Source organism: Sceloporus undulatus, chromosome 2 (genome assembly GCF_019175285.1).
Source record: "Sceloporus undulatus isolate JIND9_A2432 ecotype Alabama chromosome 2, SceUnd_v1.1, whole genome shotgun sequence".
Lineage (NCBI taxonomy): Eukaryota > Metazoa > Chordata > Lepidosauria > Squamata > Phrynosomatidae > Sceloporus > Sceloporus undulatus.
This window is the reverse complement of record NC_056523.1, coordinates 146934925-147007013: the sequence shown is the minus strand read 5'-3', so window position 1 is coordinate 147007013 and position 72089 is coordinate 146934925. Positions and strand designations below refer to the sequence as shown.

Here is a 72089-nt window from a genome sequence, read left to right as displayed (position 1 = left end):
AGACCCCGACAAACTCTCCAAGCCTTCTCACTCTTGCCTCCACAGAAGTCTTCACCCTTCTTCCCCAGGGTCCTGCTGGTTCTTGTAGCTTTACCCAAGACACCAGACAACTCAGTAGTCTTATATAAAAGATCTACTTTATTCTACTATATACACAGCTCCAAACAATACTCAACTCCTCACTCTCCAATCCAACTACTCACAACTACAACCCACACAACAATCCACTACTACCCACAAAATACATTGGGATCTATAGTCATTCTTATAGCCAAAGCATGGTACCACCTACTGTTTTCTGTTTCCACCCAGTAGGCGTGTACAACATTCCCATTGGTTCTCCTTGTTCATCCCACAATTAATGATTTCATCATCTCAGCCTTGACCACTTAACAATTGTCAGGTGTGTCCAATTATTCACTTTGCAATTCTTGTCCTTGGCACTCAGTACTTGTTAATTGTATTACCATTCACACCTGTGTGGTTCTCCATTTGGCTTCTGCTGAGTCACTCTGACTCTCACATACATCTTTTATTTCACTTACTGTATAACCCATGTGGCTTTTTCCTTAACAACATGAACCCCTTTACTATTAAAGACCAAGACTGATGCCCCTGACTGTCTCTGAAACACAATTTATAAAGAATAAAAATCTTAATTCAAGCCCAGGAAGAGGTGGATTTTCCTAGGGGAGCAATCAAAGTGGATTGTTTTATATTGTGTACATCTTATTTTCCCTTTTAAATTCAGTGTGTTTTAACTGATGTGTTTTTAACTCATGTTATGTATTTGTTAATTGTTGTTATAAACAACAACAACAACAATTTAGTTGCACTTTAGGTCCCAGATTCAGTTGTTGGTAGTTTTGGCTAAAAACACCAGGAAGCAGTCTGGAGATCACTGATTGAGAGAACCCTGAAAGATTTCATCTGTAACGGTGCTAACTTGAAAAGACTCATATTCCCGTATGGTAATGACATGAGAAGGCTCAACTGCAGCATGGATGAGTGAAAACTAGCAATACTAAACCTAAGAGCATATTTCATGCTGCGATGTTCCATCATATTTAGCAGTCCTTGTGCAAGACTCATGTTGCTGTCCCAGTGGATACATCCCTTTCATTTGGCAGGCATGACTCTATATTATTTTGATTTATGAATAGCCCAGGAAACAAGGAAGCATGGAAGCAAGTAGCTAGTTAGGAATATTGTTCATTCGGGTGCCCTGGTAGTTTTAGAACATTTTTAACTCAAAGATATTGAAAATCCTATCTTTGGCACAACAGGAAATTGGATTGGTCTTTCAGTACCAATAGGAGCAGACATGCAATACTTGGTCAGGGTAAAGAGGTTTGAGGGCATTGTTATGTTTTCATAAGAGTGCATAATGAAAAAGTACCCAACTTTAACCTCTCTAGATGCTCCCACTTGTCCTTAACTATTTTCTATCACTTATCAAAAACTAACATGTTCCATCTCCATTGCCAAGGAAACTAGAGATTAGTTGAACAATAGAAATACAAGTCCATTGACTCTGAAGTGTCAACTGTGTTAAGATTTTTGAAAAGAACTCTGGAAATGAAAGTGCTTTGGCTTTTTTTCATTTGTCTGGTGCATCACTACTGAACACCAAGGAAACTGGTCTGATATCACAAAGCCTGGTTTGTGAACAAAACCTGCAAGTAGAACACAGAAGTGCACCAAAGAAGGCAGAGGATGATAAATAGGATGGGGTGATGGTGGTCTTCTTTTTATCTACTTGGTATAGATAACCAATCACATAGAGCAATGGAAATCAGACTTAAAAATAAAGATTGTAAGTTCATTTTCCTTTTATGCTTCTGATTTAAACTAATAATAGTCATATAATGACAAAACCTGATGTCAGCAAATATCTATGATGTCTAACCTTCTTTCTCCTCACCTTCCCACTCGTGCCCTCCTTTATAGTAGTCAAGATCTGCTGTCTCAGCCTAGGATTTCCACCGCCCCTTCCCAGATTCGTCCCTTTTCACTTGCTGCCCCTCACTCCTGGAACTTCCTTCCCCCACGAACGTGGCTCATTACTTCTTTGACCAGTTTCAAAACTGTGTTGAAGACCATCCTGTTCAGAGAAGTGTTCCCAGGCATTGTGTAACTATTATTTATTATTTGTCGTTTTTAATTTGTTGCCTGCTTTACTTTATTATACCTTTTCCTGTATTGTTATGTATTATTTATATGTATTATGCTATTATTTCTTAGATTGTATGCCATGGCCAGGTTTACGTTATCTATTTTATTGTTTGTATGTACAGCACTGTGTAAGTCTACAGCGCTATATAAATAAAGCATAGTAATAATAATAATAATATTTAAAAATAAATTAAAATACATTTGAAGATATGGGGTGAATATTTCTATTTTCTTGTCACACTTTGTGTTAATTTCTCTGTCCTTTAAAAAAAAAGTTTTATACAATTACCAAAAAGAAAAGAAAAAACACAAGATGTACACAATCAACATAGCAAGAAACACATGAAGCACAACATCCGCCAAAGGTTCTTTTTCCCCCTCCTGTAAGGATATTTTATTTTCACTCAGATTTTCATACATTATATCATTTGATCTAATTAAATTAATCTCATCAACATCCTCCAAAGGTGCCCAAATTAGTTATAATACTTAGTAAGTAAATCTTTAACAGGTAGACAATACCAAACATTTTTATAGTAAGAATAATTAATAAATGGGGCCCATATTATACTGAATGAGTTATGTACTTGGTCTTTACTTTCTTCATGCATGCATGCACAAGGCCAGCTTTTCTATAGGGGCCAGTAGCCAGAGGCTCTTTTTCTAACTGTGAAGAGACACTTCAGTGGCATGCTATTTCTAATCTAGCCACCACCACCAATCATCTTCATCTTCATCATCATCATCATTATCAAAATTACCAACAACTGTTCTCCTTATCTGGTTCTTGCAGACATGCACAACAAATCTGATACTGTTTCAGACTTAGCAAGCCTAACTAATTAAGGGCTCAGCAGATGGGCAGGAAAAAGCGGCTTGATCCTGACTTTTCTGAAAGCAGTTGGAAACCTTGCTGTCCGCACAGCTGTTTCCAAGGTGGCCTGAAGACCCATGGGCAGTCCTAAGCCTGGCAGCCCTTCTGATGTTTGTGCTGGAATAACCATTAGCCTGTAGAGCTCGGTCCAGGTGCTTTAGTGCATCTTCCAAGAAGTGGTGTTTGCAGATGCGTTTTGCTCAGTCTACCAGTGTTTTGATTGTGCTTCTTTTTTGTCCTGGGTGATGGTTGTAGTTCTGTGCAGGTATCTGTCTGTATGTGTGGGTTTTCTGTATACTGTGTGAACCAAACGTTGGTTCGGTTTGCGGATGACTAGGACATCCAAGAATGGCAGTTTCTTTTATTTTTCCATAGTGAATTGGATGTTGGGGTGGATGTTGTTCAGATGGTTCAGGAACACAGCGAGATCTTCTTCTCCCTGCCTCCAAATGGTGAAAGTGTCATCCACGTATTGGAACCAAGTTGTGGGCTTTTTCGGTGCTGTTTCCAGGGCTTGCTTTTCAAAGTGTTCCATGTAAAAGTGTGCTATCACAGGGCTTAGAGGGCTTCCCATTGCTGCTCCATCTCTCTGTCCGTAGAATCCATTGTCCCACTGGAAATAGCTTGTGGTGAGGCAATGTTTGAACAGGGCTGTGATGTCTTCTTGAAAAATCTGTTGGATGAGTGTCATGGTGTCCATTATGGGGACTTTGGTGAACAGGGAGACCACATCAAAGCTGATTAATATGTCGGTTTTAGTCAAGGTATTGATTTTTCCTATGAAGTGAGCTGAGTCCTGATGTAGTGGGGGTGGGGGGGGTCGCCCTATATGGGTTTGTATTTGTGGCCAGAAACCTGGCCAAGTCATATTTGGGGGATCCAATAGCAACACTATAGGTCAGAGTGGAATGGATCCCAAGATCCACAAGGATTCCATAAAGGGCAGACCTCCCACTACACCAAGGACTCAGCTCATTTCTTAGGCACCGATTCTAGGGTTTGGAAGCACGCGGCATCCGCACACTCCCAAAAACTAGTTCACAGCGGTGGCACCATCATGGCGGCCTCCCGTCCATATGGGAGCTGCCAAGATGACACAAGCATGGCACAGCATCTGCATGTCATGGCACCGCACTTGCATCATCAACGTGCCAAGGTGCACTCATAGTGGTGGCCGTGTGCTGCAAAATGAAACCACTTTCAGTGGGTTCTTTTTGCTGTGGAGGGAAGCGGCGCAGTTTGGCTGCTGCGGCTTCCCTCAGGAGTAAAAACGGGTGGCTCCAGACCACCCTTTCAGGGCAGTCTGTCGAGCCCTATAGAATCCTAGAGTTGGAATAGACCCCAAAGGCCATCCAGTCCAACTCCCTGCCATGCAGGAACTCACAATCAAAGCACTCCTGACAGATGGCCATCCAGCCTCTGCTTAAACACCTCCAAAGAAGGAGATTCCACCACACTTCAAGGGAGTGTGTTCAACTCTTGAACAGCTCTCACTGTCAGGCGGTCCTGCTAATGTTGAGGTGGAATCTCTTTTCCTGTAGCTTGCATCTGTTGTTCCGGGTCCTATTCATTATGAATTTGCATGCTGTTTCATCATATATTTGCATCAGTTAAACACAAAGGTTACCCAAGTTACCCATGAAATTAGAAGCTGTCCTTTAGTCAAACAGACTCACTATTACATTCCAACATCTTAAAATGTTTGCGCAGTAAGAATACCTTTTAAATAACATACATTAAGAAAGAAAATAAAGAGACAGTTTCTAAACCAGTCCCACATTATTTGCAAAGCCAGAACCAAGGGTCGTTTTAAACTCTTTAGGCACAGACCCAAGGTTTCAGTGAAGGAACCTTTATATCCTAAAGACAGTAAGTAAAATATTTATTAAGAAGAATATCTATTTTTAACTAAGGATGATTTCAGTTCTATTATTTATGTGTCCACAGCACACAGGATTCAGCAGTTGGCCTCTTTGTAGAAAATGTGAATCAGAGCACTCTGGGGCAAGAAACAAGGCAAGATTTGGGAAGAGGAGGAGGAATTCACTGCATGGAAGACTTACCAGGGTGCCCTCAAGAAGAGCCAAATGACTGGCTTTCTTTCCCTTACAGGACCCAGTAGCATGCCTTCAGTGGCAAAAAAAGTGCCTACTGGCACAATCTATTATTTACCTGTAATATGTACATAAGTATGCACACATTAAACTGTCTGTGGCATTTGTATCAAAGGGAACAGCAACCCAGATAAGTCTGCTGGTCACTTAGTCAAAAGTGTAAAGTACTAACCCAGAGGAGTAAGCCCATTTGCAGCTTTACTAATAAGCATGTGGGTGGCAGAGACCATAAGAGGGGAAAAAAGAAGCAGTGGGCAAGAATATTTGGCACTGGCATTAGGTCTGGGCAAAAAAGGAGAATCTTGTATGTGTCTACACAGAATTTAAGTCCCATTGAGTTCAATGGGGCTTACTCCCAGGTAAGTTGCAACCTAATTTATGGAATTAATTTCCATACAGTGTAGAGATGCTTCTGACATTATTATTACATTATTATTATTATTATTATTATTATTATTATTATTATTATACAGGTATTTCAGTGTATATCATATCATCTGATTATCATTTGTTTGGGGCACACAAAGGGTGAGTTTTTGCTTTCAAAGTGTGTTTATAAGCTTCATAGAAACATGTGGTTAGAAGCAAAAACAATATTTCCATGAATCAGTGCAGGAGCAGGTGGGATAAGTGTTTCTTATTTTCTCATGATGGACATGAGCCCTCTGGAGCCAAGGGGAAATAATTCCACCAGAAACAGGAAGATTAGGACTGAAGCATTCACTCTTCTTATTTTTAAGAGCTTTGATAATTTTGTCTAATCTGATTTATTGATTAACCTGGCTTGACAACAGTACAAATGAAAGAGACCTAGCAGACCACAACTTGAACATGAGTCAGCTGTGTGATGCGGCAGCTAAAAAACAATACGATCTCAATCAAGGTAAGTAATTTTCTGCTTACTCCAGATAAGGTCTATTCTGAAAATAGACCTTACCTGGAATACTGTGTCCACTTCTGGATACCATAATTCAAGAGGGATATTGACAAGCTGAAGTGAGTCCAGAGGAGGGCAACCAAAAGAAAGTTCTGGAAATCACGCCCTATGAAGAGTGTTTTATAATGCTGGATATGTTTAGCCTGGGGAACAGAAGGTTACGATGTGACATGATAGCCATGTTTAGATATTTGAAAGGGTGTCTATTGAGAATGGAACAAGCTTGTTTTCTGCTGCTTCAGAGACTAGAGGACATCGAGCAATGGAGTCAAACTACAGAAAAAGATATTCTACCTAAACATTAGAAAGAATCACCTGCTGTTAACAGCAGCGCAATAGTAGAATAAGATGCCTCTAAGAGTGGTGAAGTCTCCTTCTTTTGAGGTTTTTAAACAGAGGCTGGATGGCTATCTGTTGAAAGTGCTTTGATGGTGTATTCCTGCATGGCAGGCGGTTAGACTGCATGGCCCTTGTGGTTTCATCCAACTCAGTGGCCATTATCAGATGAGTCTGGAACTGGGGCTCTTCTGCACTGGGCGGTTCGAATTCACATTATTTCGCACAATACCATCATACCAGCATTCGAATGGCCCAATCCGAACTCACGTGAATGCGCGAGCTGCCGAACTGAATGCGTACTGGCTCCTCTTTTTGGAGCGTGTTGGCCAGTGCGCTGATAAGGGGATTGGCAATATCCTGGATTGGGGCTCTGTTCGATCTCAGTGCGAATGGGTCTGGTGTGACTACCCAGTCCTGAATTCCATCGCAAGACCCCCAAATTCCAATTTTAACATCCGGTGGGTCTTTCCTCTTGCCGGTTCCAGGGAAGCAGGGGGGGGCCGGTTCCAGCGGCCTCCTCCTCCTCCTCCCGGCTTGGGAGCCAGCATAAGCTGCATCCCAGCAGGGAAGAGGCGCGGGGGCCGCTGGAATCGTGGTTCCAGCAGCCTCCTCCTCCTCCTCCTCCCGGCTTGGGAGCCAGCATAGGCTACCTCTCAAGCCGGGAGGAGGAGGAGGAGGCCGTTGGAACGGCGGCGATCGCCGCGATTCTAGCGGCCCCGCGCCTGTTCCCTGCTGGGATGCAGCCTATGCTGGCTCCCAAGCCGGGAGGAGGAGGAGGAAAAAAGCATCTCCATTTACTTAGATGGCCATCCAGCCTCTTTGACAGCCGCTGGAACTGCTCCTCCCCCCCCCCCAGAATACATATTCACACACTCACACACACACACGTAGAACCGGGCATTGCTAATTTGTTGCAAGGGAAGGTCATGGTTACGTTAAAACCAAGCAGGAATGTAGAGAGGAAACAGTAACGGGCACGTTGTATCGCGATTGTTAATGTGCATGAGCTGGCTCTCCAGCTGTTTACCGGGCTGTCATGACGTGACCTCCCCTTTCACCCCGGAAGCGTTTAAGGTCGCAACCCATGCAGGGCACCACTGAGCATGTGCGAGGCGGCCGATACGAATCGGCCAATCCTCATGTTGAGCACCGGTGTGGCTAAACATTCTGCACTGAATGCACTTCGCGCGAATGCGTATTGGCCAATTTGAATCCTGCCAATTCGGAGGGGCTCCCAGGTATGATGGTATTGTGCGAAATAACGTGAATTCGAACCGCCCAGTGCTGAAGACCCCCAGTTCCAGACTCATCTGATAAGGGCCAGTGATTCTTGATTCTACTCCTTGACATGAAGTACTGCAGTGGGGTAACCACCACTAGAGAGAATGAACAACTGTCCCAGTGGGTGTCATGAAATGGCAGCAAATTTCCTTCTTTTTAAAGGTTTATTATCATATTTCTTTACCATCTGAGATTAGAAGAGATCCTGGTGGGATGGTGATGATGTTGATGATGATGATGATGATGACGGTCCCACTTTTCCCCCCAAGTTTAGGACTCAAGGTGGCTTACATCAGTTAAAACAAACTGTTAAAAATTAACACCATACAAAAATAAAAAGCAATTTAATTACATTAAAAGCCAGTGAAAAAAACAAACCGTTAAAAGCAATAACAGCACATAAAACTCTAGAAAATTAATCTGGTCTGTTTCTCCTAAAAATTAATTCTCAAAGGCCTGCTACAATAAAAAGGTCTTCATTTGCCTGCAGAAAGATAGTAAAGAGGGTACCAATCTAACCTCTTTGGGAGTTTCAGAGCCTGGTTGCAGCCACAACAGATTACCTGTCTCAAATGCCAAAGTAACTTGATTGGTTTTAGGTGCTATGCACCTTCACATGGATTGGTAGAGGGAACCATGTACAGTTGTGCCTCAGGCAGCAAAATGTCTTGATCTTGATCTGCATTGCAGTGGTTGAGAAAATCATCAAACTTCCTTACTGAGTGTAGTATACAAAATGCTGGCACAGTAAGCTGGGTAGGGAGGTCACTGCAGTACTAGTAAGGCAAAGAAAGTAAGACTTGCCAGAATTCTCTTTAACTTCTGAACTCTGAAATGCAAATAAGCCTTCTCCTGATAGAAAGCTGGCATTAATAATGGTTTCTTCCAAAGGCAGACTAACATCCAGATTCCAGTACTCCCTTATGGGTTGCATTCCTCTCAGGCTCATTACTATTTTTCTTTATTCTTGCCTGCCCCTTTTGTCCTACATTACAGTATGCTAGATTACATTTTGTATAAGATATTGTGAAACCAAAGTCAGTTTATTGTATATGATCTCTGTGAATATTTGTGAGCAAATTTGCTACTGATAAAGGATGATTGCATTACAGTATTTGTTTATCAGATTCCAGCTAAAGACAGCTTTGTAAATGTAGTCTGATGTTCTATTTTCTCTGCATGAGATATCAGACAGAAAGGCAGGCATTCAAATTGCTATAAAACCAGTTAGTGTATTGTGTTTTACATGTATATGTCTCTCTCTAATTCACTTCTGTCATGAAAAACAGAAGTGATTCAAAGCTCCTGCTTATTTACTGGCAGTGTAAAAAGAATCATCTAATTTTCGGTTTGTCTGATATTATATCTCTCCTTGAAAGGAAAGCAGACCCATTTGGGATATTGGGGGATTTCAGGGTGTGCTTATTCAGACTGACATGATGTCATCTTGCAACCTGTTCATGTTTACATCTCATTGATATCAAGGGGATCTGAACAAGTACAGAGAATGTCAATTTACAGCAGTTCTGCATAAGTGAATTCCAAGGGTTAAATCCAGTTCTTAGGACTTTATCATATGAATCTATAAAAATGGAATTTGAACAGGATAATAATGTCTTTGGCCAGTAATTAGCACATGATGATGTCATGTCCATCCAGCTGCTGCCTTGCATTTCATTCATTACTGTAATGTAGGCTTGCAATTTCACTGCTATTCCATCACAGCCTTTGTGTGATAGGTCCTTTCTGCTACAGTTCTACTTCTTAGGCAGTCACATGGTATGAGTGGGCCTGATTCTACTCCTTAGCTCTCTCTTCTTCCTCCCCCCGGCCCTGCGATCATGGCTGCCAACATCTTTCCAAAGCCAGCTGCTGTGTGCATGCTTGCACAGCAGCCAGCTTCAAGAGGTGGTTGATGGCTGCTATTGCTTGTCCCTCCACTCTCAAAGTGTGAGACTGTTGTATGAATGTGCATACAGCAGCCCCAGACTTCAGAAGGGGAAGGATTGTGAAAGCCAACAGGATTTCAGGATTGTGAAAGCCAACATCTTCTCAAAGCCGGTTGTTGTGTGCACTACACAAAAACCAGCTTCAAGAGACAATTGCCAGCCACAATTGCTTGTCTCCCCATCTCTTGGACTGTGGAGCTGCTGTTCCTATGGAGGGAGAAAGAGTAGCAGTTGCAGCTGCCAACATCTTTCCAAAGCCAGCTGCTGTGTGCACATTAAGGCAGCAGCCAGCTTTGGGAGGCAGTTGGTGGCCCTAATTGCTTGTTCCCCCACTTCCTCCAGAAGTGTGGAGATGCTGTGTGAATGTGCACACAGCAGATCTACACTTTAGGAGGGGGAAGGAGCAGCAATTGCTAGTGCCAACACATTTCCAAAGCCAGCTGTTACATGCACATTCACACAGGTGGCTTTTGAAGGAGGCTGGCGGCCATGATTACTCATTCTCCACTTCCTCCTGGAAGGCAGCACTTGGCAGTGCAGAAACAGATTATTTGACCTTGGATTGTCAAAATGCTATCGTAAGGAAAAGTGTGATAAGAAATGATGCCAAACCAGTATGCTTCCATACTTAAACTAGCATTGTAGTGGGACAGCAGGCTGGTTTGATAAATCCTTTGTCTCAACTAGAGAAGATATATAGACTCAATTTGTTATACATAAGTGTTAACTAACAGGCGGAACAGATAGCCAAAGGGGCAGTGTTATGCCGTCCCTGAAAGAGCCAGGTGGGTGCTGTGGCAACTGCACGCTATGGCCCCACTCCAGTGTTTTGCCACCACAAAAAAGAAGCAGCAAATTGCTGCTCCTTTTTGCGGCAGCTTTTCCTGACCCGCAGGGGCGCTGTATCTAAATGTCGTGCCACCACAGCACGGTGAAGCTGGTGCAGTGCTCCTACAGAGTAGGAGCATGCACCATCTGAACACCATGACCCCACGCTGCCGTGAAGCTGCCATATTGTGCCACTCTTTACTGGCCTTAAATTCCAACTGATTTAATCTATCTACTGTAGGTGGGACTAGTGATTGGATTTAACCCCACTTTACCTACATGCTTCTCTTACTTTGTAAAGAGTTCAGGATGAAAGTATTGGCTGAAGGCATTAATGTCCTCCATTGCTCTGCTCAGGTCCTACAAACTCATGCCCATGACCTCTCTGATTGAGTCTATCCATCTAGTGTGCGGCCTTTCTCTCTTTCTATTGCCCTCTAATTTTCCTAGAATTATTGGCTTTTGTAGTGAGTCATGTTTTCTCATGTTGTGTTCAAAGTCTGATAGACTCAGTTTGGTCAACATGGCTTCCAAGGAGAACTCCGGTTTGATCTGTCCAAGGACCCATTTGTTTGTCTTTTTGGTTGTCCATAGTTTCCTAAGCACTCTTCTCCAGCCCCATATCTCAAATGCATTGATTTTCTTCCTGTCTGCTTTCTTCATTGTTCAGCTCTCACATCCACACACAGTGATGGGGAATACAACTTTTTGAATTATTCTAACTTTAGAACTTAATTGTATATCTTTAATTATTAGGATCTTTTTTAGTTCTTTCATAGTTGTCCTGCCCATGCCTAGGCTTCTTCTGGTTTCTTGGCTGCAGTCTCCATTCTTATCAATGTTTGATCCAAGGTACTGGAGCGGTTTTATTATTTTAATTTCCTCATTGTCTAGATTGAATGTATGTGTCTCCTCCATGATCAATATTTCTGTTTTCTTTACAGACATTAAGCCTGTCTTTGGCACTTTTGTCTTGACCTTAATAGTTTCTCCAGATGTTTTATTAAAAAAAAAAATGTCTTTTCTTAGATGTTTCTGCTATGGTAGGGTGTTGCTGCATACTTAGGCCGGTTACAGACAGGCCAAAATAAAGCTGCTTCGAGTCACTTTGGAGTAGGTATTTCAATATGCATGCATCCTAAGAGTCCAAAAGCGCACCAAAGCCACATGCCAGTTCTAAGGACTGGAGTGCAGCTTTGGTGCAGCTTTTGGACTCTTGGACGCATGCATCATTGAAATACCATACCCCAAGTGACTCGAAGCAGCTTTATTTTGGCCTGTCTGTAACAGGCCTCAGATTGCTGCTGTTCCTTCCTCCTATCTTCATTCCTCCTTCTTCTGTGTCCAAGCCTGCACTTTGCACAGTATGATATTTTCTGCATACAAGTTGAAGAGGCAGGATGATAGAATGAAGCCTTGCCAGACTCTCTTGCCAATTGGTAAACTTTCTGTTTCTTCATACTGTGTTCTGACAGTGGCCTCTTGTCCTAAGTATAGATTTCTCATCAGGTCTATCAGATGAAGTGGCACTCCCATGTCTTTAAGATGGCCTAGATAGAACTAATGCTGCCTCATTGCACCAAATTGAAGGGAGGGGCTTCTTGGATCTTTGTCCAGCCTCATGATTCTACACATTCTCTTCTGATATACATCTGAATAAGATATTACATAAATAAAATGTTAGCTCATTTGTTATATCACTATCTTTCTGTGCTTGTTCACAACACTTTAATTTCCCCCCACAGCTCCACCCATGTGCATATTTAAAAATAGATGTACTGCAAGTGGCATCACACACACCACAAAGTCTTTCTCCTCTCTGCAAGCAGGAATGTTTCCTGAAACATTTGGTGGTACATGCTATAAAGCAATAACAAGCTTTGACTCAGTAGCGAAATAGCCCCCAATCCATAGGAAATGCGAATCAAGACAAGTATGGCCAGAACAGTCCAAAGCATTGAGGCCAAGCACCCTGTTTGCAAATAAATCTTCTTCTTGTGCTTGCTTTTTTATTGTTGTGTCAAATATACCATTTCAAGAAGAGCATTATTTCCACCTAGGAAAATCCTGTTTTATAAGCAGTGCGGTTGTGGAGTCAGGGCTCAAAGGGAGGATGCATCAGGCTTTTTTGATTAGCTAGGTTGATGAAGTTATTTGTCCAATTACACACCCAACTTCCTGCTCATTCTGAATTCATCTACAATTTTGACAGTAGATGGTATGGAAACTGATTTATTTCCCCAGTGACAATATATTGTTGTGAGTGATATCCCTCTTGTCATGTAGAATATTTTGGGGTTTCTTGGTTCTGAATGGGTAAATAAGACTCATTATATTCACCAAAAATGTATTTAATGGAGAATTTTAAAAAGCTAAAGCTAGTTTGTTGATATGATCAATACAACAACTGCCTGCAGTTTTAGGTTGCATCTGCACTGTAGAAATAATGCAGTTTGAAACCACTTTAACGGCTATGGTTCCATTCTACAGAATCCTGGGATTTGTAGTTTGTGATGCATCAGCACTCTTTGGCAGGAAGGCTAAACAGCTTGTAAAACAACAAATCTTGGCACTCTATCAGATGGTGCTACAGCATTAAAGTGGTGTCAATCTGCATTATTTCTACAGTGTAGATGCACACTTAATATTGTTATGGCACTTGTCATAAAGAGTACCTACAGTCCAAAATGTAACAACATCACTGTCTATATGAGAAAAGCACATGAAGAAGGAAATACTTGACAAAAGGGAGGGCCCAGCCTTAGTTGGGTCTTTCTGAGTGCTGTTGATTGGAAATTATTGCATGACACCACCAACACCCAAGATGAGCAGCCACCAAGTGCCTTTACCGCTCACATGGGTCCTATTAAGATGATGTTTCCCCAACCTAATCCCTGTCATCCTTATAACAACATTTCACATGAAAACCGGGACATATGTAGTCAAGCAACATCAGAGTGCAGTCAAAATGGCAGAAGCAATTAATGAGGAAGAATACGCAAGGAAGGAGAGGCTGCAGCAATTTTCTTTTGCCCGAGGCTGTCAGGCAGGGCAAGACTCTTCCTCACCTCTCTCCTCTGATTAATTAATTACACTTTGAACTCAGTTTGCAGCAAAGGAAATAAGATGATACAAAGGGAAAAGTGGGAGGAGGAGGCAGAAGCTGGAATATTTTAAAAGCAGCTGAAAAGTAGGACAGCAGTGGATGAATTGGGACTATCCTTGCCAAATCAGGATAGTTGAAGAGTAAGCATTCTGGATGGGAAGAGAAGCGAAGCAACCATTGTGAAATAAAACACTGCACTGTAATAGGTTGTAGTCTCACCTACGTCTTGCAAGACATTAGGCCTTTCCTCCATGCTTGAGGTAGGTAGAGAAGAGTATGGGTGCTTGCTAACTTCTGTATGTTTTATTTTGTATGTTTTATTTAATTTGATACTATTTTTACCTAGATGATTTTTAATTGTTTCTAACTTTTATTGTAAAGTTTTAAAATGATTTTTACCTGTGAGCTGCCTCTGGGAGAAAGGTGGCATAGAAATGAAATGAAATAAATACCCCCTATTCTTTTGTTTGAAAGCAAACAGAAAGAGAATTCTGGATGGCTTACAGGAGAAACAGGTCACAGTTAATCTTCCCCATTTGATACTGGAGTAGCGCTAGCGCGTTCCAACCACACAGTATCATCTGCAAAATACAACACAGTAAGAAAGAGAGAGCCTAGGTTTATTTGTTAGAATCAAAGTACATCTTCAAAGTTTGGCCGGGGGGGGGGGGGGGGGGTGCCGAAGGTGGTGCTGTCAGGATTACAGAAGGTGGGCCAGGGAGGGATTTGATTTTTCTTTCAGAGCTCCTACTGCTTGAGGACTCTCACGTCCAAAGCAGTTCCCAACAGTACTATTTGATTCAGGAAAATACAAATGATAGATAGTTATGTTTTCCAGTATAAGCAGAGCCTGAAAGGTAGTAAGTTATTTACTACTGGAAACACCTAAGAGAGGAGATATACTACCATACAGTGGGCAGAGTTCAGAATGCTACGTATGAAGTTGGAACATTTTTTGTCCAAAGTTCACTAGGTGAGCCTGAGTGAGGCTGGCAGTGTCTGTCAATCTACCGTGCTTCACAGAACCCTTATGATGGTAATGGTGTGGTGATGCTATGAAGCCGTGGCCTCATTTGAAGAAAGAGGAAAGGGTATAAATGTGACACAAAGTGCCCTGTGTTTAGAGCCTTATCACACAACAAAAGAAAACTGAAACAGAGCACCAGAGAAGCGGTTTCTCCTTGCCTCTTTGCACGTTGTCAAAGCTCTTCCTGCAGAGACGGTTGTAAAAATATGTCCTTTTTCTCACTGGAAAAACCAATTTGGCAAAAGGCACATTTTTACAATCATCTCCTTTGAAAAGTAGAACAGAAGTGCTACAACAACACATGGAGAGGCAAGGAGAAAGCAGCTCCTCTGTCACTCCATTTTGGCTTTCTTTTGTCATGTGATAAGGCTCTTAGTGGCTATTCTGTGCTGTGTGTTGCATAGCATTGTTCAATGTAATGTCTTTGAGGCTGATGTCATTAGTCTTTTGGATCCACCACAAAGGGTGTTCCCAGTTCTTGCTATGGTCCCAAGCTTCATGGTGAGGCCCATCATGGGGTCTAGGACTGGGAGGGAATTCCTATGCAGTAGCCTTGATGGCTGCTGTGGTGCTGGTGCTGAGTTGGGTTTCTGTCTCAGGAAGGTAGCAAAGGGACAGATTCTTTCCTGGTGCTTAGTTTTATGTGCAGCTTTCACAGAACAGCACTGAGCTAGAAGCAACTGTAATCTCTTCACAGTGAAAAGGATATGAAATGGGAGAGAGAAATGCAAGTGAAAACCATTTAGTTTAACAATGTGCTGAGAGGAGGCACATTAAATGGACCCATTTAATTGGAAAGAAGTTACAAACTAGTGGCTGTTCTATGTTGTGTGCTGGAAAATAAAGATGAATTTGTTCATTGTGTTCCCAGCTCCTTTGTTAATCTCAGACCTGACTGTTGGCAGTGAAAGGCTCCTAGATTACAGAGAGTAACAAAATGATGGTACATATAAATGGCCCAAAATTGTGTTGAGCATTAAAAATTTCTGGAAGGGTATTCATGATCTCCATGACCATGGTTTGATATTGAAGCATTTTTATTTTGCTTTCATTCTACAGACCAGCAACCTCGTTAAATAAAGCCTTTGCTAGATTTTCTTGTCCCAAGGCTAAGCAGAACCAGAACATAATTAAAAGTTATAGTCTTCATCCATGCAAATGAGAGAAATCTCTGTGGTGTAGTGGCTATACCAGTGAGAGTCAAAACTTTTTTTGCTATAAACCAAGACTGAGGCTGTGTCCTACCTGATATAAGCTATATCTACAGCCTGCTAAATCATGGCTTATTTTTGTATCCAAGGTTGGGTAGAATGTATCAGCACAGTACTGAAGAGTGCTCATAGTTGTGTTGGTCTATATCAGTATACATAGCGATCTTGTAGCATCTTTCAGACTAACTGTGAGAAAGAGGTTTGTAACATAGGCTTTCATAAAAAGTCTACTTCCTCAGATACATCTATGAGTCTATGAAAGCGTATGCAGCTGATGAAATAGACTTTGGGATAAATGTCTTTCTCCCAGGGTGCATCTATACTGTAGAAATAGTGTAGCTGGAGACCACTTTAAGTGCTGTAACTCAATCCTATAGAATCCCGAGATTTCTAGTTTTACAAAGTCTTTAGCCTTCTTGGCCAAAGAATGCTGGTGCCTGACAAAACTAAAAATCCCAGCATTCTGCAATATGGAGCCATGGCAGTTAAAGTGGATCAAACTCCATTATTTCCACAAGTGCAAAATGCACTCTCAGGCGCATTACAGAGCGCTGAAAAGCGGTGCTCTGCCTGCGCCGTCATTAGCTGCGCCAAGAAGCCCCAGCGGCCAAACCGTGAGGCTTCCCAGTGCAGCTAAAAAGAAGCTCCAAAATGGCGCTTCTTCTTGCGTTGCGGAAATGACGCGACGAGGCGTCAATGGCGCACTCGCTGTGTCATTTCCGTGATGCTATGTGCATACGCTAAGCGCCTGGCACGTAAAAATGGCCACACCCATGTGTATAGGGCGCGGCCATTTTTACACCCCCGTCACGTGCTAGGGGTGAGGCCAGTATAGACGCTAGGTCCTCAGCCAACTCCTAGCACATGATGGGGGCACCGCAAAGGCCCGTGCGGAATGGGCCTCAGTTACCTCAAAAGTGCTACAAGGTTCTTTTGGATACTAGCAATGTAAGCAGTAGTGTAGGCAGGACCATGCAATAATTGGGCTGATTGGTCATTTTACTTTTGGCCAGGTGTGCAACATCCTCCTGTTGCACCTGTGTTGTAGGTTGGCTATCCATGCTCTATGGCAATGGTTCTCAACTTTTGGTCCTCCAAATGTTTTGGACTTCTTCTCCCATAATTTTTGACTACTAGCCAAGTTTGCTAAGGCTTTTGGGATCTGAAGTCAAAACAAATGGAGGGCCAAAGATTGAGAACCATTGATCTGTGGTGATAGTTCAAGATTTAGAAATCCAAACCCATGTTCAGATGTAGGCAAGCAAATCAGCATCCTGGGGCCTAACCTACCTTTTAGGGATGTTATGAGGATATAATCATTTATTCCCTGATGTAAAATGCTTTTTGGTTCTCAGAAGAAAGGCAGCAGAAAAATGCATGGTAATGTTGATTACTCCTGTCACTACTACCAGGACTCTTACTGCTATTACTGCTGCCACCAACACCAACAACATACATAAGTAATTATGATTTCATTCACTCCAAGTATAGCTGTTCCCAAATTCTAAGCATGTTTGCTAGAAGCATAAATGGCAGCTATAATATTTTCCCACTTAAAACTGCCTATAAACAACTAAATGTTGCTGATTTGTTTGGGGACCTGAAAGAAGAAATAACAAAGCCTTTATTTTCTGTTGAATTTTTCATTGGAAATGTTTATTCTACATTGCAGCAGCTGGGTCTGGAGGGGAGCTGGCTATGTGAAAAGGATAAAGAGCTCTGCAGAAGTCAAGAATCATCTCCATCTATGTTAAAAGAAATAGCTGCCAAATGTAAAAGAACAAAAAACCCACAGGGATTTAATTTTGCTGTTGCTTTTACAATAATAATAAAAATTACTGTCTAGGCATTTCTATACTCATTTGCCTGGAAGTGTGAATGAGAGAGAATGGAATTTACTTCAAAGTAGCTTTGCACAGGATCACAGAAATTACATGTAACATTTTACATTTATGCTGGCTGAAGTTCATTAGGATTTGATGTAAATCCCTTGCACTGGCAGACCATAAGAGGTTTGCTTGCTCCAGGGAACCATCAGGAATATCCCAATGTAATGTTATGCTAGTATATCTGCTTGGAATTGAACCTGTATGGCTGGGTCTATGACTTGGTGACAGGAGAAGACAAATGTTCCTCTCTGCCTCTCTAGCTGGGTGGATTAGAAAGCTGAGTTTATACTATGTTAGTCCTGCATACCCTGAAGGCACCAGAACCCATATAATCTTGGGAGCTAAACAGGGTCCACCCTGGTTAGTACTTAGATGGGAGATGCCAGGAAATATCAGGTGCTGTAGACTAAATTTCAGAGGAAGGCAACAGTAAACCAACTCTGAATATTCCTTGCCTATGAAAACCCTAAGAAATTCATGGGGTCACCTTAAGTCAATATATGACCTGAAGGCACATACCTGTTACTTCCCTCTGTTACCTCAGATCTAAGTGGTAGCAAGGAAAAATATAAGGTAACATTCCTATTGGCAGGATTCAAATGTGCTTCACTTGTTTCCTGCCTTAGTCCACTGTGCAGTAAGACTACCAACATTTACTCCTGTAAAAATGCAATTTTTAGTTAGTTCCTAACCCCTCCCCTATGCAAAAGGCTTCTTTCCATTAGATGGACATTGCTGTGACAAAGGAACCCAAATCCTCCTCCTCTTTATATCTCTCCTTTCCCCCAGTTTGGGACTTAAAGCAGCTAACAAAAGTTAAAACAAGTTTTAGTTAAAAATTCAGAGCAGGGGATTTGTCCCAGGAAAGCCTTTATCTCTGCAACATATGCCTCCTCCTAAACAAGGTGGTGTTGTAGTGCACTTGCCACTCACCCTGTGCTGTATGTAAATTTAACGTTGTGGTTATTAATAGGTTCAATTTATGAGTAATAAAAAGGGATAAGTTGCTGGACTTTTATTGCTCATGACACAGTAGATGTTGCTGAAGAGGGTGCTGTAGTGTCCCTGTGTTTGTCAGGTTGTGCCATGTGTGAAGTGGAACGAGGAAACATTGTAGGCATGTTGCCCTACCACTCTGTATGAATAACTTTTATCCATCTGGGGCAACATGGAAGCTTAGCTGGTATTAGTGCATAGTTGGCATGCCACTCTGTTCTGGCAATGTTGTTCTGGAGAGAAGGGGCATGGCTGGCATAGTTCTATGCTTACTGAATTTTGGAGTGCCTTCATATTCTTCCCAGTTTTGCTCTTCACAGTACAATAGGAACCTAAGAATGATAGGCTGACATTTTGTTAGTGTGGTCTGCCTGCTGACATAGTGAGTACAGTCATCCCTCCATATTTGCGGCTTTGATATTTGCAGATTTGATTATTCATGGATTTCATTAATATGTTCTCTCTAGGACTGTCTAGGTCCTCCAGTGCAACTCTGTGGTCAACTTTAACTAAAAGTTGCACTGAAAGACCATTTGTAGCTATTCCAGTGCCATTCTATGGTCAGTGTATGTTGGACGTTGACCACAGAGTTGCACTGGAGGACCTAGAGATTCCTAGAGAGGTGTCCTTTCAGGTAAAAACAGGTTTTTTGTTATTTGCGGTTTTTCCATATTCACGGGGGTCTTGTTCCCCTAACCCTAGCGAATACGGAGGGACAACTGTATATAGAAGTGCTCTGTTTGCGTTCAATTGGCTTTTGCATCTTTTAATTTGATAGTTCCAAAAACACTGCAATGTAATCCAAGTAGAATTAAGAGAGACATATACTTTTTGGAAGATGCACATGTATCCATCATAGCTTCTAGCTTAAGCCTGTCCTTGCACACTGTGTTGCAACCACATTATACAGTGGCCTCTGTGTTACAACCCTGAGTGGCATCCTAGGTTGCAGCATAACAAGAGACTATTATCACACTGCTTTTCCTCCCAGCCTCAGTGTGGGCTGAAACTTAAAACTGTTTTAAAACAGGTGTTATTACAGGCCTCTGGGCCCAATCCAGAGGCATCCTGTACTTGCTCCATACTTCTCTGGCACTTTTTGAAAGAACAGGTTCCCACTCCTTTATTCTATTACTCTCTGTGCACCCCTGTACTCACGAACCTATCTAAGCCTCTCATTCCTCTTTCTCACTATTACTTTGGCAGTTTCCTCTACTCAACTTCACCCCACTTCATCTTATACCCTGTGTGATTTCTTTACTAATTTTCTTTAAAAGAAGCCTGCAGTTTTAAACCACAAATTAAATTTTTAATGAAACTTCATAACTCTGGTACCCAAATGCGATGTAATATTGATAGGAGCTCTGCATCCAGTGAGCATGAGATTGCCCCAGAAAGCTTCTTAGGATCTTATGCAATATGCAACAAAATTAATTATTTGTAATGAAAGGATCCATGTTCCTGTAGCACTGCTGGGACCTGGCTGATACAAAGACTAACCCCCCCCCCCTTTATTACTTGGCTGCAAATGTCGGGCATCAAGATATTGACTCTGGAAAGAGGGACAGTGAGAGGAAAGAAAGCATCATAGATGGAGATCTACAAAAAGGAACTGCAGCAAAATGCAGCAAACTTCAGACTGAGATCTTTGCCTTCTAGAGCAAAGGAACCTCCCCTTTTAAAGGCACAGAGGACCATTATAAGTAGCTACACGCTTGCAAAGTACACCTCTACTAAAGCAGACTGGATTTTCAGACAAGCACTTACTGTGATTATGTTGAGGGACTTAGATTTCCAACCAATTCTTCTTTATTGCAATGGAAATAGGAGGGTTCAGTCCAAATTTAGTCAGATTGTGAATCAGACTATCTATACAAGTTTGAGAGAATGGCAGAAGTGTTAACCATTCAGTGTGACAATTGAACTGTCATGCAGCCAGCATGTCTCTTTATTGCTAGGCTGTCATATGTAGGCTGTTGGCATAGTGGCATCCAAGTCCAAAACACAGCCATTAAAAACAGCAAGAGCAAGAGCACAGTAAATATACAGACAACATATTCTCCAGCATCTGATTTGGCAGGGATACTCCTTTATAATCCTCCATCATCCCACTTTTTCAGCAGCTTTTAAAATATCCCAGTTCCTCTCACCTCCTCCCCCTTTCCTCCTTGGTCCTCCTTACTGTATTTACTTCAGTTGCTGCCAACTGAGTTCAAAGTGCAGATGTAGTTTGCACTCAGTTAATTCAGCAGGGAGGAGAGGAAACCAAGCAAGGTGTACAGTCAGAAACTGAACAGTGGAGGTGGGGGCAAACTGAGAAAAGACAGAGAACTGAGTACAACTTGTCCTAATGATTTTTGAGAAATTTAATAGAGGAACAGTCTACTCAAGGGCATTTAGCAGGATATTGAATATTGTACCACCATCTCTGTTTTCCCTGTACATTTGTAGAAAAATGTAAATATGACCCCTCAAAAAAGATTAAATATCCAGGGACATCATTCCAAAAGAAACCAAACCTGAGTAAACACTGCACCTTTGAAAATCTTCACCACCTGAAGACCTGGGATGGGTTTAACAGGAAGTAGAATAAGCTCCCATGATAATGTAATCTACATTGTAGTTCTGTGGGGAAAGAGTAATTCCTACACTGCCAATTAAAGCTGTTTCCATTAAGGAAATGGGATGCAAACCACTAGGCTATCCTGTGTGATTCTTGATGAATAAATACATTTCACTGGATATAATGTGAAAATATTGAGACGCTGTGGCCAATTATGATTTTTCATCATGTCTACTGGGGATGAAAAGGTCATTCTCCAGCTGTTGTTACCATGATACAATATACCATAATACAATATTAAAACAGATGGGGGGGGACCAACAACACTTGTGTTGTGTTTTAATTCTGTAATTTTTTAGCTTGTTTTTAACCTATTTATTGCATTGTTTGTATTTTTTATGTCTGCATACTGTTTGTAAAATTTTGTACATTACTGTGCTTGCTGTAACCTGCTTTGATCTGCAAAGGAAAAGTGGGATACAAATAAACAGTTTATTATTATTATTACTACAGCTAAAAACAATTATAGTAAATTATGCTATTTATATATTTTTTAAAAATTAAAATATATCCATTTTAAAAATAAAGGCAATAAAAGCACCACTAGCCATTATTGAAAAGGCCTTTCTTTAAAAATAATATTTCACAAAATGTACTGGAACATTAACAGTAGCAGCAGCAGCGGCAATATAGAGACTCCACCTGCAGATCACAAACAGTTTTACAACCTGGGAGCGAAATCGAGGACCTGCCCCATTATCTGCTTTTCTGCTCTCTTTATATTGACCCAAGGACTAAATTTTTGGGATCTATCTTGTCCAATTTACAGTCTAATACTATTACTGAAAAGATTTTTTATCTCCTGTCAGATATTGATACCAAGGTAACCTATAAGGTGTCATTGTTTACCTCAGCAGCAATCAAAATTCGGGCTAGAGTCATAGCAGACATTGCAGTTGATTGCCATGGGGATGATCTTATCTAATCCATCAAGTTGTTTTTAATGATGTTTTAGCTAATCGTTTGGAATTGTTTTTTTAAATCTAAAGTATAAGATTCGGATGTTAATTATTTAATTAACTGATGTAGTATTTTGTAATACTGAAATTTTGTGATTGGTTTTAAATATATGTTATGCGAATGGCCTTTGGCTTAAGCATTAATAAACACACACACACACACATATATATATATACACACTGCTACCTCGGGTTACGAAATTAATTCGTTCCGCTATTCCTTTCGTAACCCGAAAATTTCGTAACCCGAAACACTTTTTCCATTGAAAATAACTAATGCGTTCTATGACCTCAGACTGAACCTGCAAGTCAAAACAAAGGTACAATAGAGGCCTATTAAGCTAAGTACCCTACAATACAAGTTGCCTGAGGCACTAAAGAGCTTAACAATGACTGGCAGGTCCATTCTAAAGTTTCTAAAGGATAAAGAAAAAAAATGTTTTTGACTTATCTTTGCTGGTCTTGGCATCTGGTCCTGGCATCTCAGAGTGAGGGAGGAGGAGGAGGAGAGGGGCAGCCAAAAAAGCCAAATTTAAACCAATTCAACCAATTCAGCCAATTTAGCCAATTCAACCAATTTAACCAATTCAGCCAATTCAACCAATTTAACCAATTCAGCCAATTCAACCAATTTAGCCAATTTAGCCAATGCAACCAATTTAACAAAGATTTTTTTAAAAAAAATTTGGTGTTTTTTTTAAGGGTCACCTTTTTTTTAAGGGTCACCTTTTCCCTTCTTGGATGACGGTTCTCCCTCTCTGGTGAAGAACTGGTTCAAGGATGTCTGCTTTTGCCGGGCCTTAAGCAGGTTCCTAAAATGGCTAAGGCAGACATTATCAAAATGGGCAATGGCATGGCTGGTGAGCACCTTCTCAGGGTGGTGCTTCTCAACATAAGAAGACACATTGTGGAATTGCCACAAAATGTCTTTAATTTCTGCCGTTGGCAAAAATGCCCCCGCAGCCTCCTCCTCCTGGCCCCTGTCGAAATGGAGCACGTCCTCATCCACGGCCGAGTGTTGCATCGCTGCCAAGGCCTTCAGGTCCTCTGTTGTCAGGTCCTCGCTGTGCTCCTCGATGAGTTCCTCCACGTCCTCGTTGTCCACGTCAAGTCCCAGGGACCTTGCGATGGAGACAATCTCATGCACCTCTTCTTCTTCACTTGGCTCAGCACCCTCGGTCTGTGACCCTTCCAAGGAAGAAGCATCAGGCCACAGCTTCCTCCACGCAGCAATCAGGTTGCGCCTGGTGATCTCCTGCCAGGCCAAGTCCACCATCTTCAAGCACACGACGATATCAAAATGCTGCTTCCAGAACTCTTGCAGGGTCAGCTGTGTGCTCTCCGTGACATCAAAACACCGCTTGAAGAGGTGCTTGGTGTAGATCTTCTTGAAGTTGGCAATGACCTCCTGGTCCATGGGTTGCAAGAGGGAGGTCGTGTTGGGTGGCAGAAACTGGACCTTGATGAAGGAGAACTCTGCAAGGATGTCCTTTTCCAGGCCAGGCGGGTGCGCAGGAGCATTGTCCAAGAGGAGGAGGCACTTCAAGGGCAAATCCTCTTCCTCCAGGTACCGCTTCACAGTCGGGGCGAAGACACTGTTGATCCATTCCACGAAAAGGAGGCGTGTGACCCATGCGCGGCCATTGGAACGCCACATCACTGGCAACCTGTCCTTTTGAATGTTGTGTGCCTTGAAGGCCCTTGGATTTTCAGAGTGGTACACCAACAGGGGTTTGACCTTACAGTCCCCGCTGGCATTCGCACACAACGCAAGTGTGAAGCGGTCCTTCATAGGCTTGTGGCCTGGCAATCTCCTCTCCTCCTGGGTGATGTAGGTGCGGCGAGGCATCTTCTTCCAGAAGAGGCCCGTCTCGTCGCAATTGAACACTTGCTGCGGGACGTAGCCTTCCTCCTCCACCATGGCCTTGAACTCGATGACAAATGCTTCGGCGGCCTGGTGGTCTGCGCTGGACGCCTCGCCGTGACGGACGACAGAGTGGATCCCGGTCCTCCTCTTGAACCTTTCAAACCAGCCACGTGATGCTTTGAATTCCGGGGTGGCTGGCTCCTCCTGGGAAGAAGTTCCTTCGCCTGCCTCCTTGCTGGCCAGGTCTTCGAAAATGGTGGTGGCCTTCTCACAGATGACCGAGGTGGTCACAGTGTCCCCGACTCGCTCCTTTTCCTTAATCCAGAGGAGCAATAGGCGCTCCATCTCCTCGTGCTTTGGTGTCCTCTGCTTGGCAATCGTTGTCACGCCTTTCGCAGGAGCCACAACGGCTCTGATGGCCTCCTTCTGCTTGAGGACAGTGCCAATTGTCGAAGGGTTTCGTCCATACTCCTTGGCAATGTCCACCAAGCACACGCCCCTCTCATGCTTGGCAATGATTTCCTTCTTGTCCTCCAAGGACAAGGGAGCCCTCTTCTTTTTCTCACCGCCGCTTTTATCTGTGGCTTTCTTGGGAGCCATAGCTCAAGCCTAAAAAGGACAAAAGGCACAGGCACTGAGCAAAAGCCACAATTGGAAACCACCCCCACCCCCATGGTCACACTCTCTGGCCCAAACTTGCAAAACTCACACCCCACACTCTCAAATCATCACAGCCATGGCCAAAGCACCCCAGAACACAAACCCATAGGCCAGAACCCCCCAAATCTGAAAATGCAACCCCAAGGTCACACTGTCTGGCCCACATCAAATCAAGGCCAAACTTGCAAAAATCGATGCCCGCACTTTGAAATCATCACAGCCATGGCCAAAGCACCCCAGAACACAAACCCATAGGCCAAACCCCCCCAATCAGAAAATGCAACCCTATGGTGAGACTCTCTGGCCCACATGGAACCATTGCCAAACTTTTAAAACTCAAACCCACACTTTGAAAACAGCAGAGCCATGAAGAAAGGAAACCAGCACCTGAAGCCCAGAATCCCCCAATCTGAAAATGCAACCCTATGGTGAGACTCTCTGGCCCACATGGGACCATTGCCAAACTTTTAAAAACTCACAACCCACACTTTGAAAACAGCAGAGCCATGAAGAGAAAGGAAACCAGGCACCTGAAGCCCAGAATCCACAAATGCAGAAATGCAACCCTATGTGGGACTCTCTGGCCCACATGGGACATTGCCAAACTTTTAAAACTCAAACCCACACTTTGAAAACGCAGAGCCATGAAGAAAGGAACCAGCACCTGGCCAGAATCCACAAATCGAAAATGCAACCTATGGTAGACTCTCTGGCCCACATGGGACCATTGCCAAACTTTAAAACTCAAACCCACACTTTGAAAACAGGAAGCCATGAAGAAAGGAAACCAGCACCTGAAGCCCAGATCCACAATCAGAAAATGCAACCTATGGTGAGACTCTCTGGCCCACATGGGACCATCCAACTTTAAAACCCAACCCACACTTTGAAACGCAGAGCCATGAAGAAGGAAACCAGCACCTGAGCCCAGAATCCACAAATCGAAAATGCAACCCTATGGTAGATACTCTCTGGCCCACATGGGACCATTGCCAAACTTTTAAAACTCAAACCACACTTTGAAAACAGCCAGAGCCATGAGAGGAAACCAGCACTGAAGCCCCGCATCCACAAATCAGAAAATGCAACCCTATGGTGAGACTCTCTGGCCCACATGGGACCATGTTCAAACTTTTAAAACCCACACTCCACACTTTGAAAACAGCAGAGCCATGAAGAAAGGAAACCAGCACCTGAAGCCCAGAATCCCCCAATCTGAAAATGCAACCCTATGGTGAGACTCTCTGGCCCACATGGGACCATGTCCAAACTTTTAAAACCCACACTCCACACTTTGAAAACAGCAGAGCCATGAAGCAAGCAAACCAGCACCCCACAGCAAAAGCATGCTCACACTGTAAAATCCATCCACCTACCTGTAGAGAAATTCCTGATGGCCGGTCTTGATCCGAAGAGTACTGTACACCTGGCAAAGCCAGAACAAGTCCAAAGGCAGAAAGCCAGGAAAAGTCCAAACCTCCAGTGGAACCACGAGTTAGAGCTCAGAAGAAACTCTTCCTCACACAGTCCACAAGGCCAGACAAAGGGGGCAGATCAATGGAAGCTGGCTTTTGTTTCTCAAGCCAAGCCACCCCCCCCAATTTCGTTAGCCAATCCAGATGATCAGCTTGATTTCTCAAGCCAATCACTGCTGCTAACGAAATTCAAAATTCGCGCCAAAGCTAACCCCTAACCCAGCCCCCTTAGCTTTCCGTTAGCCCTGGAAAGCCTATAGCTGCACTTTGCATCGTTTGAATTTCGCGCCGAAATGAATTTCGTAACCCGAAAAATATTTCGTAACCCGAAACAGTTTTTCCAATCCAACTTTTTCGTATCCCGGAAATTTCGTAACCCGGTCATTTCGTATCCCGAGGCACCAGTGTATGTATATATATATATATATATATATATATATATATATATACACATACACACACACACACACACACACACACACACACACACACATATATACATACACAACCTGGGAGCAGCCATTAAGAAAGCCCTCACTTGTATCCTTACCAGAAGTGCTTCTGGGAGTGATAAGACCCACAGAAGAGCCTCTCAGAGTCCAGACAGGCTCATATAGAAGAATGGTATTGCACCACAACTCCCATCATTGCTCAGCATTGGCTATGCAGGATAGGGGTAATGGCAGTTGTGATCTAACAGCATCTGGTGGGCCTTTAGGCCTTGTTTGTGACATTCTTTACTGCCTTAACCTGCCCTCCACAGGCACCAGACTCTTCCACTGGGTTTCTTGGTTGTTACTAGTATAATGGCTGTGTTTTACAGCATCAGTCTGTTGCAATTGCATTGCATTTGATTTTAAAAAAAGAAGAAGTGGTGGAATGGCAGTGAAGCAAGCACCACCCATACTTTCTGATGACAGCCTAATTACCCACATATAAATCTGAGATGTCTCAACACCAAGGAAAAAATGTAAAAGCAAGTCAGTTTAAGTAGCAAGGTACATCATCAATGCTAGTGTGCTCTCGCTCTCCTTTCCTTGCTCCCACAGTTTGCTTAATTATTTATGTGCTTGGAGTTTGGGGAAGGGACTTAAACATGGTTGTTTTGTACAGGGGGTTGGGAGCTTTAGACACTGAGACCAAATCTAGCCCTCAAGGGTTTCCCAGATAGCACACTTCCTCTTTCCATAATACCATCAATTTGCAGTTTTGTAATATTTGTATGGGATTTTCCCCCATTCAAAAAGAATCCATTGCCAGGCTCTCTTTAGTCTTTTATTAGCAGTATTTGTATTTGGCTCTACATGCCATTGGAAGGCAGCTGTGAAGATGATCTCTGAAGCAGAATTTGACTCTTGACTTCCTACCCTGGATTTAAGAAGTAGCTGGAACATGGCTACATTCAAGACCACGTATACCATAATCCTATGTTCCAGCATAGTATAATAGTTCCTCATATGGAACTATGCTACAGCTGGACCATCTGCTGGATCCACTATAGAGTCTCAATAGACCTCCCTGTGGCTGTTCTGTGCCTGGTGAAAGCAGTGGAGTATTGGAGAAGCATTTGGCTATATATTCATAGCCAGATACAAAATGATTACATCAGGGGTCGGCAACCTACGGCCCGCGGGCCACATGTGACCCGCCAAGCCATTGGAACCGGCCCCAGCTCGGTCCTGCTGCCTCCTGCCGCCGGCAAAGGCCCCGCAGGGCCTTTGGCCTGTCGCGGAAGCGCACGGGGCCTCTAGCGCAGGCGCGTGGGGCCATTGGCCTCCAGCACAGGCGCACGGGGAGGAGGAAGAGGAGGAGGAGGAAGGAAGGAGGAGGAAGAGGAGGAGGAGGAGGGAAGAAGGAAGGAGGAGGAGGCGGAGGAGGAAGAAGAAGAAGAGGAGCAGGAAGAGGAGGAGGATTTCCATTCCATTTTTATAGGTCTGCTTTGTTTTAACAATGGTGATGATGGTGATGGTGATATTGATGTGAGCCAGCTTCAGAGGCATGGTCAATGTAAATTGCTGTGATTTTTACAAACTCATGCACAGTGAAGAAAAACCACAGTCTCTTGACCAAGTACACACTTCTGAGAAGTACACTTGGTGCAAGAACTGTGAAACCACCTTGACATGTTCAATATGCATAGCCATGTGAACCCATGTTCAGTGTGAAACCGAAAGAGTTTGGTTATGCAATGAGCCTCTGAAATATGCAAGAGGCCATCTTAAGTAAAGCCATGTTCAATGCCCAAATGTGCTGTTTGGAATGGGGGGAGGGGAGGTTGGCCAGAAAGGGAAGTACATTTCTGCCATCTGTCTAGGAATAATGCCCAAATGTCCTCCATTTTGATCATGCCTAAGAAACATGCATTTATATTAACATTTTAAAAAAATCATCAATTTTTTGCATGTCCTCCATTTTTAAAAATGTGTCCTACATTTGAAAATGTTGTCCTATATTATTTAATTATTTATTTTTGGCTCCCCCCCCCCCCATTGTCTGGGGGACACCAACCCGGCCCCCGGCTCAAAAAGGTTGCCTAACCCTGGATTACATCTTCCACTGAGGTCTTCTGAGGTCCTCTAGAATTCTCACCAGGAACTGTCATCATTTCATTTCCAGCTATGGGAACATAGCCAGATACTTCTTTGATCCTCCACCATCTCACCAGCTATGGAATGGTATGGCTGGGACTGCAGAAACTCTAGGGTAGATGGGGAGCATTAATTGGTGCAGAGGGAGGAAGGGAATACCAACCTCTGCATCCAATGAGGTATACACAGGTATATGATTAAGGGCTCGAACAGACTGGCCAAAATAAAGCTGCTTTGGGTCACTTTGGAGGTATGCTGTTTAAATGACACATGCATCTTAAGAGGCCAGAAGCTGCGCCAAAGCTGTGCTCCAGTCCTTACATTTTCAAACAGAGGCTAGATGGTGCTCTGTCAGAGGTGCTTTGATTGTGTCTTTCTGCATGGCAGGGGATTGGACTGGATGGCCCTTGGGGTCTCTTCCAACTTCATGTTTCTATGATTCTATAACTGAGCATAGTTCATGGTTTCAGTGTGCATCTATTATTCTATGCCAATTTTCAGTGTAGCCTTGTTATAGTTTCTTCTTCCTGCAGGCAACCTTTGCTAACCATCTGCAGAGATGTCAGTGGGGAAAGTTATTATTTATGCTGCTCATCACTTGGCTCCAGACTGCATGCACTTAGTGGCTTTATACTGTATAGGGATATATGTCCACATTAACAGTTAAAGATGCTTCCAGCCAGTTCTTTAAATGAGCATCTGAATTGTCATCAAACCTCGGAAAAGTTACTTTTTGGAGTATAATGCCTAGACTCTCCCAGCCAGCATGGCTACTGTCCTTCCTGTCTGTGGCATAGTACACACTGTGGTTCAAGAACATAACTTTCCAAGCTGAGATCCTTACTGGTTGCCCACATAGCACTCTGTTTCTGTACATGGATGATCTTTGCTGTTCAGAGATGAATGAGTTCAGTCTTGCTTATTTGTCATGAAGGCAGTGAGCCAAACAAATAACAAAACATCCAGTGCTGTGACAAGAAAACTAATGTTCTGGATCCAGAATTATGCAAAACTCAGTAAAGCTGAATGCATCTAATTTTTTCTCCAACCGGATCACTTCATTTGCTTGAAATATTAAATCTGGTAAGAACTGGAATAATCTTAGTGTGATAGAACTGGGCAAGCACTGAGATGACAAAAAGCAAGAAAAGAAGGGATTGGGAAGAGAGGGGTAAACGTAAACAACCTCATTTCCTAAGCAGTGCCTACCTGACCCAAACCATCCATTAGACCAGGGGTAGGCAACCCTTTTGAGCCAGGGGCCAGGTTGCTGTCTCTCAGACAACTGGGGGGCCGAAGCCAAAAAAAATAATTAAATAATTTTTAAAAAATTAAATAAATAAATAAACCGGAACAAATGTAGGACAACATTTTCAAATGGAGGGCACTTTTTAAATAAAAAATGGAGGACACGCGAAAAAATTTGCTGATTTTTAAAAAAATGTTAAGATAAATGCATGTTTCTGAGGCTTCTATAGACAATTGCCCCACCATGCCCCTCGCGCGAGACGCCAAAGGCCCCGGTGGCAATCAGCGGCAGGACTGGGCTGGGGCCGGTCCCAAGGCCTTGCCGGGCCGCATCCGGCCCACGGGCCACAGGTTGCCTAGCCCTGCATTAGACACTGCAAGTACTGGACATATCCAAGATAAAAACATTGGGGAAATGGGCTGAGTATTTCAACAAGCTGGATTGGGGGGCTAATACCATATGTGTTTTTCCACAATTAGGGTTTGAGTCTGGCCCTAACAAAATGGTATCATGTAAAATTCTTAGGTAATATATCTGTTAAGTATAATATTTCTGTGCATATTTCACCCAGAATGTGACAGAGGATGAGGGATGAGGTTAGGAAGCCCATCCCTCACCTTCTGTCACAAATAATATTATTTTTGCTTGTGCTGGCTGTGCTACAAAGGTATTCCTTTATTTAAATTAACTAGTTTCAGCCAGGGCAATCCCTTGAAATGACAGAACATGTCTTTTGATCTCTCCTAAGTAAAGCAATTAAAAGCTTTGCTCTGTTGAAAGACAGTCAAACCGAAATGAAAAATAATGAAAAATGAAAACTTATTTGAGTTCAAAGACATTTATGTTTCCAAAGAGAAGGTCAGCCGTTGCTTCTCTAGCTCAGAATGCATTGTTACACGTAGTCTGACACCTCCAATACCTACTATGATTCATTCATTCCATTTTGAGATTTAGTGTAAACTTCAAACCTTATAAGCAGTGTAATAGGCCAAGGTTGTTATTTATTTTAATGTTGTGTTTGTTTTGTTTCTTTCCCTACTTTTTGTATCAACAAGCTTGATAAAGAATGCAGAACTCAGATATTTCCATCCTTTTGTAGCATTTTAGTTTTAGTTTAGTTTTATAGCATTTTAGTGTCATTTGGCTTGGATTGCAGTGTAGTTTGTTGCTGTAAGAATTTTAGACTTGTGGCATGCTACAGAATAATAAATTATCAGCTCTCATGGATCAGAAACAGACCCACTAGTAAGTACATGAAATCTCCCCCTCAGGTTTTTATATCTGTTTCTCTGCCTATCCCCTGACTACAGAGAGAGTATGAAGAGAACAGAACAGTTTCCTCTTTCAAAATGACATTAAAATATTAAGCAAATGACAGCAGTAGCTATTTATCCATGGTTGAGCTATTAAGCAGCAACAACAAAAACCCTTATCAAATACATGTAAATCCATTTATAAATTCCCCTGAAAGAAATGGATTGACTGCCCCAAGGAAGACTCTCTTAACTTGAAACACATTAAGCCCTAATTAAACGATTTCTGTCTACCTGTGATTTTCTTTCCTTCCTTCCTGTGTTTACAGTACCATGCAGAGCACAAATAATACAGAACTCAGTCAAAGGAAGAATGACCTTCTGTGCTAGGCATGGACAAATTTGGTCACCAAAATTAGATGAGTGTGTTTTCTCTTTTCAATCTTAAATCTGTTTAACTGTGTAATTATATTTGTTCCCAAGCAAAGTTAGGTTTAATAACCATGAGCATGGAAACAGGATCAGGATGATATCACAAACCACTTCTTTGTGTAAGCCACTTGAGGTCCAATATGAGTAGAAAAGTGGGGAGTAGAAAAGTTACATATGAGGGAGAGAGGGAGGAAGACTGTAGAGGAGGGGCAGGCAAGGCGCAGCCCTGCAAATGCTATTAAACTGCAGTACTATTGGATGTGTTAACTAATGGGAGTTGCAGTCCAATAACATCTGTAACAGTGGTGTCACTAGGGCTGGCATCATCTGGTGGGATAACTCATGGGCTCCCTGCTATTGACCTCCTCCCACATTACACCATATAGAATCCATACTTCTATTTTTGTACTAGTGTTACGCATAAATCATAATTCCCAGATATCACTGAATGTAACGGTAACAGTTATGACATAAACAAATAGAAAATTAAAATTACACCTTCAAATTACAATATCATATGCACAGCCTCAGTGTATTTACATGTGCATAGTTTCATGTGGTTAAAGTGAAAATTTGGTAAGATGTGATGCTTTAAAGAAAAGATAAAATGAATTTAAAATGTTTTAATTTTTTTAAATTTAAACATTAAAAAATCCTGGGGCATCTCCTTTCTCCTCACATCATCTTTTCATCATTTTAAAGGGATGCAGGTGAATGCCACAACTCATTTCTGTCAAAAGGCATATGTTTGGGGAGCAGTTGTCACCCCCCCCCCCCAATTTAGTGTGTCACCTGGTGTGACCTGCACTCCTGATCTGGAGAGCTGTACTTTGCCCACCCCAGGCTTCCTAATTCAGTGCATCACCAACATAGTCTTCAAGATGTCTTCTTATTCCAGAAAAGGGTACCAAAGTACAAGACACCTGAATGGTCCACTGTCTCCAACCACATTGGGTTGTTCATGCCAGCCTTTCTCAGCCTGGCGTATTTCAGGTGTCATAGATCATGACTACTTCAATAGAAATTATCACCCAACATATCTGATTAAATCACTGTACTTTCTTTTCATCAAGAAACATTTGTATGGGTTTTAGATACTACTTCTTCATGTAGCTGCACATGTATTGATATATTCCTGCTTGTTTTGTTCCTGTTTGCTGATATATGTTCTTGTTTGCTGTCTGTGAAACCCATCTTTATATAAGGCAGCAGAAATGTTTTGATGACTGTTTTATGGGATCATTTAACTCTGAAATGAAGAAATTGACCCCTGATTCTATCAAGGATTCTGGACTCTTTGGATTTGAATTATTTTGCCCTTCAAACAAGTAAATCTATATGGCAGTGATTGTGGTTTTTTCCAGGGTCATGCAGTGATGGCAAACAAAAGCAGATAAAATCTGCCAACTGTATGCCACTTGTGGCTGAAAACCTTAGCTGTGGAGGGCGAGGGAGCTCTCCCTGTGCCCCATGTGGGGCTGGGGGACAGAGCTGTGTTCCTTTTGCTTTCTAACTGCTATGGCACAGCCCGAGGAAAAGCATTGTATAAGGATGTCCTGGATATCTCCCTGCACACTGTCCAAGAAAGTACTGCTCACCCAAAGATCTCCAGCCAAATTCTTCAACACCTCACAGCAGCTGCATCCATGGCCTTCTGCCACCACCACTCATGCTGGGGTAGTTATGCTGGCATAGTCTACTAACAAACAGTTTTCCAGATAGTGTCAGACCGCATCACTTCATCATTGGCTGTGATGACCAGGGGCTGATGATGGGAGTTGCAGTTAAGTGATAATCTGGAAAGCCACACATTCCCTCATGCCTTGTCTAAACAAGTGAGGATTCAATGCAAATTAGGGGCCTGCTTGGAAGGATAACAGATTACACGTGCAGGTCGTCTTTGTTTGGATTTCTGCACCTGTGTGGATTCCTAGCAGCATTTTATTCTGTATGCAACAGGCCAGAGCACCCATCTGAGCCTCATTCATTCATCCTAATGATTCCTCCCCGCCAAAAAAAATGTGTGGTTGCCTCTTCCTGGTTGTTACAGCCAATGAATCACAGGCAGAGCTCCAGTGGAGCACTAGGGCCTGTTGGCTTACTGCCCAGAACATGTGCATTTGCTGAGAGACTGTGTTCCTTTTTCTGCTTCCCGGCTTTGCCTCTCCTTTGCTGAAAGCCTTGGCTGCTATTGGTATCTTCCCCGCTGGCAGTGAGGCAAGCTTTTGCTCCCTCTGGGATGGCTGCTCAGCACAGCTGCTGGTTAGTGCCCGAGGCTGGCACCATTCGGCCTCCTCCCTCCTCTTCTTCCCTTGGAGGATGTGTCAGAAGCACGCTCTCTCACTCACACGTAAGCTCTCATACATATCCACTCCGTCTTTCCAACACACACACTTATGCACACACACAGACACACAGCTAGCTATTTGCCTATGGCTTTAGAAACAGTAAAGATTGAGTCTAAAAGTTGTTTCTCCCTGTTCCATCTAGATGCTACTCCCCTTTGCTAATCCTCTAAGGAAACAAGTCCATTTCTGAGCAGGAGGGGGGGGAGTCCAGATTTTGTGTAGGCTCCTGGCTTCATCAGGAGTTAAAGCTCTTAAAACCCACACAGGCGTGACTCTGGGGAGAAAGCATCTGTTTTCAGAAAGAGAAGGAGACACAGAGGAGGCGGGGGGGGGGGGGATTCCTAGTGGCTTTCAAGGGGGAGGGGAGCAACACAAGGCAAATAACTTATGGCTCCTGACTGAAGGGAGGATCTAGTTCTCCAGTCACCAGGATGGAATAAGATGAGGAGGACATCTCTTTACGAGACAAATCAGAGGATGATAGTCTTTCATATAGGAATGTCCAAATACCCTAAAGTGACCGGATTGTGTCTGACCTTCAAAGCTAAGCAGGATCAGCCCTGGTTAGTACTTGGATGGGAGACTGCCAATGAATACCAGGGGCTATAGGCAATATTTTAGAGGAAGGAACTGGCAACATTACCTTTGAGTACACCTTACCTAACAAAACCCTGTGAAATTCATAGGGTCTCCATAAATGGGCAGGTGACTGGAAGGTACCTGCAGACAAATACACAAAGGAGTAAAGAAGAAGGGGAAGGGGATAAGAAAAGAAGAGTGATCTGGTGGTTTACAGCTGTCCACTTCTGGTTGAAGAGAGGGTCCATCTTGGGATCTGGTGTCTTTAGGGTATTTGGACATTCCCATTTGAAAGGCTGGCACCCTCTAATGGCTGTCTTTCTCCTCTTATTCCATCCTGGTGACCTGAGAACTGCCAACACTGGAGCCATCCTGTCCTCTCTGCCCCCTTATCTGCCATCTGCAATACCAATGACTGCAGGGTGGGAAGGTATACCTGAGGAGGAGAGAGTGACTGGGATGGGCTTACAAGAGGCATTTGCCACCTAGGGTGCCCTGTGGGACCAGGGCAAGAGTCTTGGTGGCATAGAGCTCTGCCTTCTGCCCTCCCTGCCTCCTCCACCATGCCCTTCCCTCCAAGGAGGAGGCACATTGACCTTCCAGGTCTTCTGCCCCACAACCTTCCTTTCAGGGACTATGGTTCCTGCTTCCCGGGGTGACCAGATGTCCACCTTTTCCATGACATGTCCTCCATTTCAACCTTCTGTCCAGGAGAAATCCCAAAATGTCCTCAGTTTTGACCATGACTAAGGCTGCATCCTCACTGTAGTAACAATCCAGTCTGACACCACTTTAACTGCCATAGCTCAAAGCTATGGAATCCTGAGAATCGTAGTTTGTTGTGACACCAGAGCTCTCTGACAGAGGTGGCTCAATGTCCCACAAAACTACGGTTCCATAGCATGGAGCTGTGGCAGTTTTAAAGTGGTGCCAGACTGGAATATTTCATTGTGGATTTTCCAGCGAGGAGCCTGACTAGTTTGCCTAAAGGCTTTTCCTCCCACATTGGCTGCATCCGGACTGGAGAAATAACCTGGTTCTCACACCACTTGGACTGCCATGGCTCAGTGCTATGGAGTTCTGGGAGCTGAAGGAACAGGGCTCATTCCTTAGCATTGAGCCGTGACAGTTAAAGCGATGTCAAACGGGGCATCCAGTGTGGATGCAGCCTGGGCACAGCTTCTGCTCCCCTTGGTCCTCCCCCTTCCCCCAGGTCTGGTTTCCCTCAGGGTTTTGGGGCAACCGTGGCTGGCGGAGTGTGTGCCACTGGGGAGAGGGGCCAGCCTGAGGGCCCAGCCAGGGGCCTTTGGAGGACTGCTTGGGGGCCATTCATATATATATACACACACACTACATATAGATAGATAGATAGATAGAGAGAGAGAGAGAGAGAGAGAGACGTATGTATATGTATATATATTACACACACACATACTGTATATGTGCGTGTGTATAAGGAACTCGGTGTACGCATGGTAAAGGCCTAGGAATTAATTTTTGTGTGTGTACACTTCCTAGACCTTTATGTCACACGCATGTGTGTGTGTATGAGAGTCAGCGTGGTGGAGTGGTTTGAGGGTCGGCCTAGCTAGGGACTGGGAGACCAGGGTTTGAATATTGCCTCGGCCATGGAAACCCACTGAGTGGCCTTAGACAAGTCACACTCTCTCAGCCTCAGAGGATAGGGACGGCAAAGCCCGTCGTATAAAATTGAGATAGGCATAACAGCAAACAGCCCCACCGGGAGACACAGGAAAAACCCTAGACGTGTCGCCAGAGGTATAGCTCAGCTCCCCCCCCCCCCCCCCCCCCCCCCCCTTCCGCCCCCTGTCCCTCGCTCTCTCTCTCTCTCTCTCTCACACACACACAAACACACACAAAGACACACACTCCCCGCCGCACAGGGGAGACGGAGGCGCCCCAAGCGAGGACGCAGCCCGCCCCATCTCAGCTGGGCCTTTGGCCGCCAAGGGACAGCCACCTCCTCCTGGCAGGCAGGCCGGCAGGCAAGGAGGGAGGGAGGGAAGAATGAAAGAAGGAAGGAAGGAAAGGAGGGAGGGAAACGGAAAGAAGGGAGGAGGAAAGAAAGGATGGAAGGAAGGAAAGAAGGGAGAGAGGGAAAAGGAAGGAAGGAACGATGGAAAGAAAGGAAGGAAGAAGGAAGGAAGGAAGGAAGGAAGGAAGGAAGGAAGGATGGAAAGGAGGGAGGGAGGGAGGGAGAGAGGGAGGGAGAAAGGCTGGAAGAAAAAAGAAAGAATGAATGGGGGGGGGGGGAAAGGGATGAAGGGCGGGCGAGCAGGGCTCTTGGGGGCAGGGCTGGCCAGCCAGGCCTCTCCAGGAAGAGCCTCCTGAGGGTCCAGATGAGGCGCCAAGCGCAGGAAGCAGAGGCGCCTCGTGGAAGGAGAGCCGGAGCCAGGAGGAGGAGGAGGAGGAGGAGGAGAGGCGCTTCCTCCGCTGTGGCTCCTGCTGCTGCGAAGGCGCCTCCCTCGGGAGGATGTTTCCCCGTCCTCCTCTTCCTCTCCTTCCTCTCTTTCTTCTTCTTGCGGGAAGAAAGCTCTCCCTCCTCCTCTTCCCAGCAGAGCCTCTCCTGCCTGGAAAAAGGGGGGAAAGAGAAAAAGGAGGAGAGCGCAGCTTTGGAAAGAGAAGCCTCTCTGCAGCCGACCAGCTCCGCTTCGGTCGCTGCTCTCCTGTGCCAGGCCTTCAAGGCCTTTCCGGCTACTTGTGGCGACCCTATCGCGGGGTTTCCTTTGGCCACTTTCTCCGGAGGGGCTTCGCCATGGCCATCCTCCCCAGGAGGTGGAGAGAGTGTGCCCTGGCCATGGCTGGGCCGGATTCGAACCCTGCTCTCCAGAGTCAGGTGCTACAAGATCTCTAGATAAAGAAAGAGGAGGAGGAGGAGGAGGAGGAAAGAGGGGCGACAATAGCAAGGACAGCACATCTCCCCACATTGACGAAGAAGGTTCCGTTTGGACCGGTAGTGGTTGATACTCCTGAGCATGAGCAAAGTTCCCTTATAATAATGCATAATGCTAGTAGCGAGTCTTCCCCTCTCCCTTGGATGAGGACTTTTCAGCTCAGAGGGCGCTGCTAGGATCCCCTTTTAGCAAGTACATTTCTATACCGCTTCTCAGTGCATTTAAGGCACTCCCGAAGCGGTTTACAAAGTGTGTAAGCCAGCGATGTCCAAACTCTGGCCCCCCAGGTGTTTTGGACTTCAGCTCCCAGAAGCCTCTGCCACCTTGGCCAATGGTCTGGGACGCTGGGAGCTGAAGTCCAAAACACCTGGAGGGCCAGAGTTTGGACATCGCTGGTGTAAGCCCATTGCCCCCAACAAGCTGAGTACTCATTTTAAGGACCTATGGAAGGATGCCAGGCTGAGTCAACCCTGAGTCCTTGGCTGGGATTGAACTCACAAGGAACCCCTGAGGGGGAGTAAAAACTGCGGAGGATTGATCCCCACCGCTTGAGGATCGCCTGGATCTGCCCCCCTCCTCCTCTGCCCTCCAAGCCCAAGACCAGAAGAGTGGCACTACTCTCACCTCCTCCAGAGAGACACATACCTGTACTCACCCCACACGCCCCCCCAAAGGCAGCCATGAGGCCCATGGGCCAGTCATGGGCATGATCCTCCTCCCACCAAGGGTTTGGGTGGGGCTACTCAAACCCCCATCCCCGAGGCCAAGAGCCGCACGACCTTGTACAAGTCACACTCTCTCAACCTCAGAGGACGGTCTTCGGCATGGTGAGTGTTGTATAAGATCCTGGAGCTCTTAGCCCCATCCAAACCCTTGAGGGGGGCAGGAGTAGGATTATGTCCAAGGCTGGCATGGCTCTCTCTTTTACACACACAAAAGCATCGCTGGGTCAGTCTAAGAAATCAGTAGGCGAAGGGATCTTGTTGCACGTCATGCATCTGAGGCAGTAGGCTCAAGTCTAAGGAAGCTCAGGTGCCACCTTCCTTCCTTCCTTCCTTCCTTCCTTCCTTCCTTCCTTCCTTCCATCCATCTTTTCTGACTTTTGGAGACCCGAAGACCCTAAAACTCTGCGGTTTTCTTGGCCAGATTTATGCAGAGAGGTTTTGCCATTGCCATCCTCTGATGCTATATCTATCTATCTATCTATCTAGATATAGTATTTATCTATATAGATAGATGATATAGCTAGATAGATAGGTATAAATACACTTTGTTGTTTTGTGTCTTCTGGCGACTCTAAGACCCTAAAAAATTGGGGTTTTCTTGGCCAGATTTATTCCAAGAAGGTTTGCCATTGCCATCCTCTGAGGCTATATCTATCTATCTAGATATACCATCATATGATATATCAATAGTCCCCAAACTGTGCCCTTTAAGGGATTTTGGACTACAGCTCCCAGAAGCCCTATCCATGTTGGCCAATAGTCTGAGATTCTGAATCCCTTAAAGGGCAGTTTGGGGACCATTGATCTAGATGGATATAGATATATGTTGCTGTTGTGTGCCTTCAAGTCTTTTCTAAGACAAGCCCATCATAAGGTTTTCCTGGCAAGATTTGTTCAGAAAGGGTTTGCCCTTGCCATCCTCTGAGGAGGCTGAGAGAGTGTGACTTATTGCCCAAGGTCACCCAGTGGATTTCCATGGCTGAGCCGGGATTCGAACCCTGGTCTCCCAGTGTCCTAGTCCAACGCTCCAACCACTGCACTACACTGCCTCTCAAGCACAAGGGGATCATAGGCTCCACTGGTGCTCCCCTATCCCCCTTTTGCAACCATCAAGTCCCAGCAGGCAGCCCTAAGACCAGAGGCCCTCACCCCAAAGGAGGAGCAGGCACCGCCAAAAACGAAGGACCTTCAGGACAAAAACGGAGGACGTGACCAAAAGGAAAGCTCGAAACACGTGATCAAAAGAAAAGCTCGAAGTAAATGCAGTCTTCTTAGTCCTGCTCAAAATGGAGGACCTTTTGGAACTCCTCGTTTGTACGAAATGAGGCAGTCTGACCCACTTTCGCACCCGTGGCTCCATCCTTTGGGAATCCTGGGATTTGCCCTTCAGCGAGGCACCACTGCTCCCCTTTGGGCAGAGAAGGCCAAAGAGACTTCAGCTCCCAGAATCCCCAGCCAGGTTGGCCAGAAATCAGGGAATTCTGGGAGCTGAAGTCCAAAACACCCGGAGGACAAAGGTTTGGGAAACTACTGCTCAGGCATCCCTTACTCGGGCTGCATCCTAGGAAGAATCCAATTGGACACTACTTCAAAGGCCCTAACTCCAAGGTCTGGAATTCTGGGAAGTGCAGTTGGTTGGGGCACTAGAGCGCATTATCCCCACAGTGGGGAATGCAGCCCTAATAGGGAGTGCCTCTAGAGTAGTGGTTTCCAATCTTGAGGCTTCCAGGTGTTTTGGACTTCAGCTCCCAGAATCCCCGACTGCTGCCTGACCGGCCGGGACGCTAAAAGCTGAAGTCCAAAACACCTGGAAGACTCAAGATCGGGAATTCCATAAAGTGACCGTAAAAGTGGTGCCAAACCGGATTCTCCCTGCAGTAGGGAATACAGCCCTAGTAGGGGGTGCCGCTAGTAGAGCATTGGTTTCCAAACCTTAGCCTTCTAGATGTTTTGGATTTCAACTCCCAGAATCCCTGACTCCTGACTGGGGATCCTGGGAGCTGAAGTCCCAAACCCTTCGCATTTCCAAGAGTGGGGATTCCACAAAATGGCCCTGAAAGTGGTGCCAAAGCGGATTCGGGAATATAGCTTGCCTCTAGCAGAGCAGGGGCTTCCCAATCTTAGTCCTCCAGATGTTTTGGATTTCAACTCCCAGAATCCCTGACTCCTAGCTGGGGATCCTGGGAGCTGAAATCCCAAACCCTTCGCATTGCCCAGACGGGGGATTCCCTCCAGCGGCCCTGAGAGTGTGGCCCAGGCGGGGGTCTTCTTCCTGCTCCCAGGGAAGGACAGCAGGGAGGGGGAGGCAATTAAAGCGGGATTCCACCCCGTTTGTGACGTCACAGGGGGAGGGGTGTTCCCTGCCCGCCCTCCCGCCATAAAAGGCCCGGGCTGCGCAGCCCTCCGCGGGACAGCTCCATGGTGCTGGCGGTGCCTCCAGGGCCATGCCTACTGCTGCCGCTGCGGGGACCCTTTCGGCCATGGGGGCCTCTGCCCTCCGCTGGAGCCTGCTCCTGACCTCCCTGGCCTTCCTAAGGGGCTGCTGCGGACAGAGTTTCGGCCAGACGCGCTTCATCTGCACCTCTGTGCCGGTGGACATGGACATGTGCACCTCTTCTATGCAGAGCGGGGCAGGAGGGGGCCCCGGAGGAGAGGACCTGAAGAGCACCGTCCTCCAGCTGCGGGAGACGGTCCTCCAGCAGAAGGAGACCATTATGAACCAGAAGGAGACCATCCGGGAGCTGACCACCAAACTGGGCCGCTGCGAGAGCCAGAGCCTCGTGGAAGGGGCAGGCGGCGAAGGCGGCCGGAGGAAGCAGCCCGGGGCCTCCGGCAAGAACACCATGGGAGACCTCTCCCGCACCCCCGCCGCAGAGACCCTCAGCCAGCTGGGCCAGACCCTCCAGTCTCTCAAGACCCGCCTGGAAAACCTGGAGGTACAACCGCCCTCCCTCTGCATTCCCCGGGGCTTCGAGAGGGAGGCAGCTCTGCAGCAAAAGCCGGGCTGCATCCAGATTGGAGAAATAACCCGGTTTGGCCCCGCTTTAATTCTATGTGGCTCTTTGCTATGGAATTCTGGGAGCTGGAGTTTGTTGTGGGACCCAGCGGAGCCCCACAACAAACTCCAGCTCCCAGAATTCCATAGCAAAGAGCCAGACAAAGAGTTAAAGCGAGGCCAAACCGGGTTATTTCTCCAGGTTTTGCGACAACCCACTTATATTCTCCTTCTTCTCTTTCTCTCTCCGATTCCCCTCTGCCCAGCAATTCAGCCGGATGAATTCCTCCAGCCAAACCAATTCCCTGAAGGATATCCTCCAGAACAACATCGACGATTTAGAGAAGCAAGTCCTCTCTCGGATTAACAGCCTGGAGGAAGGGAAGTACAACCCCAAGAACGAGTCGGAGGAAAGAGGGAAGATCGAGAGCACCTTGACTTCCCTGCACCAAAGGATCAGTGACTTAGAGAAAGGTAAGGGAGGCAGGGAGGGAGAAAGAAAGCAGGAAGGAAGGAAGGAAGGAAGGAAGGAAGGAAGGAGAGAAATAAAAAAGGAAAGAAGGAAGAGGGAAGGAAGTAGGGAAAGAAAGAAAGAAGGAAGGAAAGCAGAAAGGATAGGCGAGAAAGAAAGAAGGAAGGAAAGAATGAAGGAAAGAGAGAAGGAAAGAAGGAAGAAAAGAAAGTGGGAAGGAAAGGGAAGGAAGGAAGAATAGAAAAAGAAGGTAAGAGGAAAGGAAGGAGAGAAGGAAAGAGGGAAGGAAGGAAGGAAGGAGAGAAAGAAAGTAAGAAAGAAAGAGATGATGGATTGAAATGGTCAGCATTTATTCCCAATAGTTGTCCATTTGCAAGGCGGCCGTTCTCCTCTGTCCCAGACACACACAGCCCCCCCCCCCTGACAGTTTTGCCCTTCTCTTGTTTAAACAGAGCAACTGTGCATTAAATCCTGAGCAGATTCAGCTCTGCGGTCACAGAGAAAAAAAGGTGGCCATGAGGTGATATGCCCTTGTTCCCCACTGATAGTTCCCCATGCTGGAAAGAAATACTGCACCCTCCTTCTCCCAGTAAAGCATCTTAGACTCAGCACACTCCGAATGTGGAAATGGATCTTCAGTTGCCCAGCCTCGTATGCTTGCGTACATTGAGGTCTACCCTCTAAGTGACCTAGGACAAGGAGTTGCGTATTTCTCCTTTTTCTAAACATTGTGTCTATCCCAAACTTAAGCTGGGCCCATTGTTGAGACCATACGCATCCTCTGCTTCTTTTGCTATTTAGGAATGATTAGTTCTCCTTATCTTTGCAAGCCTTTATGACTTTTTTATTTTTTAAAAAAAGGTGTGGGGGAGGAGTGAGAAAAAGACCCCATTCTCCAAGCGCTGTCCATGTGACCAGGATTAGAGCACAGAAATGTACTAGAGGGATTTAAATACTGCCATCTTAAGGCTCATTATGTAATGGAAAGAAAGAAAGAAAGAAAGAAAGAAAGAAAGAAAGAAAGGACTTGATCTCAGTAACAAATCTGGGGAAGACTATTCGGCTCTGACCACTATCCATGGTACTGAAAAGGGACTCGGATATTCTTCTCTTATCTTGTAATCGTGTCTCTTGTGGTTACCCAAAAAAAAGACCTCCCTGTGCAATCCTGTACATATTTATACATAAAATAAGACCCACTGAGTTCGGCTGAGCTTATTTTCCAGGGAGGTATGTTAAGAGAGTGCAGTCTTAGTGTCCCCTTTCGACAGCTTGCGAACTCCCTTTCTATCTTCCCCCAGGCCAGAAAGATAATAGGCCAACAGACAAGTTTCAGCTGACTTTCCCCTTGCGAACCAACTACATGTACGCCAAGGTGAAGAAAAGCCTTCCTGAGATGTACGCCTTTACTATCTGCATGTGGATAAAATCGAACGCTTCCCCTGGTGTCGGTACACCCTTCTCTTATGCAGTACCTGGGCAAGCCAATGAGTTAGTCCTTATTGAGTGGGGCAACAATCCCATGGAGATCCTTATTAATGACAAGGTAAGTCGCACTCTTCTGGTTTCTAAAATTTTTGATTAAGAAAGTAATAATCATACTATATAATAATAATTACTGTTATTTAGCCCACCTCTCCCTGTGGATTGAGGCGGGTTACAATAATAATAATAATAAAATATATAAATAAATTTATTTATTAAAACTAAACAAAGGAATAAATAAGTGGCAGTGAGATCAGTATGAAATGTATTTCTAAGCAATTAAAATTACACATTTTCTGCAAGTGTGTGTGTGTGTGTATTACACAAGGTGAACATAGAAACCTTTGGATGTTAGTGCTGGTTGATTGTGCAGAGAACAGTACTGGAATATTGGAGCTTCATCTGTAAAGTGAAAACATTAAAAATGACTTTAATCTCTGTCAGTTTCCATCTCTTCTCTGGGCCAACTTAAATGTAACACTCAGGATTTAAAACTTTAAAAATTAGTTGGAGGAGCTTATATTAAGCTTACCCTCCAGGGAAGAAGCTTTAGACTTTGGAAGCTCTGATTCCTCTCTCCATTCACCAGTGCTTCAAATAAAGTCATTAAATAGCACTGTATATATTCACATTTCCCATACAAACATTCTAATGATTCTTTGTTTTTTAAATGTCATGGCACCAAGTCAATGCAAATGCAGGTAAAGAAAGATCTTTGTGCACAAGGCAATTTAGCAGGGATTCTGAGACAGATGAAAATCCTTCACTTTAAAGGCAATGCCTCCAGATTGTTTCACTTTGCAGCATCTGTTTGCTTTAGGCTTTCAACGATGTGTGCTACCTCAGATATATGAAAATATATTTCTAATGTAAGCAATCCATTTTCTGAAAGATTTCTGGTTGCGAAAGAATCAGCTACCTTGTTCCAGAAATTAAGAAGCCAATATATATGTAGCTGATTTCCCAAAATGTGAAAATCATATTGATATTACTTGAAATCCTGTCTGTTACATTTAGGGTATTTAAGACAGTAAGCCTGATCTTGTGTCCTTGAAGGTAAAACAAGCAGCGCCATTAACTTCCCTGAATGTAGATTCCAGATCATTGCAACCCCTTCAGATCTCAATCTGTGTGACTGTCGTGAAAGTTTCCCTCTTCTTAAAGAATGCACCAGATTAAGAAGGACTGGCAGTTAGACCTTTTGTACATGCTATACTCCCTTTCTCTCTTATATGGGTTGCGAGCCTGCAGCAATTATCCTTTTTATTTTTTTCAGGTAGCAAAGCTTCCTTTTGTTATTAATGATGGAAAATGGCACCACATCTGCATCACATGGACAACCCGTGATGGTGTCTGGGAGGCTTACCAGGATGGCACACAACGGGGCAATGGGGAAAACCTGGCCCCATATCATCCCATCAAGCCACAAGGGGTCCTTGTTCTGGGTCAGGAACAGGTAAGACTGGCAGCACAGAAGAAAGGGTTGACCACTGAAGTTTGTCTTTACGCTGTGTAGATTTTTCAGAAATATAATACAGTAGGTCCTTGGTATCCACTGGCGTTTGGTTCCAGGGGCCCCTGTCGATACCAAAATCCATGGATGTTCAAGTCCTATTATATACAGTGGATAGTAAAATAGTGAAAATGGAATATATATATTCAAGCTGTGGGCGCTTGAATCTGTGGCTAAAGTATCCATGGATATGGAAGGCTGAGAGTATAAAGACTGACGCAGAAAGGGCTCAACACTAGAAATAGTGGATTAAATTAAATAGAACTCAATTTCCCCTTTAGAGCTCTGTAAAGATATATTCAAGACACATTCCAGATTCCATCTCAGTACTAGATGCCTGATTTTCATGCTGGATTTATTGGAACCCAGCACAAATGCTAGTGGTTTGGGTGTTGGTAGGTTTCATCATGCATGTGTCAGAGGCCCCTGGTGCCACTGTACTGTGATTATGTCAACATGCTACCTTGACACAGTGTGTCTCTTGCACACACGAGTATAGAAGACCTTTTATAATTATAGTCCCATGGGCCGGCGTTTGATTCTAGCAAATTTCATAGGCTACTGCAAAGCAACCGCACCAGAGGTAGCACTGCAGATTAAGATAGAAATGGAAGATTTTTCTTCTAGAACAGAAACAGTAGAGAACTGGGATTGTGGGGAAAAGGTAAACCCAAATGAAATGAGGGAAGGAGAAGACAATTTTAAAACGAGTAAGAAAACCATGAAGAAACAAGTTCTTTCCTTGGTGTGACACAGATTCATGCACAATGACACATGTGCTCTCCAGAATTTATGTCACTCATGATTTTTTTTTAAAAATGCACTGAAACTGGCCTTCCCATTGAGTAAATGACACATTTCTCCCCTGCACAGGATCTGCAGGGCATGCCATGGTTTTGTCTATTGTGGGAACAATAGCAATGACACATTCCACACCTGTATTTTAGAAGGAGATATGTGTACCTGGGAAGGCCCTGTCCTGATTGCCTGTATGCCTAAAGCTAGCTCAAGGTAGACATGAATATTTCATGTGGAATTACACATCACAGGGCATCCAAACATCCTCCCTCCATTTCTCACAAAAGCAGGGAGTTATTTTCTCCATCGCTTATCGCACAAGTGACATAGCTCGCCCCACCTGCCGACACCCTCACTCAAACACACAAGCTACCCAGAAGCTGAAAGTCATGCTATCCAATTATTTTCATGTAGTGTTTCCATTCATTATATTTTCACATGGAGAAAACTCTCAAAATGTGGGATCAAGTCTAAGCATGACCCATTTTGTTTCTCTCTCACCTCACTGTCAGTAACCTGCCCCCCCCCCCACATAACTGTTTGAATCTTTGCACGTACAAACATGCTCAATCATATTTATTTAAAAATCTTCCTATGCTTCCCTTCAAAGAAAAGGAGGGGGGATCTCAAGATGTAACAATAAATCTAAGAATGACCCATTTTGTTTCTCTCTCTCCTCACTATCAATTACTCACCCCTGGTCTCTCAAACACATCATTGCTCAAATCTTTACATAGACAAACATGCTGAATCTTATTTATTTAAAATATTAAAATAAATGGGAAGTTCTTAGTTTTCTAACAACAGAATGAGTAACAACAGAAATCATAAACTTAAATACAGCTTATTTAGAGATAGCATTAAGCCTCACATACCACATTAGAGATAAAACAGGGATTTATCAGCTTGGGGAAACTACATGGTCTTTGTCACCTAAAACGTAAGAATCTAGGCAAAGGGCATGGAATACTAATCCCATTTCTATTCTCCTTCCTTGCCAACGTACCAGCTGCACTAGAAGCAGCAACCAAAAGTCTTGTAATTTTTTTTTTGTAAAAACCTTTCTATGGAAAATGCACTTCAGAATTTGCACATTCCCTCCCTTGTATTGAAGTCCTCTGATGCAGTCTCTTCCTGCTGACCTTTCTCTGCTACCATAAAAGCTTTCTGGCTTGTTTCAAGAGGTTGTTGTGTCAGGCTGTAGGCTACACCTCAAGTGGGATGGAAGGAAAATTGAGAGAGAGAGAGAGAGAGAGAGATATGTTTCCAATGCTTTTGTTTTCAATTTCTTTATTCAAGGATACCCTTGGAGGTGGGTTTGACGCCACCCAAGCATTTGTGGGAGAACTGGCCCATTTCAACATCTGGGACCGAAAGCTCACCCCAGGGGAGATCTACAACCTTGCCACCTGCAGCACCAAAGCCCTCTCTGGTAGTGTCATAGCCTGGTCTGAGACCAACATTGATATTTATGGTGGAGCCACCAAATGGACATTTGAAGCCTGTCGTCAGATCAACTAAAAGTGCTGTTTCTCCCCTTTCCCGTTTCAGATTCATTTCACCCTTGGTTAACAGACATTCTCCCCCATTCAGGAATGAATTATGGACAAATATATTTTCTTTTTGCTGACTTTCTTCCTTTAAAAAAACCTATTATTTCTCCTAAAGAATCAATCACTTTTTAATTAATTAATTTTTTTTGGTCTAGGAGACTTGAGTCAAGTCTTCTCTAAGGCAACTGGGAACCTTGTACCCTGGCAAGTAGGGGAGGGGAGTTCACTGTTTTTCTCCCCTCCCTTTTTGTTCTTATTTCCCCCCATTTGGATCAAGACTTTTTTCCCTTTCCTTTTTGCTTTCCAAAGTCTCATTATAAATGGTCTAATTTTTCTGGCTTGCCAACTTCATTTTGAAGCCTGAGTGCCTTTGGGCTGGTGCAACTCTTTCAGCACATTTCTCTTCATTTGCATATACTTTCTAAAAGGATTGCTACTCTACTCAAAATCTTTAAAGCAGCCATTCACCTGTGGGCAGATCTTTTATTTTCCTTTTGTATTAAAAATTATTCTCTGAGCGATAGGAGGATAAAAATGCTTTTGAATGACACATGAAGGTGGCTTGACTAGATTTGGGGTGTGTAGGGGGAACAGGACTGTTCTTTTAAACTCTTCAGGTTCCCCTCGTGGTCCCCCACTAACTGGCCATGGCCAGAGCACAACAGAGCCATCTTTGCCCCCTAAGGGTATACGTGAGACTCAGGAGCATTGCCAGGCCTAGGATACTAGACGGCTTGTCTAGATCCTGGCTTATTATATGTAGGAGCCTCCCTCTCCTATCTCTTTTAAAGGAGCTGCAAAACAGCTCCCTTTCCTATTCTGCCTTCATTTTGCTGTACAGCCTAGAGGATCTGCCTCTGTTAGCCATCACAAAGCCTAGTCATAGTCCAGATAGCCCTTCTGCCCAAGATGTTTAATCACTGTTTCTCCCAAAACTCTGTGGCCCACAGATGGCAGAGAATCCCCCTCTTTCCCCTCATTTCTTGCTCATTCCCCAGCAGGCTGTGACTTGCCTTCCCTTCCAGAAGTCCTTACACCCTGGGCCTCTGGCAGAATACTTGGCTGGGAGGTGGGGTTATTTTCTTATTGCTGTATGAAACATTCCCATCCCCTTTACCAGTGCTCCTTTACTCTAAGAGCCATAAACCTGAAGGGCTGGGGGGGGGAGGGGGGCGTGGGTAGTGGCCGTGGGCTGCAAAGCATGCCGTTGCAGTCCGATTCCCATGGCCATAACTGCTGAGCTGAGACTTTTGCCTTTGAAATACCAATTGGGTTCACTGCCGGGGGCAGGATGTATAGAGCAATACGCCTTGCCTGTCCCCCCCTGTGTTTATTGGGCCCAATGGGATGTGAGGTATCCTTTGCGTTCATAAAGGTTAAGAGGTCTTCCTTCACAAAAGGAAGAAGGGAACTGTTTTGAGAGAGAGGTTTTAAGCAAACTTGCAAAGAAACTGGACAAAAGGCAAATCCTGGTCTCATCCCCAAAGCCTTGGGGGTGGGGAGAATAAGGAAGAAACAGGGCCTCTCAGTACATCTCTTTGCTCAAGTGTCGGAAAAAAGCCTGCCCTAGATTTTATTTTAAAAAAACAGCAACATCACAAGGAATGACTAATGGGTTGTATGAGTATGGGGGGCCTTCCCAAACCCATCAAGGCTGACAGCATGCATTTCTTATTTTAATCAAGACACAATTGTTTTTATCTGGAAAGGCACCAGCCATTTTAGGAGACCGAGAAAATGGTAACTTTTGGCCTTTCTTATTGGGATTGTGCTTTGGTTGAACAAGAGTGCATCTTCTTCCCCCTGGAGTGGGAAAGGGTTGCAAAGTGGTGTGTTGTTTCAGTGAAGCATAATGATTCTGTCCCAGTTTGTGGTACCCTTAGATATCCTGCAGGCTTACAGGGGAGGCAAAGGGTGGCCTGTTGTTTCTTGCATGTTCCAGTAGGTGCCTCAGCCGTGTTTTACCTGGTCTAATGCTTGTCTGCTTGCATGGGCTACTGCAGAGCTGTGGGGGTTTGCTGAGTGATAGTTCATGCTTTAAAAACAAATGTCATCCAAGCACATTCGTAGAGGTCAGGTGTGGCTGGAGAAAGGTGGCTAATGATGCAGCGTTCTTCCCCATGATAAATAGCACTACACCTTTTGGGGGTATTTTTTTAAAGCAACAGTTCTGGTGACCATTAAATCAGTGAGAATTGTTCCCTTCAGTTTTGCCCAATCTTGTAAATCCTGGGGCAGTGGAGCTCTCAGTTAAGTACTTGAACTGTCCCAGAGGAGAGCAGCTGTTCTTTGAGCACCTCTACCATGCAATATATACACTGTGCTGGTGGATCAGACTTACCGATGCTTACCAAAGTGGAAAGTGCTTGGAGTTGCCCCTTTGATGCCACTGGGGATGGTCTCTTCCATGCTGGGCTTACTGGGAGTTGCAATTTCAGCATCAAGGTAGCTTTCGTGAGCATGGACTAAATATCTGATCCACCCCAAAACAAGCCTACTGCTTAATACGATTGATGTTCCCTTTTGCACTGAATAATACATGCCTCTCTCAGGTAATGTCCTTTTATATTTAAAAACAAACAAACAAACAAATAGGGATAAAAAAACACAATGTGAGCACTACACAAGCTGTGTGTGTGTTTGCCTAAATACTATCTGACAGTTCCCCAAGACCTCCCTTTAAGGAAAGTATTCACTGACTGTTTTCACAAGTATAGTTCCACTGAGGACTCAATGAGGTTACATAACTTTAGGCCAAGGATGGGGGACAGGTAGTCCTCCACATGTTGATGGATTACAGCTCCCATCATACATAAGCAGCATAGCCAATGGTGAGGGATGATGGGGAGGCACAGTCCAGCAACATCTGGAAGGCCAGATGTTTCCCTTTCCCTTTCTGTGGTTTAGGCAGTGAATCAATCTCTGCCACTTGATCCTAAGCATATAAGTTTCAAAGTAACTTTCCACGGAACTTACCTACAGTGTTTAGAACTGCAGCGTCAGTGTAATATTAGTTAAATGGCATTTACTCTCCCTTGGAAGTTTAGCTACAGTTTGAAACATCAAGCATTCCTGTTTTTGTAAACACACACACACACACACACACACACACACTTTATCTTATTGTAAAAGAAAGGTATTTTTATTAGAAAAGAATATATAGAAAATGAACGGGTATTCCCTGAAAAATACTTTTAAGATTAAGGATAAAAGGATGATAAACTTATTTTGAAATATATAATGTTTTATATGGTTTCATTTTTAAAAGAATTCCTGGTTTGTACTAATAGATTTGCAGCCATCAGCCCTTTGTATTACCTCACCCTCTCTGATCCTGGCCAAGGGCTTTTTCCTGGCTAAAAGGGAGGAAAAAATGTGGGGAGGGATGAAGGACAAATTTGTGAGGCTTAACTGAGCCATTTTGTCCAATTCTAAAGCCGTGGCAAATGAATACTGTATGTAAGACGAATGAATAGTGGTGTAATAAGCAGTTCAAGGTTGATAACTGTTGCACTAATGGAAGGCTGCTGTTTGTTAGATATTGAAGTGGGCCATGTGACCACCCATACAAAAACACAACGCTAGAGAGCTAGGGGAAAAAACCTATCTGAATATAATCAACATAAACCCATCCTAGATACCTTGCTTTTAAACCTTGGCTCACGGCAGCACATTTTAAGTAGTGCTCTTCAAAACCAATCGCCCACAAAATTGTACCTTGAAAGATCGATCTGCAAATGATCCTTATTGGAAACCTCCTTGAAAATAATGATGAATGTTAAGTATAATCTGATGAAGGGGAAAAAGCATGTAAAGGTAAATAAATCCAGTCCAAATTGCATGTGATTTGCCAAAAATTGAAAAAAAGGGTGATAGTGATATAATTGTATATACTGTACAGTGTGAAAGAGGATAAATGTTTCTTGAGTTATCGTTCTGTTAACCAAAGCTGTATATTTTTCCTATTTCTTGCTATCAATCTTTACTGGGTTTTGAATGAGTTGTTGCTCTATCTTACATCCACAATCCACATCAGCGGTTCTTAAAATGCACTGTTTCTACTGGTTTGTCATGCTTTTTTTCCTCCATTTTATTGCTGAAACTACATGGATTGTTGAGTTTATTTTTACACAATAAAGAGTGATGAAAGACACTAGGGGGGGCTTTCATTTTTCAAGTGTTTCTCTCTCAGGAAACAGGAACCTGCATAAGGGTAAAATTCTTCAATCAGCAAGGAATTCTTCCACCAGCGCAAATTCCCCTGGGTGGGAAGAGACATGCCTTGAGCAGCTGAACTGTCAGGCAGCAGGGAGCTCATTTTCACACCTTCTAGGATTGCATCAAGAGATGGTGGCTTTCTGCCACAGTTCTACAACTTGCCCTGGAAACAACAGTATCTGAATGTCCTGGGCCAAATGGACCAGATGACCAGACACTGTCTGCCAGTTGGATGCAACTTGCACATAACCTCCCTTCTCCTGCCAATCCTTCTGTCTAAACAATCAGGTTTGTCCAGCTTTTTGCTGCCTTGGTTTCTTGCTCCAGCACAGGAATCTGCCAGTTATAATTTTTTTTTTGTCCTGATTTTGTATTTGCTTTCTAGGCAAACTAGCCTTGGAAACAAACCACTTGCCTTCTAGGCAAATACAAAGACGGTCTTATCTCCAATACTCAGTGCTTGCCCATCGTGGCTATAGGTCACAGGAGCACCCATTCTATCCATGAGTGCATCTACATTGTAGAAATGATGCAGTTTGACACTAACTGCCATGGCTTCATCCTACAGAATCCTGTGATTTGTAAACTCTTTGGCAGAAAAGGTTAAAGACTTTGTAAAAGTATAAATGCTAGGATACCATAAGTTGACATTTAACATCATGTCAAACTGTATTATTTATACAGTGTAGATGCACCCCATGTCTCTCATCTTCTAGAACTAAAAGCAATAGGGCTGGGTTAATGGCACTGACATCTCAAGCCAACTGCTCCATATCAGACCCTAACTCCTGGAGTTCTTTGGCAGAAAAGTTCCCCACCCATAGGCTAGGCCAGGGGTAGGCAACCTTTTTGAGCCGGGGGCCGGGTTGCTGTCCCTCAGACAACTGGGGGGCCGGAGGCAAAAAATAAATAATTAAATATTTTTTAAAAATGAAATAAATAAATAAATAAACCTGGACAAATGTAGGACAAAATTTTCAAGTGGAGGACACTTTTTAAAAAAATGGAGGACATGCGGAAAAAAATGTTGATTTTTAAAAAAATGTTAATATAAATGCATGTTTCTGAGGTTTCTATAGACAATTGCCCCCCCTTGCCCCCTTGCGCGAGAGGCCAAAGGCCCCAGCGGCAGGACCGGGCTGGAGCCGGTCCCAAGGCTTCGCTGGGCCGTATTCGGTCCACGGGCCGTAGGTTGCCTACCCCTGGGCTAGGCATTTGCACTGATGCTCCAAGAGGCCTAGCTGTTGGAGCAGGAGGCAAAAACACTATTTCACAGAAGACAGTAAGGGAATCTTGTATCTGCACTATCACAGACCATGAAAAGGATGGGAGGACTGCTTTCAATTTGAAAAGTGCATCCAACTGGATAAGGTCAAAGGGAAATGGGTGACACCAAAAGTACCAACACATTTTACTGTCAGTAACTAAGTCTTAGGAGAAGCATTTCAAGCTGTTAAAAGGGGGAGAAACAAAACCATATGGATGCTGAGAAATTACCAAAAGATGGTAGAGGGAGGAAGTGGGCATGGCCATGATCTGCAGAACTTCAGGTGGCTGGATGCCACCACCACCCCAGACAGATTTATTTCCAGGCCCCCTCCTCTGTATTCAGAAATGGGAGGAAGAGAAAAGTAAAGAAATAGCTGGAAATGGAACACCAAGTAGGCCTGGATTAGTACCATGGTGGTCACATTGCAACAGGCAAGCTCCAGTAACTCCAGATCAAGTTCTGGTTTAGCAGATATGGTTAATGGTAACTCTCAGAAGTCCCCTCCCATCCCTTGTTTGTGTTGCCTTCTGCTTCCTGGTTGTCAGGGAAACAGCATCTTGGAACCAGCCTCTTCTCTACTGTGCATGTGACTCCCACCCTAAAGCTCTTCTTTTTTGCCAGAGTTTAATAATGGAGTTTTGCCCTACTTCTTGTAAAAGGGGGAAAAGAGGGTTGAATGGAGGAAGGGAGTAGTTTGACCTTGATCCACAGAAGCATTGAGCAACACACACACACAAGCACAGGATCATTTCAAAAGAGGCAGCAAATTCTTGGAATTTCAACAATACGGAAAGAATTCAATAGGGAAAGAATTACAAGACAGTGCCTGTAAAGACAGTCAAGGTTTAAGACTAGGACGGAGAATCTTTCTGGCTCCCAGTGCAGCATCCTATGACAGGTGGCAGTCATCTGCACATGCATACACGTGTGTGTACAAGCACACACTCTAACACACACACTTTCTCCCATTTCAACTTGCTTCAGTTCCTTAATATCTCTTGAGATTAGAGGCATTTCTTGGAGGGTGTGGTGTGTGGTCTCTACTGGATAATAAGTGAGAGGGGCATGTCTGCCTTCCAGTGTGGAGTGTACTGCTGCATGGGTAGACTGGGGTTCATAGAGACTGGAGGTCCTGGGTAGGTCATGGTCCATCTGTCTGGAGGTGTCAAGGAGACCAGCTGGGTTGTGGTTGGCAAGCCATAGCAAACTGCTGGAAGACTCTTCTGTTGGCAAGTCATGCTTGGACCCCTTCAGGACAACAAGGTGGGTAGACCAGAACAACATGGTACATGGATCATCTGTTCAGGTGCCTTGGTCTACCAGCCATTGGCAGTAAGTAGACCAGAGCCTCTATTCCACTGAGTCTTGATCTACTGCTGAGTGACCATGGGCCTAGCCTAGACTCTGAGCCTAGGGGTGACAACATGAATTACCATACTGGGGTGACACCAACCCTAGTGACACCACTGCCTGAGATTGCTGTTTATCCATCACCATTATGTTACACGTAAACAGCAACCTTGGGAGCCTTGTAACAGGCATTTTGCCTCTGCTGCCCAGCTGATCAATCCAAGGGGGAGGCTGTAATGCAAGCTTTAGAGGCTGCAGAGAGAGCAGCGGTAGGTTGGCTGGGTATGGGGCCCTCCTTAAAGAAAAAGTCCAGGGTTTTTTTAGCTTTCTCTTCTTGGTAAGAGAATGAATAATAGAGGAAGAGCTACATGCTATACAACTCATAGATCTTGGAACAGTGGAGCAGGAAGGGCAGGGGGCTTGAGTCAAGCACTAGGAAATATTAAAATAGCTGTTGTCACAGAGTCCTTCCAGAAATAATGAAGGCTGCTTGAAATTCATACTATGCATACTTATTGGATAGTAGGCTACACTGAACACATGGCAAGCATTTCTAAAGTACACATTGTGCTTGTTTTCATATTTAAGGATGCTTGAAAGATAATGGATGGGAAAAGTAATTTGCCTTCCCTGTGCAAGTACCTGTAAGGAAGCAAAATTAATAACAATCTGCCCACCAATCCTGAATTCCCACCTTAGAACAGTTCCAGGGCCCCTGATGCAATTCCAATTCTTACATCTTGTTCCATACACAGAAACATTGCTTTTTCCATTACATTTCCTAGAATCTAACATGGCCAATGTCCATATTGGCTGGGCAATTTTGTAGTTGTAGTCCAAAAAGGTAATGTTTCCAAGCTCATATACAGCTACAAAACCCGTCCAAATTTTTGTCCATGGTTATACAGAGAAACCATGAATTCAGCAAAGAGTCACAAGAGAAAAAAAGAAAAAAGAAATCACTAGTAAAGCAACGTCATGCACGTCAATACTTCAGAGTCTTGCACACTAGAGTATCACTAAATGTCTGAACAACTAGAACAGCTTTTTGTAGAGAAGCAGAATGTCCCTTTTAGGAGAAGAAATGAGAAACTTTCCTAACTTGACAACCTCTTAGAGCATGTTTCTACTTCCCAAGCAGCAGAGGACTGGGGACCAGAGAGAGAATGGATCAGAGGAGCCTGTAATGTTCATAAATTTCAACTGCCAATGCATGAGCATATGATAATTCATGCCACCCTGGGCCTCATGCTTCCAAACCTAAGTGACTCTTACCAGATGCTTTGTGCATATGTAAATCCATTAATCTGTGAATTGTTTCACATGAGAAGCTAAGCAGCCAGGTGGCTAGAGCTGGCCCGTAAAAAGGAGACCTGCATGTAATTAAGAGTGAGATAAAATCAGGTCAGGGCATGTGAGATGCTGAACATAATCTTCTCCGGACTCTGACACACATGTATTCCTGAGAGCGTGCACACATTAAAGGCTCAGCAATATTTTAGTCCTGGAGGGAATGCAAACAATAAGGGGACTGACAAGCCTTTGATAGTGTCAAGGAAATGCAATGTTTTTTCCAAGGAATATTAAGGATGCTTTTTAGCATTTAACAATGTGATAGCATCAAATCAAAGGGTGAGTTTTCAGGAACGACTCTTGGAAAAATGATTTTTGGAGGACTATTTTTCCATGCTGGCTGGGATATTCTGGGGGTTGTAGTCCTCAAAAGTATATTTTCCATGTTCTGGTCAGTTCTGGTCATCAACTGGTCAGTACCCAGGAAGCATGTCCCAACATCTGGGGGTTGTAGTCCTCAAAAGTATATTTTCCATGTTCTGGTCAGTTCTGGTCATCAACTGGTCAGTACCCAGGAAGCATGTCCCAACATGTTGCCATACAGCTGCAGAGGATCAAAAAACCACTGAAGAAAGGCAAGTGAGGAGAAGGCTTCAACAGGTCAAAACTTTCCCCTGCATTTCAAGATATTTGCTGATATGCCTAATAATGTACAGACAAATCTAATATGTGTGTCTTTCCCCTGAAGAGCCCCCCCTCCCAATAGTGGACTCAGGTGGTGACTGCTGATGAGAATGGCACTAAAACCAGCATCAGAGCTGTTGGAGTGAATGAGGTGAGAACATATGAGGAAATTTGGAAGTGTCTGGGTTGATTCTTGAGTTTGCACATAATCAAGATGCCATTGGGACCACATCCAGAGGAGAATGTTAACTGTGTGAAATTTAGTTATTGTTCAGGACTTTTTTGGATAATGTTATTATGTTGGATATTTTTGGCTCATGTACATCTTTTTTCTCTGTATTTCTTTTGTGATATAATACTGTTTATTATTGCAATCCTACTCTGCATTCCTATATCATCTTTAACTTAATTTAACTACCTATATTTGGGATGCATCTACAGTGTAGATATAATGCAGTTTGACACAACTTTAAATGCAGTAGCTGCATTCTTTAGAATCTGGGGATTTGGAGTTTACTAGGTATTCAGCTTTTTCTGCTAAAGAGCGCTAGTGCCTCACAAAACTTCAAATCCCACTACTTTTTAGGATGGAACTGCATCCTTAGCTAAGTAGCAGAGGGTCTAAGAAACCCTGTTAGTGAATTATTGAGATGTGTATCAGGACACTGGCAAGAGTGCTCTATGCATATTGGGATCAATGTGCATCAGCGAGTGATGTGCATCAGTATGCAATACACATTGGTTTTTGATGTGCATTGGGCACTTTCCAGGCTCTGCTTCACAGTAACGAAACAGCAGCCCTCTATTGGACATGGACTTTATGAAATGGCCCAATTGTAATTCCTGCATACATAAGTCCACTTATAGAGACACAACTCAAGTACAGGATTTTGCTCATAGTCTATATAGGCGGGTAAAGTATGGGATAGAGCAAAATGTGAAACAGAAATTTGATGATTTATTTATGACATTTTATTGCAGGTGTCTTTATTGGATACACCCACATTTATGTATAAGAATATTTCAATAAAATGGTAATAGCAAATACAACAGAAAATAAACAAGACAACTAGGAAAAGAAATGCAGTTGCATTAGCATGCTGAGGAAAACCACAAAGTTTGCAGAAGTACAAGTGAATCTTTAAAAAAAAAATGTAAAGGAAGATTAAACAAAGGCCTCAAACAACTCAAAGAGGATCAGTCTGCCCCAACAACAGATTGAGTGTCTGCAGAAAAATCAAGTATGAAAAGAGTGTTGGTGGAGGCGAAACAGAGTAACCTTCTCCAGCGTGACACGGTTGGCTGGCCTCTGGAGCCCTGAAAAAATGAGATTCTTGCTAGAAGGTGAGGATACACAGCAATATTGGGTGCAGATCCCAACCATAATACCTGTCAAAGAAATACACATTAGCATATTTCCAGGTAAGTAATTCCACTTGTTTCCAAAGGGACCAACACCCAGATAAGGTATCTAGAATTATACAGCCCTTTCATACTACCCATTTATAGCACTTTGATTCCACTTTTACTGCCATGGCTCCATTCTATGACATTCTGGGATTTGCAACTGAGGGAGAGGCCTTTAGAATTCTCAGCCATGGAGCTCCTCCTCTGATGCCTATGATCAAACTACAAGTCCCAGAATTCCATAGGAGGCATCAATGGCATCTAAAGTGGAATCACAGTGCTATAATTGTGAAAGGGACCATAATCTCAATACAGGTCAGCATCTGTCTCACATTTATACCCTTACTGATGGCCATAAATGATTTTAATAATGTTAAGAGATTAAAAAAAAATCTACAAAGAACACAACACATTTCCAAGGGGAGCTTCTTTATTGCAGGAAACAGCCCCTGCCTTTGCAACGAAAATGCTATTTTTACAGGGAAAAATGGACAGCTTGCTTTGTATGTCTAATGGAGCTTCTGTCCTCCTCCTCCTCCCACCTTCCCACTCCATGGCTGTTTGCTCTTTCTGTATAACAATCTCTGGCTTCCAGCCAGATGATTCTCCATGGGAATAATAATTTTTTAAAAAATGTTGTTTTGGTTACAACCTAGGGTTGCATCTGCTGGGAAAAGAACGCCAGCCACGTTCACCTCACTATGAGGAATAAAAGGATAATAATCATCCTGTGACACTGACTCTACTGATTGTGCTTTAAAAGTGCGCCCTTACCCAGACATTGTTCCATCAGTTGTAAATGGTTTGGGTTTTCTTTACATCTTGTTTTCCAGAAATGAGAGAAACCATATTCCACAAATATGATTCTGCCTCAGAATGAAGCAATTTGAAGAAAATGGCTTGATTTGTGATTTTCCAAAATGGGCCTCTCCCTCCTACTGGTATTGTTCTTTTGGCCCAGCAGTCCTTGGGTGAGACTCAGGTGTGTAATGAAACTATCCCAATACCTGAGAAAGTTAAGAAGGCAGGACTCATTAATGCGGCTCTCTAGTTGCTCTCAGCCCTAGCATCCCTCAAGATCAGCTGTGCTGGCATGGGCTGGCAGGAGTTGCAGCCAAGTAACATCTAGATGGCTGCATGATATTACCACTGTCACTCCCCTCTCCCAGTAGAGCTTGATTTTAATGTCTACATCCCCTTCCCATATGCCATCTTAAGGCTACAATCAGATACAGCTGACCCCATGGCTTGAACATCCATCACTACCCCCCCCCCAACCTTGTTTCCCTTTGCGTGGCCTGATGAAGATGTGTAAAGAACCCAAGAGCTTGCACAGTCTGTTGTGACCTCTGAGTTAACCTGATAAAGAGATAATACGCTAACATGGATTTTAGCATTTTTCATTTGGACTGTGTGGTTGCCTTGACTATATTTTAAGGGAAGGAGGAGATATGCTTAAACAAGACTGTGTTCATCCCATGAACTAGTCACCAGTGGATTGCACTCAGGGTCACAATCAAAGGTCGAAAAGTGGTGTGTGTGTGTTTGCGTGCATGTACAAATGTGTGCAGCAGCAGAGAAAATAACATAAAGCAGAAAGCTAATGTTCAGGATTATGGGATGGGGGAAGAGGGAGGGGTATTGCTACTGACAGAATCTGTGCAACTCACAGATTACTTTAGTTCAGGGCTGGGGAACCTAGGTGCCCTTAGAACATGAGCAGGAGGAAGGTTCAATTCAGGGCAGGTCAGGGGGCCACAGCAAGCCAAGCCTCTGCTCTCCAGGAGGGACTTTTTCCCTTTGGTTTTTATTTTTTTATTATTATTTTTGGCAAAAAGTGCATGTTTTTTGGCAATAGATATATAGATAGAACGTGAGAAGGAGGAAGGGTCAATTCAGGGCAGTTCGGGGTGGCCAGAGCAAGCCAAGCCTCTGCTATCCATCAGGGACCTTTTCCCTTTTATTTTTTATTTTTTATTATTATTTTTCTCTGTCTATGTGCATATTTTTTGCAATGGGTAGATCTATATTTAGATCTGGCTTCCTCAGGAGCCCTTTGCAAGAAGAGTACTTTGTAAAAACCTTTTTTTCCTTTGGAATGAATGCTGCAATGCGAATGAATGCTACAATTCGAATGTTAATGTTTCTCTTTCCAGTTAGGCAAATTGGCAAATTGATACAGCTTTTGCTACAGTCTCTAAAGAATTCAGAGTTAGCCTAGGGAAAGAAAAAAAATGCATCCTTTTCTGGCATTCCGAGGTGAGGAATAATAATAATAATAATAATAATAATAATAATAATAATAATAATAACAACATGTGTATGAGGCGTTCGGGGTGGCAAGGGAGTTCGATACAGGATACAGAGATGGCACTAGCTTGCATTTTGGGGTTGAAAATGGGGCCAAGGGCAGATCATAAACTACAACACTGACCCAAATGCCCACAACACACACACACACACACACACCCCTGAGGTTTTTAAATTTGACAAGTGGTGCCTGGGCCTTTAAAAAAAAGGAGGGGCAGAAAGCACACTTCTGATTGCCCAATGAGTGCTGCAAGCGTCATCTATGACCATCGCGGAACTAATTTGATTGACAGCCAGGCACCTTCACCTCAAACCCGATTTCTCCCAAGAGGGCATTTGGGTTAAAATGCCCATGATTGGTAGTCAGCACTTGCTTTCGGAGGGATCCGGGGAGAGAGAGACTGAAGCTTCCCAGTTCCTTCCAGCACAAAGATGCCAGTGATAATGGCCCCTGAAAATAACTTCTGAATGCTTCAGCACATCATCCTTTCTGCATTTGTTATCAATGTCATCTTAGTCCCCATTTGCCCATATTCCTACAGGACATTTCCCTCATCCCATTCCTCTGAGCTTTGAGTCTTCATGTACTTTCAACACTGTCCCAAACTCTTCTTTCCTACAGTCAATTCTTCCCAACAAACTGTATTCATCAGACCCATAGTACACACTCATTTCCACTCATCAAAATGAACAGATTCATAATATTCAGAAAATAACACAGAGCTTTCTTGATGCCAGAGAGACAAACACACACCATGCTACTAAGATGAAACAACTCAATTTGCATAGTGAGGCTTGCAACAGAGACTGTATTCAAAATGGGGACATTTATATGCTATGTAAAATGTACCAGCCTTAATCAAATCTGGCTATGTTTCTCCTAAAAGTTCTGCTAAATGATTGTACATCTGTGCCATAGCAAAGGTGTCCTCCCTTTTTCCTAGTCATTGGATACGTAGGTTTTATGACAACTTAAAGTGAATGCTTGCCAATCATCTGTCTCACACCCACATCATGCCTGACGGTTGTCACTTTATGAGTCAAATCAAATGTGCCACCTGCACAATCCCAGGCATGGCAGCTGGATAGTATCAGGAAGTACTACTTTGTTTGTATTTTACCATCTCAAAATGCAGCTTAATTTCTGATATGTTTAAAAGGGTCACATGGCCTCCTGCTCTGTTAAAATCATTTATTATGTTCTGATGTGCTCACAAAGACTCACAAAATAAGCCTCAAACCCACACTGTTTGGAGCCAGAGGTGTGAACCATAATTATTGGGCTTTTCCTTCCATTTAATACTTTGCTCAAGACTCCCGTCAGCTACTCTTACTTTTGATCTAGGGGGTTCTTTTTTCAGTCGCTCTCTCTCACACACTCTCTTCAGCATTCATTTACACTTATTTCCCCAGTGCTTTACTGCAGCTCTCTGAGCATCCACAAATATGCTTGAGTCTTCTGCATCACATTTTTTCTTACTGCTTAAGAAGGAACAGAAGACTTAGCTGTGGGAGGGATTTCATGGATCATCAGCTCCCATCTCCTGCCAGAGGTATGAAGCTACAGAAAGCTATCTTCATTGATGTATCCCCAGTTCCAAAGATGGGCATATGGCTGGAAATGGTGTCACCCAGCCAATTTTTTAAACCTATCCAGCCGTATATTTCACTTCCTTGTTCCCCTGAGCAATTATTTCATTCATCAATTGACTGCAGTGTAACCACCACCCAGATTATCCCTACCATGAAGGAAATGATGTGGCTTCCTTAGGCAATGGTCTGTTGTTGTTGTTTTTGTCCGCCCCACCCCACCCTGCCTTTCCCCAGATTGGGACTCAAAGCAGCTTACAGTAATTAAAAAAATGTTAAAAACCAACAAGGTACAAAAGTTAAAACACAATTAAACAATCAGAAAAAATAAATAAAACTAGATTAAAACATATATCATTAAAGCACATACACACCAGCACAACAATTAGCAATATCCAGTGCATTGTGTAAGATGGGCCTTATATAATCACTCCTCAAATGTCTGCCAGAATAGAAAAGTCGTTGGTTGTCTGCAAAAAGAAAGTAGGGAGAGTGCCAGTTCAACTTCTCTAGGAAGGGAATTCTAGAGCCTGGGAGCAGCCACTGAGAAGGCCCTCTCCTATGTTACCTCCAGGTGTACCTGTTAGGGAGGTGGGAGAGACAGAAGGGCCTCCCCAGCAGATCTCAGAGCATGGACTGGTTCGTAAGGAAGAAAACAGTCCTTCAAATAACCTGGACCTAAGCTATATAGGGCTTTAAAGGTCATAACCAGCACTCTGACTTATGCCTGAAAATGGACAGTGGAGCTGTTGCAGCAGAAGGAGTTGCATGCTTTTTGTAGCCAGTCCCTGTTAGCAATCTGGCTGCAGCTCTTTGGACCAATTGACATTTCTGAACACTCTTCACAGGCAGCTCCATATAAAGCACATTATAGTAATCCAACTGGGATGTAATTAAGGCATGTTTCATAATGGGCATATATGACCTTTCAAGGAATGGGCACAGCTGGCACACAAATTTTAAATGTGTAAATGCACTCCTAGCCACTGCTGAAACCTGGATTTCCCTTTCAGAATTGAATTGAGGGGTACATCCAAGCTGAAAACCTGTGTCTTTGCAGGGGAGGGGGGAGTGTAGGCCCATTCAGCACAGGTGGAGTGCCTATTCCCTGATCTGCCTTTCAACTGACCAGAAGCACCTCCATCTTGCCTGGATTAAGTGTCAATTTGTTTGCTCTCATCCAGTCCATTACTAAGCACTGGCTTAGGACCAAAACAGTTTCCTCAGCTTGTGGTAGAAGAAATAATTGAGTTGGGTGTCATATGCATACTGATGGCACCAAACCCCAAAACTCTGGGCAACCTCTCCTAGCAGTTTCATGTATACATTAAATAGCATGGGAGCAGAACTATTTATGCCAGCAATGAGGCTGCTGACTTCCATGTCAGTGGGGTGGTAACTCCACTTTGGGTTTTAGTTTGAACTTGAAAGGAGCTATCCAAGGAACCAGATCTATTTTGAGAGTAGGCTTCAGGGTTCAGTAAAGCTTGAACAAAACATGAAGGTGGATTCACCTTCCCCTTGACAACGGAGCATCAGAGGCCTTTGTGGGATTTTGGAGTTCTGGTCTTAGGTGCAATGCATCCTGACTTGGGTGGATGATATACCATTTGATTCTTCACCCCTGGCAGCAAAATATTTTTGGTCAGCCCTTATCACTCTTATTTTCAACTTTGACAGCCTGCCTCAGTAAGACCTTGAGCTCATAATTTCTTATCTGTTTGAGACAATGAGTGTAATCAATACGCTAAGCACAATCTTAACACACACACACACACATAGACATACACACTTCATTCTCAGCTGTAATAAAGTCTTTAGATTAATGCCATATTTTGCTGAAACTGAAATTTTAAGGTGACTGGGTAGATTTCTGTACAGGCAGCACATTCAAGGAATTTTGAGGGAAGCCCATCCCCCCCAAGAGTTTCGTTAAATTTAGTAATGCAGGTGGTCTATGCACATGCATACTTGGGGTACACCCTAACTACTGATACTGGTTGTTTCTGAGCTGTTTTGTGGGTGTTGCCACCAATGTCTCCATAGAATTGAAAGTTAGTAACAGCTGAAGGAAAGCCTTCCTTACAGTGGACAAACTTGTTCAGACTTGGGAGTCTAGACTTAGCTTTGCCTCAAGCAAAAAACCAAGATGGCTTTGAAGGTGCCTTCTCAAAAGAAATACATGAGGGATTTTGAGGAGAAAAACAAGGACAAGTTTCAATAAGACTAGCTCTGTTTCTTAGAGTTAGTGGTGGAGATGCTTAGATACTATGTCTGCATGCACTCATCCTTTGTTTTACCTTGTTTCTTCCATCCCATCTCTCTTTTTGTGTTGTCCCTGCTTTCTTAGAGATCAGCCACCCTTGACCTGGCATTCTCCAGATCTGTTGGATTACAGCCCCATTATCAATGGCTGTGCTGGCTGATGGGACTTGCAGTACAGCACATTTGGAATGAACTAGGCTGGGGAAGGTTGCTTTAGACTGTATGCTTTTTGTATTGCAATTCTCACCCCACTCCAACTAACAGAAGTCCACAACACAAATAAAACAAGCACATACTACAGAGGGATAATAACTGGAGTTAGGTTAATCAGGAATCATAGATTCCAGAAGGAACTGGAGCAGCAGATGATGGTGTGTGTGTTTAATTATTTAAAGCATAACACATATTCCAAGAAGTATGATTGCTAGTGGGGAAGTGTTGTGGGGAGGTGTATCTTTTTGTTGAGAGTACTTTCTGCAGCAAGACTAGGTAGTGGTTGTGATGGTGTACCCAAACCCAATAACTGTTTTTGTTCCCCCACCTCCAAATTTCTACAAGCTGGCAATTTGAAAATGAACTTTATAAAAATGTGTATCCTGGAAAAATGAATACTCATACTTTTAAATTATTTTCTTATTTGATTTGCAGTACAAAACTTTTTAAAAATAGCCAAACAAGACTTTATTTTGAGGCAACTATACAAAGGACTACATGCACTCCAGATGCTATAAACACAACTTGGCAATACTACAAAACTGGAAAGTTGGGCAGTAGGACTCTAAAGATGTTCTTCATCAAAGATATTGCGTAATTTGGGATTGGCTTGATCATTAGCTATTGCAGAATGCAGAAAAAATACATTTTTGGACTACAGCTCTCAGGATCTCTCAGATAGCATGGCCATCATGCTGCCTGGAAGATTCTGAGGGCGGCAGCCAAAAAAGGTAAATATTTGCAGCTCTGTCTTATGGCTGCAGACATATGGCTCAGAAATGCTTCCATTTCAGAAGGGGATGTACCTATGCCTCACACCCTGGCTGTTTCTCCAGTTGCAGAAGAACTGATATTTCCTGTCTTCTCTTGTCAATGGATTGAGGGAGAAATGGTTGGGTTTTGTAGTTGTGGAATGCCATCAAGTTGGCTTTGACTGATGGTGATCCTTTGAATGAGAGACCCCCAAGTCACCCTATCATCAATAGCCCAGCTCAGATCTTCCAGACTCAGGGTAGTGCTTTCTTTGACTGAGACAATCCATCTGCAATGTGGTCTTCCTCTTTTCTGACTGCCTCCCATTTTTCCCAACATCATTGTCATTCCCATTCAGGAAGCAAAGAGGCAAGCGAAGTGGCTGAAGGAGAATGGAAGAAATGCAGGGTTTCTTTGGGATGAGGAATAAGGGAGACAAGAAAACAGACATGTTTCAAAGGAATTTCTTTTCATATGTTTGCCCTTTTTCTTTCTTCTTTCCACCACCACCATGACACACACCCTTCTCTTGGTCTATAAAAACAGCATGGCTTGCCTTGACCTCAAACAATGGTTTTGTTTCCTATGTTTGGAGTATGGTTACACTCTGCTCTACATACAGCAGCATCAGCCCTGCTGCTGGTTAGGTAAGGGTGTGGGGGGGTGATTCATATCAACCATACAAGGACCTCTAGGAAGGCTTGAAGAATCAGGGCAAGTAAAGACCAATGTAGATGGACAGGCAGGAGGCAAATTGCAGATCAGCAGCAGAGAGTCTACTGTATTTAATAAGTAATGAAGAGGAGGATTTTCTCTTGACACCATCACCACATCGCAAAGAGGCACAGAGTAGTGGGAAGGAGCAGGGGACCTCCTTGTGACAGCCCCAGTAGCAAGTGATGGAGAGAGAGGGAGGGGGGGAAAAAGAATTTTATTCTCCAGTGCTAAAGCCCATTAAATCTGAGGATGGAAGAGCAGATGGAAGGCTCCGGTTGAGTGAGGACAGGACCCAAGACTTGGGGGGGAAGGGCCAAAGGGAACAGACAGCTCTTAAGAGCTGAGGATTTAGTCTGAGCCGACTTCTCTCCTTGGCAACCCATATGGAAAAAATTAAAAATTCTGCCTCTCCAGTATGGATTGGGTTCTATTGTTAGACTGAAGAAAATAAAATGGGTTCTAGTAATAAAACACCACTTCCTTCTGAATGTGGAACACCACAATCATCCTACTTTTTATTTTTTTAAATGTTGTCTCATGTTATGTCAGAGCCCTCACTCAGCTAATGAGACGTCACCAACCAGTCATATGCTGCATGACGTTTGTTATGCAGCATGAGAGATTTCAGGAAGATTCTTCTTTTGGCAGTTTGAAGAATTCTGACATAGAATACTGCTATGATGACACATTTTAAGATTTATTTTTTAATGATAACGTTAAAACCATTTGCTGACTTTTTCTGATTTCACTTAGGAGAAATTACCTGGAAGCTGTCTTTGTAACAGGTCTCCCTCTGCTGCCCATTCCCTCTTACCATTAGCCAGAGTGAGATGGCTGCCATATGCTGAAAGATCAACAAATTGCGGTTTCATTATTATATTCTTTTTTACTTTCAGAGATGTAGGAGAGGCATCTGTGGAATTTTCCATCTCAGGTGCTAGAATAAGTTTCTTGTTTTAGGCACTGCACATTTTGATCCAGCAGTCATGAGATGCCATTTACTATTCTGCCTCCGGTAGCAAAATTTCTTGGCTGAGCCTTCATTTGGTTGTTCTCTCTCCCTGCGGGTCCCAGTCAATCCAGGTACTCTATGGGAGCAGGAGAAGTGAACAGTAAGATTGTATTAAGGCTGAGTCCATCTTTCTTTCCCAAACTGTCTACATTCCATTTGTCTTAAGAATTCCACTTTCCTTTGTAGAAAATAAAATCTTCTGCTCTTACTTCTCACTCTTCTCACTGCTCACTTGCTTAGAGGGTACAGATGAGCAGGCAGTAATAGCAAACAGAGGATATAGAACAGGTTCAGGGGTCCTCAGGATTGGTAGTGTCCCCTCGCCAGGCTCATGGGCCTTGGGAGCTGTCCACAGGATTGACCCAAAACGTTTTGCTATTTGAGGTGTCCTCTTCATATCCCATGTATGAAATCAACTATACTGGCAACTGACACTTACTTTAACACCACCTTTCAATGGCCTGAAGCAGCCAGGTGGTTTAGGAAGCTGATTTTGGGTTTCTTGAAAAGAGATATACTGTATATCAATTATTTTGTTTTAATTTTTAACTGTATTTCTGATTGGTAGGAAATGCATGAGAAGTTTGTGGATTTTTTCTGCTCCATGTACAAAAATGATGGGACTGGCTTTAGTACAGTACAGGTGGAGGACGGGTGTCCATTTGCTGCTGCTCCTCAGGCAGCCAAGTGTCTAGGATGAAACCAGAAGTTGCCATATACTGTGCTCCCCTTACGGTATGCATAAACCGTGCCATGTGTGCTAAGGATTCCAAGCTTTAAACAGGACAGATCACATGATAGACCACGTGGCTATCTGTTCTCCAATAGAGAAGAGGGCTACTGCTTCTCAGCATGCTGTTTGCTACTATCTAATGGTAGAACCATTCATAGATGTCCAACCATACTGACTCTTTGTGTTTGTCAGCCCTGATATATCCCATGTACATGCAGTGTAATATAAACAATAAACACACATTATCACAATCTAGGTTGTGATATACTGTACCATACACATTTCACATTACCTCTGCCTATGCAGTGCTTTGCACACAGGAGAGATGTGTGCAACGTAGTCTTCCTGATCTCTTGGGCACATCTTGTCTGTGGAGCCAAATTGTATACATTCTGATGACATCTCCATGATACCAGAGTTTCTCTATGCTGTGCCAGAGGCAAGCCTGGGAGTTGTTTTGTCAAGTGTGGATCTAGTAATTGGTAATGAGTCATAATGCATGCTGTTTGCTTCAAAGCTGTTTAAAGCTTGGAATCCTTAGCACACATGGCACGGTTTATGCATACCATAAGGGGAGCACAGTATATGGCAACTTCTGGTTTCATCCTAGACACTTGGCTTCCTGAGGAGCAGCAGCAAATGGACACCCGTCCTCCACCTGTACTGTACTAAAGCCAGTCTCATCATTTTTGTACATGGAGCAGAAAAAATCCACAAACTTCTCATGCATTTCCTACCAATCAGAAATGCAGTTAAAAATTAAAACAAAATAATTGATATACAGTATATCTCTTTTCAAGAAACCCAAAATCAGCTTCCAGGGAAGCTGTCTCATTATCCCTAGAAATAGGACTAATCCTGAACAATGTTCATGGGTAAAACTGACTTCTCCAACCAGAAATTCAGGTTACTAGTTAGTATGCTTGGGAAGAGATTGCTGCTTGTTACGGTTTCTGTATGATGCTCGCTCCTGACACTTCTCCAAACTGTTTTCTATGAGAGCATATCATGGTTCTCAGTATCAGAGAAGAAGAGTTCCTTTTATCCTTATTGGTGGACACTTGAGAGGAGACAAAGTTCTCTGGCTTATTTAGTTGAGGTAAGGAACCATCATGTTTCTACAGTAAGCACCTTTGAGTGTACCTCTTGGCCAGTTTCTTTTGCTCAGGAGCTAATGAGAAGCACAGTGCTGGGCCTTGCTGCCATAACTCATTGCCTGTGACACAAGTAGCCTCATCACAGAGCCCTGACACTTGACTAAGGGCTCTGGCAAGGGACTAATTATTGAGCTAGGGCCTGTGAGGGGGCTTAGCAAAGGAAGAGCAGGAAGATGGGCAGAAGAGTAGGGCAATGCCAGGAGGAGAATTCATTAAGTTCTGGAGAAAAAGTGTCATGCGAGCAGCCATCCTAAACTTTGTTTTAAAATTGATTTAAGGGACTGACAGCTACAGGTTTTTCATATTCCAAATGGGGAAATACTGGGTGTGCTATGAGACTGCAGAGTTGGAAGGGATAAAAAAACTGGTCCTATTCCAAGCCAAGGGACAGATCCTTCTCCTCTGACAAGCATCAGTAATGACTCTCCTGTTAGCCTCTGCACCTGTCATGGCTTTCCAGCGATGCCACTATTTCAGGGAAACTGTTCCCAAGCCTTTTCCCGATTCTCCTGATGCCACTGTGCTGATAGACTTCAAACATACATCAGTTTTAAATTTTGTTGCGCTTGTAGTTATTTTTGTGGGGCTTTTAGTTATTTCCTCCTCCCTATTTTGTTAACTACAGGATAGTTCACATGTGCATTTTTGTCAACTGTTGATAATACAAACTACAGCTGAATGAGCCATCTCAGATCATACACTCCAGAAAAAAAACATTCAATTATGCATTAATTTAAAAAATGAGAAATCTAATTATGTCTATGCATGTGTGAACTAGTTTTATTTGTAACTGAATGGTACATGCATTACTTTGGGAACATTTAATTCAAATATAGGACATCTTCTTCATCTTGTATTGTTGTACCTATAAAAGGCAACCAGTTGGTTTATAGACTGGTTTAAAACATGAAAGAAGAAAAGCAAGGATTTTCACTGCAGTAATCTAATTGAGGTGAAGCTGCCTTATAATGAGCTAGACCATTGGTCCAGCCAAATAGCAATATTGCCCACTTTGGGTAACAGCAGATTTTTGTGGTCTTTCTATGGTCCCATATGGATATATTTCCATCTCTGTTACCCTTGAACTTTGTAATTAGAGGAATGCCAAGAACTGAACCTAAAAGGTTTTACATGCAAACTGCCATGGAGTTATTACATCCTGTCATATACAACCACAAAACTTTTCCACTAAGGCTATTAATTCATCTCTTAAATTGATCCGCATGTTCCAAAATCTGGAAAGTGACATTTCTGCCCCAGCTGGGAATTATGTATGTCTTAGGTTTGTAATCACAATTATGTCATTCATTTTGTACAAATCTCTTAGCAGCTGATCAGGGTTGACTCTTGGTATCATGTTTGTTTTGTTGTTTCTACAAAATCTCCTCTTTCTGTCCTAACTCTCCTAAGCCTTCTGTACTCCGGAGGACTTGGCTTTTTTATCCCCTTTTAAGCTCATCCTTCTATTCTTGCATAAACTGGAATAAGTTTACCATTAACCTCTTATTTCTTCTTTTCCAGTTTAAGGCATGATGTTTGTTATTATTGACTGTGGGGTTCAAAAGATTGGCAGAAATGGGTGGCAAAATGCCACCCCTTAATGCCCCAGAAGCAGACCATGGCAACCACATGCTGCAGCCTGTGCATGGCGCAAAAAGAAGCCCCAAAAAGGGTTTTCTTTTTGCGCTGTAGAAGGGGTGCAACAACTGCCATGGTGCAGTATTATGATGCCCCTCATGGGCAGCATCATTTGGGTGCTGCACACAAGGGACATTGTGGCATTCCCCGTGTAAACGGGCATGTGCCAAGATGGTGGCTTGGTGGAGGAAGAAGGGCTAGCAGTGTGTAAATGCTCCACCCTCCCTCAGCCATACCATGCACAGAGGCTGGCGGAAACTGCCAGTATGTATTCCCCTTAAGTTGTAGAATAAAATTAAAACTTTTACAAAACTCAGAGAAGTTGGATGGCAGGAGGCAATGGATAGTGAGGCCAAAATGGTGGCTGTTACCAAGGGCCTTTTCAAACTACACAATGATAGCAGTATGATTCCACTTTAGTTGCCATGGCTGCATCTCCTGGAATCCTGACTTGTCCCTCAACTGCCAGTCCCAAGTTTCCATACATAGGATGGAACCAAGAGGAATATAGTACTATAGATGTATAATGTGAAAGGGCCCCAAACATTTTAAACCATGGGCAGTTCTTCCCCTACCTAATTAACTATTTTCACAATTAGTTTACTTCAGAAGGAAATTAATTAATAGGCTGCTGTCACACTGCAGAATTAATGCAATTTGACACTGCTTTAACTATCAAAGCTCCATCTTATGGATTCCTGGGATTTGTAGTTTGCTGTAGCACCAGAGTTCTCTGACAGAGAAGGGTAAACATCTCACAATACTGCAAATCCCACAATTCCATAGCATTGAGCTATGGCAGTTAAAGTGCAATCAAACTGCATTAATTCCGCTGTGTGGCAGCAGCCTATAATTCACAGCTACAGTTGACATCTGACATTACAATCTCTGACTAGAAATGGAAAAGAAATTTTCACTGGCTGTTGCTCTCTTATCATGCCTCTTCTTGCTCAATATTTTTCTTCAATCAACATATTATTTCCCTCTCTGTGACATCCACTTTTCTAGCCTTTGCAGTGAACATACAGAAAAATAGCTGCTTTTCTTTTCTAATGAGCAGAGAAGAGAATGCAGAATACATTATCAGATATCATCCAGAAATGAGTGTGCAGATGAAAACATACTTAGTGACAAAACATCATTATCTTACCATTGAAAAGCCACCAGTAAATGGATGATATTCATAAAACATGAAGCTTGAAAGGAACCTTCCCTTTCTTTTTAATATCCTTTGATTTGGCAGATAGAGCTCCTCAAGTCTCTTGCTTTTCATCTTGTTTCCCAGTTTTAGAATTGCACACAGGGTTGGCTCAGACATGTATGTTCACTAGGATGCATATGAATATGAGCCCTTCCCAACCAAACAGAACAGATGGGATTTTTATAACATTGCAAACACAATGCTTTTTGATGGGCCAGGCACACATTCAAGCCACAAGAAATCAAGTGATAAACATGCATGTGTAAATTGGCCCTATGTTTTGGTTTGTATTGTCCTCAATTTTTTTATCATCATTAAAAAAAATAAGAGAAGAGGTGTACAGAAGAGGCACAGACAATTAGCTGCTTTACTATTTATTCCTCTCAAAATTGATACTCTGCTGTTTCTGGCCAAACAGTCCCTCTGAGAGGCTTATATCGCACTGTTCTCATGTCCCACAATGGCAGAGCTTGGAAACATTATTTTTGGACTACAACTTTCACAATCTCCCAGGCAGCATGGCAGATAGACAAGCTGGCTGGTGAATTCTGGGAGCTGTAGTCCAAAAACTAATGGTTCCAAGTTCTTCCAAATGGCTATCAGCTGGGCATACATCATCTTGTCTCCTCACTTGGAATGGCTGCCCATCTCCACATCTTTGACACACATTTGCTGTCATGTTCAAAGCCGCTCCATCAGCAGCAAGATAAAAGAGAGCCAAGCTCCCAGTGCTACCGAGGGACGAATGCCAAACATAAACATTCAGACTCAAAGTGGCAGGTAGCTGACCCAGAGGACAGGCTTTTTATTCATATTCATGAAGTGAGCAAAGTAGACTAGCAGGAGCAGGAGAATAGAGACTGTGAGGGAGATTCCGCAGCCTATTCTCAGATCTGTTGGTTCCAATGGGGGGAGGCACTGAGGATTTCCTAGTAGGTGAATCAGTTTGAACACTGGCAGACCTATTTTAATAATATTCAAACAGGATGGCATATTGAGTCAAAAACATCTGGGACTATCAGCCATGGGTAAGGAAAATGCCACTTACCCCAACAGTCCCCAC

The 72089-nt window shown here is 43.5% G+C and overlaps 1 protein-coding gene across 1 annotated transcript; it reads left to right on the top strand.

The window, feature by feature from the left end:
- The first annotated feature begins 40791 nt into the window (after positions 1 to 40791).
- NPTX1 (neuronal pentraxin 1) lies at positions 40792 to 51368 on the top strand. Its single transcript, XM_042454439.1, has 5 exons — positions 40792 to 41335; positions 41661 to 41868; positions 43168 to 43412; positions 44628 to 44807; positions 46962 to 51368. The coding sequence occupies exons 1-5, from the start codon at positions 40844 to 40846 to the stop codon at positions 47181 to 47183; spliced, it is 1347 nt and encodes a 448-aa protein (XP_042310373.1). The 5' UTR covers positions 40792 to 40843; the 3' UTR covers positions 47184 to 51368.
- The last annotated feature ends 20721 nt before the right edge of the window (positions 51369 to 72089 follow it).

Bases quoted from the DNA above. Each gene is read 5' to 3' on its own strand.
- NPTX1 (XM_042454439.1), top strand. From the start codon at position 40,844: ATGCCTACTGCTGCCGCTGCGGGGACCCTTTCGGCCATGGGGGCCTCT. The intron at 43,413-44,627 runs GTAAGTCGCACT...TATTTTTTTCAG, and splicing joins AGATCCTTATTAATGACAAG to GTAGCAAAGCTTCCTTTTGT. The intron at 44,808-46,961 runs GTAAGACTGGCA...TCTTTATTCAAG, and splicing joins TTGTTCTGGGTCAGGAACAG to GATACCCTTGGAGGTGGGTT.